The sequence below is a fragment of the Azolla caroliniana genome, unplaced genomic scaffold (genome assembly GCF_043228905.1).
Source record: "Azolla caroliniana isolate FFs.n. ecotype wild unplaced genomic scaffold, voAzoCaro1.0.p SCAF_9, whole genome shotgun sequence".
In the NCBI taxonomy this organism is placed as follows: domain Eukaryota; kingdom Viridiplantae; phylum Streptophyta; class Polypodiopsida; order Salviniales; family Salviniaceae; genus Azolla; species Azolla caroliniana.
In genome coordinates, this window is record NW_028230444.1 from 707,677 (window position 1) to 779,765 (window position 72,089).

Here is a 72,089-nt window from a genome sequence, read left to right on the forward strand (position 1 = left end):
TTCACAAACACAAACACATAACAGATATCTCTTCCGCTGCATAGAATCATATTCGATTCTTTACACTCCCTAATCCCTCTAAGTGCCTCATTCTAAGAGACAATTTTCTAATATATATGTTGTAAATCTCCACATCAACTTCAACAAAGATGATGGAAGTTGACCATCATTGATCAATGTTGCGAACGTAGACATAAATGGGATGGATGGGATTGTGATGAGTTTGTGGAACCCCGAACAATTCAAAAAATGTATTAAGATGTTCAAGTTTTTTCTTTTTGTCCAAGTAGGTGAAAGAGATCAATATCTAGTATGTGTCCCAACACACACACACACACACCCCTCTAAAATTAGAGAGTCAACTATCCTCTTTCTCTATATTTCTCTACATAAAGTTGTGAAGGTATAGGAATTGTATTGGTGTGAAGTCTTAGTAATTGTATGGTTGTAAATCCTAAGGTTGTAAAAGTTGAAGTGCATTACTCATGCATTTTCCAAGTAAATCTAGGTGTATAAAAGCAATCTCCTCTCTAGTTGATATCAAGAAGATCAACCTCAACCTTGGGACATTAACCATGGTTTGTTTTATCATTTGCTCATATTTATTTGTCTAATTCTCATATCTCCATCTTACCTCTTGTGTCAATTTCTTGGGTTATACTAGGTCCCTCCCTTCATCTAATTATGCTCATTTGTATCCACATATTTGATTATTGTTATCCAAATCCTTCCATCAAATTTCACTTGTTCTCGTTTGTCCATTCCCTCATTTGTTCGCACTCTCACTCGATCTTTTGCTCATTCATCGCAAACAAATGTTTGCCCACTTGGTCATCCTCCCATTTGATCTTCCAATGTCTATGACAGTGTGATGAATTAAGATAGTCCATTTGCTCAAATAACAATAAAAGTTCTAATTATGTTTCTCTCTCTCTCTCTCTCTCTCTCTCTCTCTCTCTCTCTCTCTATATATATATATATATATATATATATATATATATATATATATATCTATATATATATATATTAATAAGTCTCAACATACATTTATGTGAATATGACAACATGTAGCACTTGAGTTACACTCTTAGACCACATGAACATTTATCAAGGAACACAAATCTCACATTTATTGTAACATCTTATATTAATATTAGGCCTATTTCCAAGCTTTGTAACTACTAACAACCATTAGATATAAATATGACACATATTTACTACTCTCAATATAACATTCTTATCTTTGTTGTTAATTATATGTTTCAATTAACCAATCACACGGTTCTAGAGTTTATTAACAACCCATGGATGTATTTGTCCATTTATTTGATGCATTCCATTTATATATCTTGAGGAATAAATGCATAATTATCGTAATCACATTCATTCAATGAAGTGAGAGTTGCATGAAATGAGTTATGTTGAACCTTGTAACAATGTGAATAGAATAAATTATTCCATTCACATAGGTGAAATTTGATTTTCCTACCTAACCTCTAACAAATGCAAAAACAAGCGAAAATTAATGTCATAGGATATATTGTGATATTCTGATCATGAAAGTATGTCTGTATACTTTATGAATGTTGAAGTGTTTGTCAATATTTTGTTGAATGAAGATTCAAGAGATTATGAAGTAAATATAAATTTGACAAATTAAAGTGTTGTCCAAATTAAACTTCTTCAAGGAAACCATTTGAATATTTCTTATGTTTTTGTACTAAAGTAATCTATTTATTAAAAACATTGAAGTATTCACTAAAGTATCTAAAGCGATTAGAAAAGGTGACAAATTAAAGCAGTTGATTTGTTCTACGTGTGACACATGTATCTTTGGACTTCTCATCTACACAATACTTCCAATTTAATTTTATTGTCTTCATACAAGATTCTTATATAATTATCTTATAAATTGAGGATTTTACTGAAGTTGGTAGAGTGATTACTAAAGTGAATAACACAATCTCCATATTCTACAGTTTTAAGGCTGACTATTTTTGTTTTGTACAAAAGCAATCTATTTATTCCAAACTAAAGCAACTTATGGGCCGGACACACACTCCAAACCACGTGGTACTCGCATTTTAAATTTGTATTGTTTGATTTACTAAAAAATTTCCTTTCAAATACATATATGAGCACAATTATTCAAGTAGCTATATCCAATCACTAAAATACCTTTGTTGCAATACTAAGCAATTAGTAAAGTATAAAACCTAAACTTACTAACAATGCCATGTGATTGGATGGTGGCTTTCGATGCATGTCGTATTTCAATTTAATTAATCTACTTATTAATTGTAGAAAAGCATTAATTAGAGCAATTACATATTAGCAATTATAAAAATAATGTATTTATTCCATATCGAAGTTATATGTTCATTCTAGCAGTGGCACACGAATTTATTGGTGTGGCGACCTTGGAACCATATAGTGCTTCCATTAAAGTTTATTAAGATAAAATTACGGGTAATGTTCCATTTGAATATAATTAAAAAGTGTTTAGTAAAGTGACTAAAGGAATTTTTTTTGTGGAGCAAGTTGTAAGATAACTTTTGATGAGCTTTTGAAACCTAGTTTATTGAATGGACAATGATGTGTAAAATTATTACATGTCCATCCTTGAAGCTTCCATGATCGTGCATAAACCTTATGGATCATCCACATGTATGCTCAACACATTATACATGGTGTTTCCTACATGACCCATATAACTTTATAAGTATTAATGAGTTAGTAAGGAGTTGTACACTTAAGGGAAAGTTCTAAAATACGCCTGAGTTGTTTTTATTCCTGAATTCCCATGATAAACTCTTCTCAACAATCAATGTATTGCTATGATATGGCAATGTTGATTATTATGATACCTTATCCTCATCATGTACATTGGAAGAGTTACACATGTTTTGGAGTTAATGGGATATTGTTGCGAGTATGTTGATTTGTGTGGTAAGACGCTTGCCTCGATGACTAACTGATCGAGGAATACATGTTACATCATTATGTGGGGTAATTCAAAACAACGTAGTTCAAGATGCTAATGTTTGTTTTGTCATTTGCATTGTTGTTGTCAACCATAGATCCCAATAAGACCTTTCAATCGGGCACCTATGTTAATTAAGGCTATTGCAATTGGGGTAATTTTACTCTTGGATGGGAGATCAAATGCATTTGAGAGCAAGGGATTGAATACAAATGTTGACCATTATTATGCAAACAAGAGTTTTTCCATGTAGTTCGCACTTTGAAGGTATGGTGTCATTCCTCGTGTCATGTTTTCGAGATCATGTTTGACTATGAAACTCTTAAGTGATTTGTAAATAAATCAAACAAACATGATCTTAAGTGGCTTGTTGACAAGAAATCCTTTATGACTTTGACTGTAAAGATTAAGGCATCATCGAGACAAATATGATGTATTTGAAGATGCCCTAACTCGTATACCCAAATTGTGTGCTATGCCTTTTATTACATAATGAGTTATTTCCGGGTTAGGTAACATGGAAGCTGTGGCAATGAATCCATGTGCAAGGCTTCATAGAAAGCTGTAAAAATAAGATAGGGTTCACAAGTGCACTAAATAGTCACTACTTCATACTAGACACCACTTTATTTTTAGAAGAACTAAGATTATGGAAGGGGTTTATCATGAAAAGGGGTTATTACTTTATAATGAAGCATTTGTATACCTAAGGACCATGACTTCATTCATCTTATTCTTCAAGAGTGGTGTTATATAATAACACAACATCTTGAGATATGTATGAGGTATGTCCATGTGCAATGTCCATTTAGTAGTTCAAGACATTTGATTGTTTGAGAATAATGGAATACAAAAGATTCATCGAATGATTGAGCCTCCTTTGTTGAATATATTGGCTATTTATGGAGCAAAACCCAAGTATGAAGTATCTTGATATTTAAGCAAAACATATGTATTACTTGAGTTGTTTACTAGAAACATTGTAATTGTTTACAAAAACACTTGAAATGAAAACAAAAAAAACAAGATGGCAGCTCACTACCACGTGCATATAACAATAATTTATGACGAGGCATTGCACTTTTATTAAAATAAATAGTGGGAACAAATCTAGATTTTCATAAACCCTTAATTATAAACGCGAATGCCAATTTATAATTTAGTATTAATTAAAATTGACATGCTTGTAAGTACATCAAACTAGTGTAGGCCTACATACATACATATATACATATCAATGCAACTCGGAAACACAACTATGTTTAGTCATTGTTGAATCCAATTTATGAATGGAAAATGAATCTGGTAGAAGTAAGACAATTGTGTAATCATGAACGCATCAAAACTACAAACTTGCCTTAGCATCGACTTTTGCATCATGCACATCCTCATCAAAACATTCATTTGTTTCCTTCTCATTCGGCTCTACAATATCAAACAACAAGGTGTTGTCAATCTCCCATAAATAGCCCCAATTAGGATCATCTTGTCAAGAGAGAGGGAGAGGGAGAGAGAATTGAATGGAAAATATAATTTATACTGCACTATAAGATGGATTACAAAGAGTAGGCAAAACAAAGAGCTCTAGAACGGTGTTGAACCGGTTTAGGTTTGAGATGATTAAGAGATGTCTATTTATAGGTCCCTATAGAGTATTCTAGAAGGTTCTAGAATCTAGAGCAATCTAGAATATAAAGTACTCTAGAATAGAATGTTTTATGATATCCTATATATTTAGATTATAATTCTTTATACTATATATATAAACATATCATTACAATGACGACACATATATAACAAGGTTGTGGGTTCAAATCCTTTTGAGGCATCATGTGAGTGTCATCATGACAAAGCATCATCATTATGTGAGTGGCGTCATGACACTATCCCCCTTCTTTGATGACACGTTGTCGTGAAGGATTTGTTTCACGATATAAAAATAAACTTCAATATTGTATTAAGTACCATTTGAGAGACTTGAACTCATACCTCACACACCAAAGACGAAACATATTCCATTAGGATAAGTTATTTTCTATAATTATATTTTTATCATCATACTTATGACATGTGTAGCTTCATACATTAGAGCTTAGATGAGCATGATGGTTATCATGCATCACATGTAAAGCATGTGCGCCAAATGGCGATCATGCATGCCATGCACCCCCATATCATCATATGCATGAGAGAACCTATAAAGAGAGGCAATGAATTAAGGGATGAATCAAAGGGAAAACAGGGTAATCAATAAAGAGAAAGTAATAAATCAAACAATTAATTAAGCAAAGAAGCTAGCTCATTTGGGGAAGTGTCTTGTCTCTCAATGTTGAAGTTGAGGGTTCAAATTAAGAGTCGGTAGAGAAAGGTTTCATTTTGCTATCAAGCATTGTAAAGTTGGTAAAATCTTGTTTTCTTAATATAAATCATGTTCATATCATATACTCTTGCTTCTTAAATCATACATTGTCTCTATCTTTTATCTATACTCGTCTCACTCACACACATTACTTTGTCTTCCTATCCTTGATCTTTCTAACATCAACGCACAAGCCTTATAAAATATATAGCCAACTTCCTTTAACCTTAGTCCCTACGACTTCGCCGCACAAAGCACAATTACCCCGACACAGTTGGTGAATCCAACGTGAAGGTGCCAGAATCAAGCTCAACTAGAAGAAAACCTAACCGAATAGGAAGAATAATAAGAAGAACTAAACCCTAATCAAGAGAAGAAAATGATAGAGAACGGAAACTAGAACTAAAACCCTAAAACGAAAATAGGGACAAGAGAAAGAAGAACTAAAACCATAAGGGTCTACCTCCAACGACAAAATGGTGACCCCTTACCCCTTTTTATAATAGAAAGGGGAGAGGCTTATTACAAAAGGAGAGGTCAAATTTTCCACTCCTTTCAAAGGGGGAATATTTGCTTTGACCTTAGGAGGAGAGATTGATGGGGCCTTAACTCCCCCTCCTCTCATTTTCACACACAACCATGCCCTGTACTTATTACACCCGCACTTCCATGCACTCCCCTTTAGTCTACATGTGCATGTGCACCTAAGTGCACATCACCTTTATACTTCACGAACTTTGTAGTGCACTTTTAACACCTTACATTTTACCCTTCCTTTTACATTTGTTTTCTTGTTCTTATTTTACAAATTTCGTAAGTGCATGTGCAACGTTGAACATCCCGTTTTATCTGTCCCACTCGGGTTTTCTCACCATACCCAAAAATCCTCATGACACTGGCATCTGAAGGTGTTAAGTTGTCTCGCCTACGTACACGTAGCAAAGGACAAGAGAGTGGCATTGGATCTGAAGTCCCAACCATGCATATTCCTTGGATACGGTGATGATGAGTTTGTCTATCGAGTATGGGATTTGGTTGACAATAAGGTTTTCCGGAGTCGGGACATAGTCTTCATGGAAGACAAGACCTTTATCAACTGGGAGTCGGAGAAGAAGACAACGAACTTCGGGTCGACCGACAGAGATCTGTCAGAAGATGCAAGGACCCATTCGGCCGGAAGCCGAATGACACTCGAAGAACTAGTCGGAGTCGGACAAGAAACCGAACCGACTGAAGAAGAAGAATTGGACATCAGAACCAGATAAGACCCCGAATCAGATTCGGATGAAGAACAAACGGAGGAACCAATGGTTGAAAATCAGGGATGGAGATATCCTCTAAGAGAGAGAAAGGCCCCCAGAGATTTCCGATGAAGAGCGAGTACTACTAACTGACGAGGGGGAACCGGAAAGCTTCGAAGAAGCAAAGAAAGACACCCACACCCACAAGTGGTTAAGTGCCATGCAGGATGCATGGATTCCTAGCATCAGAACCACACGTATGAACTGACGGAGCTACCGAAAGGAAAGAGAGAGCTCCAGAACAAGTGGGTGTACAAGTTGAAACCGGGAGACGACGGAAATTCACCAAGGTACAAAGCCCGCATTGTGGGGAAGGGCTTCCAACATAAGAAAGGAGTGGATTTCCATGAGATCTTTTGCCCGATAGTGAAGATGACATCCACCCGGACGGTGCTGACCATAACAACAAGCATGGACCTCAAGGTAGAGCAACTAGACGTCAAGACGACGTTCCTACATGGCGACATCGAAGAAGAGATCTACATGCAATAACCGGAATGGTTTGTCAAGAAAGGGAAGGAGCACTTGGTGTGCCGATTGAAGAAGAGCTTGTACGGATTGAAGCAAGCTCCCCGACAATGGTACCAGAAGTTCGACTCCTTCATGACCGACCAAGGATACCACAAGACGTAGGCCGACCATTGTGTATTGGTGAAGAATTTCGATGGAGGAGACTTCCTGATACTACTGTTGTACGTGGACGACATGCTAATCGCCAAACGAGACCATATCAAAATCAGGATATTGAAGAAGGCCTTGAGCCGATCATTCACAATGAAAAATATGGGTCCGGCAAGGCTAATATTGGGGATGCACATAATCTGAGACCAATCGAAGAAACAATTGTGGCGGTCACAGGAGAAGTATGTGACGAAGGTGCTTCAAAGGTTCAACATGTCGGATGTTAAGCCGGTCGGGACGAAGGCAGAGTCCGAAGACAAAGGCAGAGAAGTTAGAAATGATGAAGATATTATATGCCTCCGCAATCGGAAACCTCATGTACGCAATGGTGTGTACACGACCAAATATTAGATATGTAGTCGGAGTGGTTAGCCAGTTCATGAGCAATCCGGGAAGAGAACACTAGGCCATTGTCAAGTGGATACTCTGGTACCTGGAAGGCACCTCGAGCATGTGCCTCCGATTCGGCTCCAGTAAACCTCTATTGGAATTCTTCACTAATTTGGACATGTTGGCTTATGCGGACACCAACCGGTTGACATCCGGATATGTCATGACATATGTAGGGGGGTCGTACCATGGCAGTCGAGGCTGCAAAATTTCGTTGCAATGTCAACAACGGAAGCGGAATACATGGCAACTATAGAAGCCGACAAAGAGGTAATCTGGATGAAGAACTTCATTGGAGAGCTAGGGATCCAGCAGGAGGAATTCCGGCGCTACTGCGACAGTCAAAGTGTCATCCACCTTGCAAAGAACGTGGCTTACCAATCTCGGACCAAGCACATCCAGAGGAGATACCAGTGGCTCCAGGAGAAAGTAGAAGATAAAGAGTTTTCGATGACGAAGATCCACATGGAGGAGAACGAGTTGGGCATGCTGACTAAGGTGTTGTCATTTGAGAAGCTAGACATGTGCCGGAACCGGATTGAATTGACAAGTCATCTGATGTCGAAGTGAAGGGGGAGTTTGTTGGGAATTCGGTCTTTCCGGATGGGATCCGGATGAGAATCGGATAGGCCGGATCGAACGAGCCAAATGAGAGAATCAGACCGAATAGATCCGGTTGGTATCCGGCCAGACATTAGTTTATGTATATGTTCCAATGTGACTATTTCAGGTCATATTTGTAAATAACCCCAAAGTTATATGAGTATAAATATAACTAGGGCAATATTGTTTTAGCAAGTTGTTGTTAGTGGTCATCATTATTGTTGTACAGAGAGCGAGAGAGATACAAAAAGTCATTTCTATTGTAACCACCGGTAGGTGAAGATAGAGCTTGAGGTCGTTGCCTCTGTGTCTCCCATTGTACCCTTCCTCTCATAGTGATAGTTGGAGTCGGTGGACCATTATGTGATTGAGGCCCGGTTGTGGCCGAGCACTGTTTTCAACAGAATCCACATTCATGTCCTCTACCCTTGATGTCATAAAGGACCAAGAGAAAATTATTTTTCATGGAATAAGAATGAAAACAAATTCAACTATATGGAGAATATGATGTGAGGCCCACAATGAATGCTGAGTCGGTGTAGGGATGGCAAATATGCAAGTTTCTTATGTGTGGTGTGTGTACCTTAATCACAAGGGAGGAAGGAGTTAATTTATAGCCAACGTATTAAGAGAATTTGCCTCCCCCCTCTCGTCTATTTTTTTCACTTTTCCTTTTGTAACTCTTGTTACCCGGGTGCCAATGCCAATGGCCATGTTGCCTACACGTATAAAAATGATTTGAATAGCCATTACCTGACACTACGATTGATTTTCCATTTGATTTCAGGGATGAGAACGAGGTCTCAAAACTTCTAACAACTACTTAGGGAGGAATTGAGGGTGCAACTTAACTACTTCAAGAAGCTATTGTTGTTTGTGAGGATGGTAATCTAGTTTTTGAAATCCACCACCAAGATTGTCTTTAGTTAATGATGTACTAACACCGAGGAAGTACATTGGTAAAGCATGATCCTCCCTTGATTGAGATTCTTCCAAAGCTATAAACATGAGACGATTTGTAAGTTTCTTATTTTCATGCACTTAGGGCATTCCTATATTGATTAATAGCTTCATATTTATGGGTATAGAAATAAGTGTAGACAAGACTAAGTGTTTTGGTAACATTATTGTCTTTTGTAACAAAGTGTGTCGAGTTCAAGTTTTTGAAATCATGTAAAATATGGTGAACAATTTTGTTATCGTCGTAGAACAATCTCTTCTTTTCTTTTTCCCAAAAAAGTAGAACAATCTCTTATAGTAGCTGCTTGGCAAATTGTATCGATTTGAGCTACTATAAGAAATTTGAGTGGGTTACTCCGAAGAAAAGATTCACATAAGGAGAGAACGGCCCGTTGGCCGGCCGGTCAATTTTTAGATAGGTAGATGTAGGCAATCGATCCCTACGTTGAGCCTTGAGATTTGGACACCCTAAATAAATAAGATATGTCGTGTAGATATTTCACAATTTAAGTTTCCATTTGTTGCTTTTTACCGAGAATCGGAAATTAGGGTTTCCTTTTCTCCTTCACAGAGCCCGACAATGGATTCGATCAAATTCTGAAGATTCGAACGATTTCTCTCCTTCGATCTGTGAGTGCATTTATTATTATTATTATTATTTCTTGTTTGTTCTTCTGCTACCTTTTGTTTTATAATATCTCTGTACTGAAAACATTAGATAGAAAATCTGATGAAATCGCGCATAAGTGATAACTCAGTCTCAACGTGCGTGCATACTTTCTTTTATTTGCTATCTCTTTTGATTTTCTAGAATGCTTAATTGATAACTACAGGCAGAAAATCTGATGAAAAATCATAGAAATTAGTGATAAACTCAATCCAAAGTCCATAGTTATGTTGCAACAGATTGTGGCAGCGATAGAACAAAGAAGAATATAATAAATAGGGAGCTTAACTCAAACAATAGATCTCAAAACAACTATTTTTTGTAAATTGGCTGGAACTTTTGGTAAATTGTTTTAATCCTCTATATGAAAATGATCATCACCAATATTCATTGAGAATGTCCCCAACTATTAGTCGTTATTTGGAACTTTTGGTAACTTTGTTTTACCTCTCAACACACAGAAGTTAGTGTTAATAGTCTATTTCCAGTGACAATGTCCATAATTATATTCGTTAGATCCATTGAAACTTGGTTGATGCATCAATGTATTAGAGTTTAAAGACAATGATTGTAATATTTGGGCATTGGTTCCATTGTAATGTTCAATGAGTTGGTTTAATGTTGGATTCCTACAAAGTGTTAAAATGATTGTTATTTATGGAAATCAATCATGGGTCCTCTACAAATATATTGATGTAAATCTAGTTCAAGGTGCCATCTTGCTTGGATCCCGAGAATAAAAAGGAGAGGTGTACCAATGTGTCGTTAATATCAATGTGATCAGTTAAGGAAACCAAAAAATATTGATCTTTAAGGAAAATGACCATATTCCAGTATTTACCAGAGATTCTATGCTAATCTAGATCAAGTACTATCTTGTTTGCTTGTATCCAAGAATAATGAAAGAGAGATTTACTGATGTGCATTCAAGTCCAAGTAGTCTATAAAGAATACCAAAACAGCCCGATTCCTAATGCTGCTCAGGGGCGAGATAATTTAGTTAAATTAATTACCTTAGGTTCAAATCTCAACATGTAAAGACCCACTTACCTTTTTTATTCTACCCTATTGGAAAGCCCATTTTGATGCCGACCAAATATTCACATGTATACGACAAATCATGTGGTGGAATGATTTTGGAGATGGTTTACAAGCATGCAGTTCATAACTATTATCTATTGGTTGAGTAGTGGTGAGGATCCATCATATCTGAGTATGGTTGGTGTGGTGGAGTGAGGCTATGAAGAAGGTTGCCAAGTGCATTTGGACGTCCTTGTGCAGATAGAACATGGTGAACAATGATATCCATGATCTAGTGATAGCATGGCCCATATGCCTTTTACCCATCAACAACCTCCCACTTAAAGGGCTGAAGAGGCTCGTTTAAGCTTGGAGTTTTTAATGTTCTACAGTTTGTTGTGCATGTTATCACAACATTTTACCCCTCAAATACTTAAACTTTCTTACTCTACAGTTTTTTGTGCATGTTATCACAACATTTTTACTCGTTTGTTTTTTCCACGAAAAAAACCCTGCAGAAGTGCAACTGTTTATGCTATATTTGATTGTTTTGTGAAAAACACATTGATAAAGTATTTGTTGCAGATAGCCAAATATATAATTTGGTGGTAGATAAACAAGTCAGAAAACCTGGCAGACTTCAACCACGTCGGTGATCCCTTTGCCATGGTAATGGATCAAAATTTTCCATGTTCTTTGTTCTTCGTTGTTATGGAAACATTGGAAAGCGTGAATGTTTCGTAACTAAATACAAATACTGCAAGTTTCATGTTATGCCTCTATAAAATTTCTGACATATGAATATGCTTATATTTGCCTGCATGTACCCAGCAATGCAAAGAATTTATTCTTATTTCTGTTTATACTGTCATTGATTACATAAATGAATGCTGGAATATACATGCAGATATCTTTAAATAATTGGAAGGTTTCTTAGCTAAATATAAATACTGCAAGTTCTATGCTATGCCTAAATAAAATTTTAAACATGTGAATATGTATATAAAAATCTAACTGCGTGTACATGACAATGCTTAGAATTTATGCTTATTTTTTATGAAGATATAGGATATAGATGGATACTGGAATACACATGCAGATATGTGAAAACGTTACAACTCCTTTGAACCTCTTTCAATGCATGGAGAATTGCACATCCATTGATGCTTGATGCTATAGGAGCCGAAGGACATTGGCACGAGTGTTGATAGAAATTATGGGGGTATATATTCTATGGTTGAATAGGAGAAACATAACAGTGAAAGAAGAAGAGGGGGTTATTAGAACCTCAAAATGATATCTATAGCAAATGCCAAACTATCCCCAGAAATCTCCATTTAGATGAAAGTTGGCTGAACCTACGATACAAAACAAAATGAATGATTAAATAGGGATGTGTTATCCACAAGGGCAGGTATGAATGATGGTGAACGCATGTAACTTGGAATGATATGGAATCGTTGAATGATTGTTTTCTTTGACACACATTGACAGACTACTGGCGATTGATTGTTTTGGAGTTTCGCCAATAGTTGATCTGTTGAGATAGAAATTGAGGCTGAAAATTTGAAATAAAGCGTGGCTGCCACTGAGAAAGAAGCAGCTGAGATTTAAGGAATGCGAGGGACAAGAGATGGTGGTGGATGAGGGCTCTGACACCATGTTAGAAATTATGGAGGATAATTTATTAATCATGTTAGTAACTGTTACATAGGGGATAAATTGTAAATCCCAGAAAATCCTGGCAAGTTTTCATAAACAATCTAATTATAACTTACAAACATCTAATAATGTACACACTACAATGTACAGAGCTTAAAGGATGTTCTGTGTGAGTGCACTAATGTGCAGTTTCTATTTCTGCAGTTCTATGGAGGGTATGGTTTCCCTGGTGGCACATTTGAGCAAAGTTATCGGTGCTATCCGACTAGTTTCATGGATAAAGTAAGTGATTTATATATTTGAGCGTTTTCTATCATACCTGAACTGCTAACGGATATCTTGATTTTCACTCTTTTTTGGCAGCCCCAATTGGAGAATGGTGATAAAGGTATTATTGTGAATTTCATTATTTCTTCGTCCACTCAGCATATTGTTTGACTTTCTTGCTCAATCTTTGCAGTCATCATGCCTCCATCAGCCCTCGATCGACTAGGTATATGTCTCCTAATTGAATATAATTTTGATAGGCAATTTAGACAGCCATGCACGTCAACAATGGAACTTAATGTTTCTCTTTATGGAACCATTTTTATAAACTCTACTGCAAGAATTCATTCTAGTTTGACATTTTACTTCTATATAGTACAAAATACACCTAAGAGCCTGTACCCAAACCTCATAATTTTTGTAAAGGATTATGTATGTAGAGAAAGTGGGTCATTTTCAATTATAAATTGGATGTAACAGCTATACTGTTCTGTTTTTTGCAGCATCATTGCGAATAGATTATCCAATGTTGTTTGAATTGCATAATGCTGTAACAAATCGGGTTTCTCACTGTGGAGTGCTAGAGTTCATTGCTGAGGAAGGGATGATATATATGCCATATTGGGTATACATTTCTCTCTGTGCTGTAAATAGCTATGTGATTTGCCTTCTTCACTAAGCCATTAGAAAATTGCCCATTTTTTCTGCTCTAGATGATGCAAAACATGCTGCTCTCAGAGGGAGATATAGTTCGAGTTAAAAGTGCAACCTTGCCGAAGGGTACATACGTCAAATTGCAACCACATACTAAGGACTTTCTGGACATTTCAAATCCAAAAGCTGTGTTGAGTATCACTTTGTTTTCTTGCCTCGCACCCTCTGGTTGCTGTTCTCGATTCCCAACTTTGAAATTTGAACCATTTACAGATTAGAGACGACACTACGGAACTTCTCATGTTTGACTGTGGGAGACAATATTATGGTTGCTTATAATAACAAAAAATATTATATTGATATCATAGAGGCAAAACCATCATCAGCAATCACCATTATTGAAACAGATTGTGAAGTGGATTTTGCTCCACCTTTAGATTACAAAGAGCCAGAACCAGTCCTACCTAGTGCTCCGTCCAATAATATCACCACCTCACAAGGTATTTCTAAATTTGATTTAAAGTTTTATGAAATCCTGGTTTAATTTTAGTAGATCATACTTGTACGCATGGTTTGTATATCATTGTACTTCAATCATAGCCTAGTTATGTACGAAAACTATATAGATTAAGTAAAATTTATTTTTGGCTTTCTTTTACAAGATTCCTGTAAGATTCTCATAAATATAACTTTGGTCTCATAGGTCACTTAAAGACATTCATATAAGATTTCATTTTTGTCTCATATGGTGGATCCTCACAGTTGCCACATGGAGGAATGTTGGGGCAATAAGTGTGTTAAAGAGCCAACCTGGTTCTTGGTTTCTGAAAATGTATGTTAGCACATTGTTCTTCTAGGGATCCCAAGGCTGCAAAACCATGCACCTGTCGTATCTCTGCTGCCTCTCATGTGGATTTTTGGGCCCTTAAAATTGATTCCTAGGTATACATATGATTTCACATATGGAGATGTCCAATTGCAGAGAGATTGAGTGGTTCACGAGCATGCTTAATAGGGTAAGCCATACTGATACTATATGCTGATGACATTGTGTTGATCTCTGGCTTTCCAGATGGACTACAAAGGCATCTAGATGCTTAGTCATTTTGCAAGGATAAAGATTTGTCTGTCAACCTTGATAAAACTAAAGTGATGATGCTTATGAACACCACTCTAACATGGCTAACAAGACCAGAACCAGAATTCCTTTATGAGGGGAAAGGTGGCATATACAATCCTACATATATCTAGGAGTGACATTCACAAGGCCTTAGTTCTCCCTTTGGGAGGCTGCCCATACTTGACTTTCTTGTGGATATGCAACCCTTGTTCCCTAGATGCATATAGTCAGTTCCAAGAATCATGAACTATATATTGTGGTTGTTTGATACTCTTGTGTAACACCACCTCTTCTTTACAGAGTAGAAATTTGGGGATTTAGCCTTCTTAGGGCACATAACGGGAGTCTTGATGATTGCTTGCATGATAAGTAGTAAATTATTGGTGCTGCATGATAAAACCTGGGAAGAGACGAGATAAACCCCAATAGTGACCATTCTGATCAATGAACATTATCCAACATATTTGGGAGCTCCCCAAGCAAAGGTACTCAAGGTTGGCAATTATGTCATCAAAACAACTCGTTGAACATGGAGAGGATCTGGTGTACTGAAATGCAGGAATGGTTCTAATTGCATGTCATGAGTAAAAATGCACTGTCCATTCCAATATATCTTAGATTCTCCAGATTTGAACATGACTGAAGTGGAAAAGAAGAGTCTGATCTAAGCCCATAGCATTAAATCGGATAATGAAAGAACATGGATCAGCCCCACAACTTTTCTTGGTATGAAGATGGATCATATAAGGCATTCTTTTTACTTTCTGTCTACTATCTCCCATTAAAACGCAAATTGATTCTCTTCTCTCATAACCCTAGCTCGTTGTGCTATTAAATACCGATATCGCAGCTATCCAAATGATTACTTTGAGATCTCTGTCCATGCAGAAAGTCTTCAGAGATCTAGATGGGTTTGTAGTCTCTCGTGTGTATCTAAAAGGAGTATGATCTTATTTGCATTGAATAAGTTTGATGTGGAAACTCCTGTGAGGGCTTCTGCTCCCCTTAATCTGTCTACATAACCTGAAATCTCATAAGTGGATATAGCCCAAACAATGTGGACGAGAGTTTCAACATCCTTATTTTACCCCAAAATATCTGCTCACTGATTTTGAAATCCCCATTGGGGTCCATACCCTCCCTGTCACAGATTCAAGCAGTGCTTTGGCAAACCTATGTCTTGTGGCCTCAACATAAGTCAAGCCCTAGGAGCTGTATTAAAAGTTTCAAGGAAATTCACAGAGCTTCAGTATACTTTCTTTTCATGTGCTTGCCCCTCCTCATTGATGGATCTAAGTGCAGGTATCTGGTGTAGAGTGGTATGCATATTCTTTTGTGGATCCTACTTTCCTTTCAGCCCAACTGTTTACTGTATATTCTGAAATAAATCCTTAAGACTTGACCAGCCTTGGCCAAACCGTGCTCGATCATGGTTTGTTTGTAGTTGCTATCTGGTGTAGAGTGGTATGCATATCCTTTTGTGGATCCTATGTTCCTTTCAGCCCAACTTTTTACTGTATACTCTGAAATAAATCCTTAAGACTTGACCAGTCTTGGCCAAACCGTGCTCGATCATGGTTGCTTTGTAGTTGCTTGGTACTATTGGCTCTCCCATGTATGATGTGAAGCACAATTTTGCCAGTTGACATGGTGGAAAAACACGTGCACACTTGTTCCTGTTGTATAGGTGGACAAGTAGTGGTGCCAGATCTTACCGAACATGGGAATAGTGCTCAGCAACCAATAAAGATGATGTTTTACTCATAGCATGTTTTCAGCTGAGGCTCCAAAATCTTTTAGATACTGTACAATTTGAAAGTCAGCAGCCAGTTTCAAAGACTATGAGGAGGCAATTGAAGTGGTTGACAATTTCAAATACTTTGGAGTTGGCATAGCTAATCAACACACTTGGAACATGAATCGAACTTGTAGAATGGAAATCGGCACAGCCCAATACTATCAGTTTGAGGACATATGCCACTTGAACACAACCCAAAGAGGGGAGGTTTGAGCAACTGTATTTGATGCATGCGTAATGAAAACTCTGCTTTTTATGCAATCAAGGTTCAGGAGGCAGTATTTCAGCAAGCTCATGGAGTGAAATGGAGAAAATACAAAAACAATCTGTTGTTTCCATTTAGTTCCATACTCCACAATGCTTCTTGAGACCGAAATATCAATAAACTTGTGCTCTTCAGAGTTTTTACATGTACATATTGAAAGTAAAGATAATGCCTTGGAATCTCCTCCCCAAGGTTGGATGCTTACCGCAGGAAAATGACAAGGGTAAATTTCTTTCATTCAGCTGGGTCTGAGCCATCTGAAAATGGTTTGGATGATGACGTGCTGAAGACTGTTTGGATTTGTGTGGAAAAAAAGAAAGGAACAGGAGATATGTAATATGCAGCCCTCCATACATAGTTTGAGCAATATTGCATCTGCATTAATACTGAATATTGGATTTTACTGAGGTTAGCTTGCCATTACCCAAATTCACATCTGAACACCCATGCCAAGCGAGCAAGATGTGCCAGCAGACTGATGCGCACATGTTCACACAAAATAAAAATAGAAACTGAATATGGAGCAGAGAAAGAGAATATATGGCATATTGTTAGAGTCTAATTAAGCAAAACATAAGGAATTATAAACCAAAGAACAGAAAGAGGGGTGCCAAACCAACTGACCACCCCATAGCAACAGCGTGAAATAGACTGGTACCTCCTTGATGTCCCATACCGTCGAGGGTTGATCTGAGTCATACCTTGGGTTCTGTGAGGAATGCCAGTGCTTAGCTAATGATAGCTATAGCCACCCTGTCATAGTCTCAACATAAGTCAAGACTCTCTCCCAAAAAGAAGGTAGCTAGCCTCCTTATATAGGCGGAAACCATAGGCCCCAGTGTGTTCACACTTGACTGCTTTATTTGAAGTGGTCAAGTGATAACACAATTAATAGTTATCCCACACCATGGAATTGAATATTATAATTCATACCCTTGTTCCTTTCAAAATTAACCCACACATACTCATCATGAGATTAGGGAAAACTATGGAAAACCTATCTCATGAATTGTTCCATTTAAAAATCCCCCACATATACAATTTGGGGATGCTTTGTAATGAACAGTTGGTCCCATGAATCATGTTAGCCCCCATGGCTGTGCATTAATACATCATCATTTTGGTATTGGTTTGATACCGGCTATTCTGGGAACCAGGTGCTTTGATAGACACTTCAGTGTGAGGAAATGCTTGATCTTTGAGGTGTAAAACACTTGTGCAGGGTATCCAGTGATGTCGTCTAATGGACTGCGGCGATTTAAGAGTACGAAGGACATGAAAGATTGTGCTATTGTATGCTCCAGAAGCCTCTCAGGCGAATGTCTATGATTTAATTCACATATACCTTGCATCTTGGTCTGTGAACTACTCTAACTGCATTTAGTTCTTGTTTGTATCAAATTGCCTCATCTTCAAAGCCTCTAGTGCTCCTCCAATGTGTGGTTGCAGATGATAGCTGATTCCCACTGGCATCCTTGTACCTTGGGAAACAATATCCCTTCACGTTGGTATGTTTCTATGTACATCACAATGTGTTTATCCTTCCACACTGCCATAACATGCAGCATGCATTCCTTCTTATGTGCCACTTGAGTTGTATTTCAGTCCTCCAAGTAGAAATTCTTGTCTTCCAAGGCACTTCTCTAATGGCAAGAAAAAACATTCTTCCTTTAATGTGCTGAATTTTAATGATCAACTTGTTCCACCCTCCATTGATTCATGAATGAGATCCTTCTATTCCCTGTGCATTGCTATTAGGGCATCTTCTATTGCATAAACATACTACATCGTGATTATAGCTTGGATTGTCCCCATCCAAACATGACCAAAACAGAAAGGGATAAGAGTGATCCTAATTGATATTATCAACATGGATAGAGGAAGAACATTGAGTAGCCCCACAACATCACTTGGTAGGAAGATGGCCCGCTGTAAGTCGCACTTTTTACACACATCAGACAATGGATTCATTATTAGGCCCTCTTATATGGACATACATCTATCCGACATGCTGTGTAGTGTTATATGGCAGATGCAGACCTCTTCACATCAGAGAGATCATGGTAGGCAGATATGTATGCATACTACTAGAAGAAAGAATTTTCCAATTGTGTTTAGCTGTTGAAAGACAATACAACCACATAGGATCATCAACAAAGAATAATCACAACTTTCTTTAAACCCATCACTTCTACTGATGCTGTTAGTCAATCAAGGGATACACAATTGGGCTCCCAACCAGGACAATTCAAAGGGGTTGCAATATAGTCAATCACGAGCAATAACAATTTGTCATGCATGCAGATCCCAGCCTCATGGACCACGATTTCACCCCTTTCATCATTGACATATTAAGGCCATTACCTCTTGCCATAAGGTGCTCCCCTAGAGATCTCTCCATTCTACAGCAAACGTTCAAAGAAAAAAATTACAATAAATTTGACTTGAGAATCTTATATATATAGATAATTGGATGCTTTAGTCAAATGTGTTACTTAAGCTACATTTATTTTGGTTTGTTCTCAAAGACAAGTTTAACATTTTAAGATGTGATCTCTTGTTTGGTCTTATTGGTCATTTTGGACTCTTAAAATATATTAATATTTCTTTCTTTTTGAGCTATAATAGTTCGCCAAACCTCTTTGAGGCTGGAGATTGTGCCTTCTGAGAGTCTCTTGCAAAACACATTTGTCAGTTTATGAACTGATTTTAAACCTATGCATTCATTTATCCTTCTTTTGCTAGCTTTTATGTGATTGATGCAGATCAGACAGAGACTCTAGATATGTAGAAGGCAGGAAAAGAACCAGAGATGTAGGGTCAAGAATTGAAGAGGATATCAAGCTGGAGTGGCAACCCTAAAATAGGAGGGTCAAACAAGGATGTACAGGTCAGGGCAGAAACCTAGTACAGAGGTAGAAAGGGGTTGAAGCAGGAGTTAAGACGAAGATGTTTAGATAGAAAGCAGGTTTGTGCAAAATATCTGAAATGAAGAAACAGGAAAAAGATCCGGGCAGAAACTGTAAGTGGAGGGAATGTGTAAAAGATGGAGAGAAGTACAAAAGTACATTTTATAATCGCCCTCAGAAGTGAAATATGACCCGTGGGACCAAAAGTGAAGTACTATCAGATAGTATGTGTGGAATTGAGCTGTTCAATTTTTACTCATAAGCATTGCAATTGAGAGTGCAAATTGTGATTGTTCAAATAGGGAGTGGGTTGGATTGAAGATGTGTGGGAAGCAAACTGGGATGTGGTTGAATGTAGTGAATTTTTTCGAAGTGTGAAGATATAAAGCGAATACAGAGGGAAAGAGAGACAGGACAAACTTTGAGACAGCCTCGAATTAAAAGTTCTTGTTGTAGGGAGTTTCAAAATATGGGACACTTCAGGACAATGAGTAATTGCCATAAGTATAAAGAGCATATGTACAACCCCAACAAGAATGTGAAATGTTTCAAAATAATTAGTATGCAGAATAAACCCTTGAGAATTATATATTTCAATTTCAAGATATTTCATATATCTATGATCTATATGTATTATGCCCATCCTGAAGATTATTTATTTGATTCCTTAAGCAGTTCTCATGTTTGTTCGGGAGTTTAAAAACATGGAACACTTTAGGAACAATGATGATTTGCCATAATTATAGAGAGTATAAAGAGCATATGTAACCCCAACGAGTATGTGGAATGTGTTCAAAATAAGTCTGCGGAATGAACCCTAGAGAGCTATATATTTCAATTTCAAGATATTCATATATCTATGATCCATATGTATAACGTCCATCCTGAAGATTACTTATTTGATTCCTTTAGCAGTTCTGACATTTGTTTGGGTGGAGTAGGTTATTTTGGCCTTTAAAAGATGGTAATACATCTTTATTCCTTTCTTGCTTTATTGTTTATAGTTCCAAAGGAACCAGAGGAGCCCGAGGCATCAAAATTCAATGCATTCACTGGAATTGGAAGGCGCCTGGATGGAAAACCTTTGAAGTACTCAATTGCATCTGAAAATGTTTCAGTAGGTTTGACATCACAACCTTCAAACACGAAATCCCTTGTTGCAACTGCTGTTGGAACATCTGGTGCTGTCCCAATGAAGCCGGCTGGGAAGATGGTTTTTGGAGCGGGAAGTGCGAAAGCAAATGTTCCTGCCAAGGTATATTAGAAATTTACCGTCATATATTATTAAAGGAAAACTACAAAATCTCTCACTTTTTGGTTTTTACTAGAACACCCATCTGTTTTCAAAAAAATATTACTATTAAGGGCGACTCAACATCTGAAAACCAATGAGTATTGTGGTAAATATCCAAAACGTAGGCGTTTTTGCCCTATTTAAATGACAAAAAAGTACAATGGCATTCCCTTCAGGAAGGAGTAATGCAGAAACAATTGGTCCTGCCAAGGTAATGCCACCTATAGAAACTAATTAGAGACAAATTGGTTGAAATAGGAATCGAGCTGTAAATATTGACAAGAACTATGTCAAACTGCCTCTCAAAAAGAGTTAAAACAAAACAAATAATTGCCTCTTAGAGATCTACTGCTTAAAATATGATAATCCATAAGCAAACTATTGATTAGTTTGATGAATATGCTTCACCTCACCTCACCTTCATAAGCTGATAATGTTGGGAATTAGATAGTACCTCTATAAGTGACAATATGCCGAAGTGTTCAGTATATAGAATTTAGATGGCTATGCAAGCTATCAAATATTTAAGTATGCCGCCCATCACCTTTACTGTTAGATCCCAATTCTAGTTCTTGTATATCTTTTTGCATCTTCAGTTTTCTGATCTTGTGTCTTGCAGCTATTGGGAACTAAAGAACCTCCAAAGGAGGAAGAAACAACCAAGGAGAATGAACCTAAATTCCAACCTTTCAGTGGAAAAAAATACTCATTGAAGGGCTGAGGTCATTTGCTTCCATACATCTGGGGAAGTAATATGAAGATCCATTGTTGATTCATGTAGGGGAAAATTAAATATTTTATAAAATTGGGAATCTGTAACGAAATTCATCTGTTATCATAAGCTATAGGTTTATTTCCATTTGCAGCTTGTTGCTATTCCATCTAAAATTTTAATGAAAATGCTTTATTATTCAACTGTGGACATTCAGAACCATAGATTGCATTGTACAGTGTTTAAATTGCAAGCATGACCTTCAGGTTGAAACACAGCGCCCATTGCTAGATGTATTTGTATTTGCTTACATCCATTCTCCAGTGATTAAGTGTTATATTTTGCACCTTTAAGGTTTTATTTGCATTTGGTGAACCACAAGTTTCACGAGTCATTCCTAAAATCTAAGCATTCTCGAATGGAAAATTCATGTGTAAATTTTGGCAGGATTGATATTTCTGGAGTATTTTGTTTCTAGAATTCCCCCATTGTGAGTGGAAGGATTTTCAAAATATTGCCTTATTTTGTTTGTCATTCTTATTATTTAAATGAAATGCATAGTAATTTAAGTCCCAAGAACGGTTTTGATGTTTTGGGCTAGCTAGAAAATGTGTTAAACAATATCTAGCTAAACTTGGAGCCATTTGATTTGATAATCCAAGATATGTGAATTCAATTCTTAGTATTGGTTTGATTTTGATGAATCAAGTTAAAGTTTTTGTTTTTGTTCCGTAAGTTTTAGCTCAGTATAGTTGGTGGTCATCAAGTCCTTGCATTTGCCCTCCAGTTTTAGGAGTCAAGTTTTGTTTTATAAATTGAGAATTTTCCATGACAACTTTTTATTGGATAAATTGTCTAGTATATTATTTAGAGCTCATTGATGGAAGTCTTATCACATTGTAAGAGAATTAAAGAGCCTAAAACAATTCTTGTGGTTCTTGGTAATATGGTAAGTGTGGTTTTCTTTAAACATTATGAATAATCCTAAGTGCTTGGTAGTTCTTAGTGTGGCTTTGTTTAAACCAAATGATTCAAAATTTTATTGAAGAAAGAAAGTGCTCATCAAGCCTAGAAATCTAGAATAATTCCCAAGTTTTTCACCTTGATAGTGTCAAAGAGTAAGGACAATGTGTCCAAGATGTGTATGAAAGGGCCTTAGGGATATGTTCTCACATGACTCCTTGCTTTTTACTCTTAACTTATAGCTCTGACATGTACACACATTGCTTAAGTCTAAAACCTTAAGACTATCATTGTATTGTTTGGACAACTTGATTAATTGAAAAGATTGAACTTTCCTCATTAAGATTTCTAGAATTCTATTGACACTAACACATGCATTGCTGAAGGTTGAAACCTTAAGATTAATGTTGTATCATCTATGTTCTTTCCTCATTAAGATTTCTAGAACTTTATTTGCTCTCACATTCCCACATATTACTTTAAAGTGCTTTAGTTTGGGACCTTAAGATTAATGTTGCATCATCTAGGGAACTTAATTAATTGAAAACATTGAACTTTCCTCATTATGATTTCTAGAGCTATATTGGCTCTCACGTGCACACATATTGTTTAATGTTATAGTTTGAAACCTTAATATTAATGTTGTATCATCTAGGTAACATTTCTCATTAATTTTTCTAGAACTTCATCGTATTAAGTTGACATATTAAGTCTATGGGAAACATGCCACTCCACAATTGTACAACATGTTACTTATGGTTGGAACTCATTATGAAATGCCAGACAATATGTTATAGTGACCTTCATTGATTCACATGCAAACATGTTCCATTGATTCTTGAATGTAAATATGAATAAGTATATCTTCTTTCAATTTATTTCCACAAGAATGAATGGATTGACAATGGTTATTAAGATCCGATGACTTTGTGCTGATGCAGTAATTTGCCCATACGCTAGATGGGTCAACAAATTGTTGGCATAAGGTAATATTAACATCCAATGACTTTGTGACAAATCAACAATGTTAAACTGCTTGCATTTTGTTTTGGAATGGGTAGATAGGTATATAATTTTTGTACCCACTTTGACAATAATACAGTTGACATCCAATGGCTCAAGGACTTTGTGACTCCTCAACGTGCATTTCGGTCATGCATTTTGTGTGACCACATTGTCATAGATTCTTGTCGAGGTATTCTACCAGACTGACCTGCATCTTTTCAAGATGGATGATGTTGTGCCCACGACGAACAGGGATATTTTTGGTAAGGCACATTGTTAGATGGTCCATGAGTGGAGGGGCATTATGTGTGAGACCAGCCTATGAGGGATGTCCCTATCTGGCTCATGGATAAGACTTAGGTGTGGAAGATTCAAGATTCTCGAGGTTACGTTTGGATAATGTCGACCAACGTATTAGGATAGGGCGTGGATCTCCTTTCCTCATCTTCTTGCTTTTGTCTCTTGCTTTCCTCTTCTGCTGCTGCTGCTGCACTGAGAGAAGCAGTTTTCAACACAAGAACTTGAGCTTTTCCGGGCAACTAAATGCAGTTTGGAACCCTAAACGCATCAAAGATCACTGGGTTCATCTCTTCATGGAGGCTTCTCAAAGCAGTTTCTTCACAAAAAACCTAAACCTAAACCCTTTGAAAAGGAAAGAATTTCATTTTTATGATAGAGTGGGTGGAATCAGATTTTCAGGAATCATCAGTAACAACAGACATCTGAAGGACCCACATCAGTATAAGGTAAATCTAAGCCTTTTTTTATGCTCATATGGGCTGAAAAGGCATTCAAAAAGTGATATATTGTGTTCAAGACCAAGAAATTATGCAAAATTTCAGAATGTTAGACATACAATATCAGTCTTATCATCCTTTGCTGATGCAAATGAGGGCAACTTGAATGAAAATTTTGGTGAAAAGGATGTGAAGTATTACATGGACAATGTTTCTCTGGTGAATGAACATGACAACAAATCTACTGATGCGAATGGGAAAAACTCAAGCAATGGTGGAATGGCTGAAGCTTTCAACATTTCTCCACAAACTGCATTTGGAATTACAGTTATAGTCTCATTGGCAGCCCTAATGTTACCACTTATAATGAGTTCTGTGACAAATGCAATAAATGTGAGAATCAAAGTGCTTTCTTATGCTACATTGTTATGTGGGTTCTATATGGCGTGGAACATAGGGGCAAATGATGTGGCTAATGCAATGGGTACTTCTGTTGGCTCTGGTGCCCTGTCTCTCAGACAAGCAGTGTTGATTGCAGCTGGGTTGGAATTCTCAGGAGCTTTCTTAGTTGGTTCTCATGTCTCCCACACAATGCAAAATGGTATCTTAGTGGCTGATGTCTTCAATGGGAAGAATACCCTCTTGTTTTCGGGTATGCTCTCGTCCCTTGTAGCTGCTGGCACCTGGTTACAGGTAAATTCTTTCTTGACAATGACATTGTATGGATTGTATTTTTCCCTTGGAGCTAGATATGACTAAGTACATTGAATTTGGATTAAAAATTAGATGTGAGCAAGTATTATTGTATGAATTTTACTTTGAGAAGGAATTTGAGCTACATATGGCTGCATTGAATATGTGTTAAATAGGAATTTGAGCTAGATAATATGCATTGAATTTGTGCTTAAAAGGAAATTATATTACCTTGAGAAATTCATATTGAAGTTTATTTGGGAAGATATGACTACACTGAATATCTGCAAAAAAGGAAATTTGAGTTAGGTATGAATGCATTGAATTTGTGCAAAAAAGGAACTTCATATTAGCCTGCTATTAAGATAATTGTCTATAAGTTATGCATATTTTCCTTTGTACTTTCATACATGATTTTTGGTGGTGAAATAGACCCAACTTTTGGGAATGTGGAAATGTGTACATATTTATATATTTTAGACCATGGTGAACGAAGAGAGTGGTTGAGAATTTAATGTACTAAATCAGTTAACCATTAGCATTAACAACATAATGTATTAATGTAATCTTAGCGACAGAGCTAAGCTCAGTTGTTCACTTCAAGCTACTGAGTTGTGTCTGTATCTTCCCGCTTAAGATCACACGATTCTATAATTCCATCATATCATCCATCTCTAGCAAGTGGTTGTAAAAAGTGGAACCATTGGTGGAGCAATGTTTCGGCTGCAATACTTTCAGGGGGGCAAGGTCAATGGAACAAAAAACATGCTTTGGAAGTTCAAATGGTCACCAGTTTGGATTCCCACAAGCTCTTAGACATCGTGCTCAGAATAGATGTGGAGCCATTGGGAGTTCTAGATCCAAAACATCCAATGATCTTGATCCCAACAACAGTGGATGTAAAAACATGGAGAAGGTAGAATACATACACAACATATGCATTTGTTATGGGCATAATAGATTCTCTGTTGATGCTGAACCAAACCTCGAGAATTAGTTATTTGGATCTGGAGAAGGTGGATATCTTCATCATAGGGGTAACAACATCATCAAGACCAGACGGCCGGTGTCTGGTTGGTAAATTCTGACAAAGCATTGTCACAGATTTGGCCACTTAAATAGAGAATCCTTTCTTTCCTTTGAGGAGTTTTTCATCAATCATATGAGGAGATTTCCCATCAATGAATTGGCAGGGAGATGTGTCTGTACACTAACATTGAAGCTGATGTCTTGGTCACAGATTTGACCCCTCAAATGGAGAATCTCCTTCTTTACTTTGAGGATTTTTTCCCATCAATCATCTCCATGTTCTCTGCGAGTTCTGAAAGCCAGAGAAATTGGAGACAAAGACTCCGTGCAATTTGTGAACTTGACTCAGCCACACCCAGTCACTGTGTTGAACCCACAGGAACCCACAGAATCCAATAATGAAAAATATGGCTTGGAAACCATTTTTTATGTAGAACCATACGATAAGGGTGGGAGATCCTTAATTTGTGAGGGTAAGACATGATGGGTATTTGCAGCAATGAATGATTCCCATCATTAGAATGAGAGTTGGGGAAGGATTAGGGAGAAATGTAGCGTTAAATGAAGTTGTATGCTAACCCAATAACCAATTTGGTGCCCCACATGTAAGTTATGCTTTGGGATATCATATGTAGACCCAACACCACTGATAAAAGTAGTTTGGAGGTATGGCGAGCATTGGCCTCCATTGCATGATTAGTGTTGATGGTTTTATGTGTTGTTGATACATAAATTTTGACATTTTACACCCCCTCTTCCCCACAAAAAATCTCCTTTGTTGCACAAGAAAGTGTGCAATAACATTATCTTCACATGAGAAGGCTGTGAAAGGACTATAGATTTGAGCTTTTAGAAACATTCTATTCACATACATAAATTGATATCCTCATTTGAAAAATAAGGCCTTCCCACGAGACCAAGAGGTACATCTGATGACTAGCATAATACCTTCTCTTACATGTTTTCTCGTGGTAAGCTTTGATGTAGCCAATGATAATTGGATCATGGTCCTAATACAAGGGGTATAAATAACATCATTGTTATATCACTTGCCCATTTTGTGCTAATCTTAACTGATGAATCTAACTTAAAGAACAGAATATTCTATTTATTGGTGAAAGTTGTTCTTCTAAGAAGGGATAAATAACGAATATATTCTATGTTCCACTGTATGACCATAATGCGTCACCTAACTGATTCCTGAGTATGCCAATCTCTTCTGTGAGTAGCCACCAACTTGAATAGAACAATGTAAACCTATTATGCTTGTTCCCATTTCTCCTTACCTTTTATTTTTCTCCACAGCCAATTCACAGCTGGAAAATATCCTGTAATTGCTATGATTATGTGTAAGGAAGACCCTCCTTTGTTGCAAATTTTTTCATTCATGACAGGATTTATTCCTATGCACTATCTATGTTGTCTCTCATCTATATTACTTGTGCTTGTAAAAGCTTTCTTGCCTTTTATGCTTCCAAACAGTCCACCATTTCTTTATTGTAAAGAACCCTGCATCATCTTTTCTATTGAAGAAGAGATCGTCACCAAGTAGACCATTCGATTTGGCCTTGATGATGAATCGATATCTTTCATGCCCTACATGTTTTCAGAGAATATTTCTCTTTTTCTTTACTTTTTTGTTACAGCTTAGTTCCAACACTTCAACTTATGTAAAATGGTTTATCCAATAATGGAGGCATTAAGATGGGCAGAATACCCAACTTGACTTCAAACTTAGAAACATTTTCCATAAAAAGTATTTCTCATACCATCCTGTTTCAAAGAATGTGAATAGAGCATATATAATGATTGAGATATATACCTATAATGCTATTGGAAGTTTTGCTTAAAAGCAAAAAATACCACTGTCATAGGGTCCAAAAGCTGTCCCATTTCCATTAAAATCAAAGACTCCACCTTAGCAGGCAGATGCTAGCCCATATTGAATATTTAGCTAGATTTACCTGCTCCCCATCCATATCATTTAGGAAATATTTCTACAAGAAACGTTTCAAAGATGAATGGCTTTGTGGCTACATGTACCAAATTCATCCATGAGACCCATACATATTTTCCTATAAATAGAAGTGAAAACAATAGCCATGCAATTCTATAAATTATCATAGGCATTCTTCAGTCCAAAAGAGATTTGTGTGTTAAGAATAAAGTTCCTATGGAATAATAAACGAGAATTTATCTAAGCCTCTTTAAATGTGCATTTAAATGTTTTCAGTGGCATGTACTCCCTTATCCATATTTCCATTGTCTAGCTGCCAGTTGTCACAGTTACTTCTTAGAAACTCAGATTTTGATTGATGCTTGTCAGAATGCTCATGTGGTTTTACATTTTAATGCTTGGCTAGGGCCTCAAACCAAGGACTATGTACTCCCCCAGTTTCCTGATTGTGCATGTCGTTCATTACGATGATCCTTTGCAGTGCTGCATGCTCCCTATGGCGTTTTTCCTGAACTTTCCATTACCGATTGCCATGTTCCAAGCTTGGATCGTGAGAAAGAAGAGTAAATATTGTCATATTTATCTTTCCCTCCAATTCTGACGTCTTATAGTGATGACGATGAGTCTGGGAGGATAGAGAAGTAGCCCAATTCTCATGGAACCCTCCAGGATGTTCTCCACCCTCTCCAGATCCTTCTTGATGATGGGATCCTAAATGCTATATGATGGGTAAGATATGTATAAATATATGGCTATGTCCATCCACAATTGAGATGGTGTAGGAATCTAATCTGGCTTGCAGGGGAGGAGAGAGTAAAATTATATCCTTGTTTATGTTGGTTTTGCTGTTAAATTTTTATGATTTTTTATATATTTCTTATGATAGTTCAGTTGTTGAACCCTTATGACGAGTTGTATGTTTTCCCTAACTTCCTGGATATTGATGTTTTGTCCAAGGTTCTATTTTCTACAACTACAGAGAACATGGCATAAGTTTCGTTTGTTCTCCACTCAGGTCTTCAATCTTTAGGAGCCATATGTCAGCAGCTTTCTAGGGTTTTTCTTACTTTGAATGCTTTCCTTTGCTGCTTTGCACAATTGTGATCTGTCGTGTACATCATGGAATAAATACCAGACCTTTTAGCAGGAGAAGAGAGGGATGTCTGAAAATAAGGGATGCTGACCTTTTTCTTTTATTTTATAGGTTGCTTCTTACTTTGGTTGGCCTGTTTCGACAACACATTGTATCATCGGAGCCTTGGTTGGGTTTGGGCTAATCTATGGTGGAACTGGAGCCATTTATTGGAGCTCCTTAGCAAGAGTTGTATCCTCATGGATCATATCACCACTTATGGGTGCTATCATGTCATTCACTGTCTACAAGTTCATTAGGAAGGTAAAATATCATACCCCCTGTTTCCATTCATTTGACTCCCTCTCCCACATGATTTTTTGTTTCTTGTTTTTCTTTTAATCTCCATTTGAGCCATTTTCCAGATGTTTTTCTTCGTCTTTTCTTAACATTAACTAGATTCATTTATTGCTACAAAATTGTTATCTTGAATAAACATTTAGTTTTGCAGTTCTAAAATTAAAGTTATAGACTGCCACAAACTTCCATGTCAGAATTTCTCCAAATTTGTTTTTCTATTTTCATCTCCTTGTATCAACTAGAACATCCTATTGGCACAAACTTCCATTTCAGAAGCCATCAAATGATTGATTTCTTTTAGTCTTCACTATTCTTACATTAACTAGTATCATTTGGTGTCACAAAAATTCAAATAGTGCTTTATTGTTTCTCTTTATATTAACCAGAGTCATATATTGGCAAAATGCAGTTTGTCTATAGTGCTCCAAATCCAGGGCAAGCAGCAGTGACTGTAGCTCCTCTAGCAGTATTTGTGGGAGTCGTGGCATTTTCTTTAACAGCTTTCCCCATGGGTGGAAAACTTATCCTTGTCTTAGGAAGAGCTCTTGCATGTGGGTTATTGGGAGCATACGTTGTGCATATTGTCATCAAGCAACAATTTGGAAACCTGTTAGGTGATTATTGTGAAATCCCATCCAATGAAAAAGTTGTTGGAGGAGGTGGGTTTATGAGCTTTCTCGAAGATGTGGGTGGACCTATTGGATCACAACTAAGAGTCGTATATGGTGTGTTCGGTTATCTACAAGTGTTATCAGCGTGTTTCATGTCATTTGCTCATGGTGCCAATGATGTTGCAAATGCAATAGGCCCAATATCAGCGGCATTGTTAACTCTACATGGATCTGGGATGAGTGGAAATAGTGTCACATTACCTACGGATATACTAGCTTGGGGCGGGTTCGGGATTGTGGCAGGGTTGCTTGTCTGGGGTTATCGAGTGATAAAAACGATTGGAAAAAAGATAACCGAGCTCACACCCACACGAGGGTTTGCAGCTGAGTTTGCAGCAGCAACCGTTGTCGTGGTATCATCAAGGCTGGGCCTGCCTATCTCGGCAACTCACACTTTAGTGGGTGCAGTAATGGGGGTTGGTTTCGCACGGGGCTTAAACAGCGTCCGGGCAGAGACTGTCCGCGAAATTGCAGCTTCATGGATAGTCACCATTCCTGCAGGAGCTATCCTTTCAGTAGTGTACACTGCCATCATGATGAGATTGCTTTCTGGTGGGATTTAGACCTCTTTTTTTTTCTTTTAAAGTCGTTTTTTCCTTCAAAACTTCATCAGAATCGAAAGCACCATCCCCAAATTTGTGTAATTTCATCGGTATCAAAGCATCATCTCCAAAATTTGTTTTCGACACCATGACAAATTTGTTTGTGGTTTGAAATGAAAATATTAAACTATTTTTTTCCAGAGGCCTCAACAGTTCTGAGGTGTATATACAAACAGGCTCTCCAAAGAACTTGGTAGCTAGGTGTTGTTTTTGAAGAGCGAGCAATTTCTTTACATGGCCTGCTCAATCTGAAGAATTTGAAGTGCTGGGGATTAAATGAATAAAATTCATTCTATTCTGACCTTATAGCCAGAGTATGAGGGACAATGAGTTAATGAATAGATTATCTTGATATCCAATTGAGGTACAATGATTACAGTCCCTCATGATTGTTTTGATTTCCATCCAATTCAGCTTCTCTTGCTAAAAGTCCTTTCATAAACTCTGGATTCAACCAAACCTTTGATTTCTAGTTTTTAGTTTTGTCAGGAAGGACGAAAATGATGCAATGTTAGTAGCCATGTTATGGATTTCTCCAGAATTGTGAACCAATTAACAAGCTTTTAGGAGATAAATAGAATACAATTAGGGTTTAGGGGTTTGATGTAAATAGATTACACTGAGCTAGTGGATAAACAGAATACAAGTTGGAGGTGGGGTGAATACTGGCAATGATTTACTTAGATAATTGGTGTGGAATACAAACGTTAAGATAAAGGCATAAGAATTTAGATCACTTGTCAAAAGTAAGACAAACATATTGAGGTATTGGTGCCTCTTGGCTAGTGGTTTGTATCGGCACTAATTACAGTACAAAAATACACCAAGCGCCCACAAAACCATAATCTTGATGAATTAATAACACTATCTTCTGTAAGCACGTCACTTATTGACCATTTTTTTCAACTCTCTATCTTTGTCTTTTAATAACTTCAAATTACTTAACACTACTGCTTATGTTACAGTACTTTTGAGTTGTATGATTCTCTTGCAGCTTTTTAAGGAATATGTGAGGGAGGTATGGCGAAAAAAACTACGGTTTTTCTTCTTTAGTTTATCTTTCTTTTAGTTGACACTAAAATAGTATCCTAGTAAAAGGCAATAAATTCGATCATGGTATGTCCATCTTAGTTGCATGTTGACCTATGACCTTAATATAGTATAGGATAGAAAGTAGTCATCCATTAATAATAATAGTTGCTCTCATCTAGCCTTAATTAACACAAATGGCACCAAATGTACACGACTAGACTCTACAATACTGCATGCCTATAAGGCTCCATTTCTATATTGTTAGGTTGCTGTCACGAAAGGCTTCAATGTAGCTAGCATTGGTTGGATGAAAAATTGATGAATAAAAGTAGGCAATTTTATTTTAATCAGTACTATCTAAAACCAGGTGCAAAAAACATGATTACCAAGTCAGCCCATGGATGTGGGTACAAGTGGTTTGTTAAATGAGTAGAATTCACAGCAAGTTGTGCATGTATGGAAGAATCACTCATTTGAATTCTAAAGGTTGTATTGGGGAGGATCACACATTCTTCCAAAATGTTTCACACAGGAATGAGTAGGAGCTAAAGTTGTTTGTTGCTAAGGTGCACATCAATGTTGCACCTATTTGTTTTTTACTATCTATTAGTAGCATCTACAAGATTATCTCATTAAGTCAACAGCATCCAGACTGTACAGTGGTAACATGGTCAATTTCAAATAGTGTAGTTCCTCGATTCATTAGGGAGCAATGACAATGGTGTAACATGGGAGGGGAAATCTTCCAACCATGCATAAACAGAGTGCATTCTCATTAGAAAATTTAGACCTATTTTAGTCAAGAATCGTTGATTACTTCAACAATAATTAGTTATATTTTGCATAATTAACAGCAAACCCAACTCTGTATTGGCAGGCCACATGACCACAAAACTCCACAAAAACAATCCAGATTTTATAAACAATAATCATAACAAATATAGTAGAAATTCTGCAAGGAACTCTATAGTTTGTTGAACTAATAATGTCCTTCCAAGGACATTAACGGATCACCTTCCAGGCTTATGTTACTAGACATCATCTTAAGTTTACTGCATTCGCCACCATATACTATAACCTTCAGTATCCCTGCTACCAAGTTAAAGAGGATGAAGAAAAATCTCCAATTGATTTTTAGCGTGACAGAATCTTTTGACTATAAATGACATTATTGACTCATGAGCCTCAACTCCAGTCTCATAAAGTACTACATATATGCTATAATTGCCACTTGTATACAATACTGAAAATCGGTCAGAACAATAACTCATCTGACTAGATACTCGACATATAAGCAAACGCTTTATTTTATTTTATATAACTAAATATATAATTCACTTGAAATCACTTGAGTAAATATGAATATTACAAATGTTGTTACACTTTTATTGAAATTCTCAAATCAGGTTAATTGAGACAAACAGAGGTGATACGCTGCTGAAAGCTTCATATAGACAACATTATAAGGAACAGGATTCACAAATGAAAATAACAAGAGGAAACTTGTTCCATGTTTGTGGAGATAGCATATTATTATTTCTAAAACAATGAAATAACATAGTACGTTCAAGACTGCTCATTCACTGCATGACAAGACAAAACTTAGAAGATGATAACTCAAAGAACAGAAAAATTGGAGAGGAAGTTTGTTCAATGTTTCTTCGAAACAGCATATCATTTTTCAAACAATGTAGAAAGTTCAGGGCTGTTCATTCACTACATGACAAAACTTAGAACATGAAAACTCAAAGAACAGAGAAAATTTGGAGCACCAAACAGAGAAAACATATTATGTTGGCAACAGTGCCATACCTGCTACAGAGAAGGAGCATTTACTTTGACATAAAACCATATTATCACCATGCTTCAAATAAACGTTGATGAAATATCTCTACATATTATGACAAAAACAAGCAAAAGTAGAAGTGCATGAAAACCTTCACATAAACATGTATAATGCACATCAAAGGGAACCATCAAACAGGCAAAAAAAACTCAAAATTGATGCAATTGCATTATCATCCTTTACAAAGTTCAAGTAAAAACAAAACAGCTCATGACATTAGAAAATGGAAAACAAAACACAAAATTTGAGGGTTTTGAATGGCACTTCCATGTAAAATAGTTTGCCTGCAAAATTGAAAGAATAAGCAAATAATGTGAATCATCCACATATATTATTCAAATGCTATAAAGAATAACTAATTCATAGTAGTCTTACCATACTGTTTGTTCTCTACTTCTCTGAAGAGTTTGGACCTCTCTTCTTTCCGAATCCAACAACTGGAAAAAAAGACAAAAACGCTCAAGAAAAAGGCAAATATCTATTAAGCTAGAAACAAAAATTAAGGGGAAAAGCTTCCATTTTTTCATAACAACTTACATTGTCATACAAAACAAACAATCAGAAAGTTGCATTTAAACAAATACTTTGATTTGAGTTGCCCAATCCATTGCTTCTTTAGAAACAGCATTCATTTCTTCAACAGACTCTTACCAACATAAGTATTTCTTACCAAAACGAAATCTTTACTTCGTTTTCTTCACTCTATTGCTACTTAAAAAAAAAAATCGTCGTATATTCAAAAGATTACAATGGAGAATTTATCTTCCCATTAGAAAAAGAGCTTCTTTAAACCAACAACGTGCTTCTTTTTGCTGCCTCCAAAGTTTCATTCTATGGTAGATAATAACTACCTATTTAAGGTGTCGTTTTTCCATGACATTCAGAGACACACAAAACTTCCTTAGACGAATCACTAATTTTCTTGTTTTCTGTTTTGCTCCATTCTACTCTAGACATTGCTAAGCTTCATTACTTCAACAGATTCTATTGAAATTTTCTTCAGAAGAACCTTCGTTTATTACCAGATTCTATCTATTCGGGGAATCATTCTAAAATAAAATGAATTTACGCAAAAATTGGAACTATCGATACCGCTTCGTTATTTCACTTATATTTTTCGGTGCCCGTTTCATCTTGAAGATAAACCCTCAATTATCTGATAGTTTATATCTATTGAAGGTTTGATTTGAAAATAGATAAGGAAAATAAAACCAGAAAAAAAAAAAAACTATCAATAAATGGTTCTGTTTCATTTAGCTTCATTTTGTGAAGAATCCAATGTTTTTAGCACATAATCTTTCTACGTCTTCGACAGGAACTATCCGTTTAAACACGAAGATACGAATGTGCCTTTCCATTTCTTTTATTTTTTATTACCTGCAGTGACGAATCGACGGTTGTATTGGATTCTCTTGTACGCACGACCTTTAGGCCTCTTCTTCTTCTCTTGCTTCGCGACTTTCGGCGTCTGACCTCTCACTTTCCCGGCACGAGCTAGAGATCCGTGAACCTTGCCTGCGAGACAGGAAGAGGCAAAACAGAGAGATGAGCGATGGCACTTCTGCAGAAGCTGCAGAAAAGGCGACGAAAGGAACAAAGACAGAAGGCAGATTCAGAGAAGTTCACCCATGGTGGTGTCGATCAGACGGTATGGAAGGGTAGGTCGTCGATTCCGAAGAAGGAAGATCAGAGATAAGAAGAAGAAAAGCAAAGGAGGAGCGGATTTAGGGTTTTGGGGTTGTTTGTTGTTGGATTTTGTTGAGTTTTTACTCTTTTACGTTTTAAGTTTTAACAATGAAATAGTAGTAGTAGTAGTGGCAAAATAGTAGTAATTTAGTAAAGCAAGTGAGTTATATATAGTAGTATAAGTAGTCGTAATAGTAGTAATTTTGTAAAACAAGTGAGTTATAATAGTAGTAATTTAGTAAAGCAAGTGAGTTAGTTATAGTAGTAGTAATTTAGTAACGCAAGTGAGTTATAGTAGTTGTAATAGTAATGTTGTAAAGCAAGTGAATTAGAGTCGTTGAAGTAGATGTACTTTTGTAAACCAAGTGAGTGACTAAGTATGTCGACTTTTTAATGTTGAATTTATAACTTATTTAATACGGGTAATCTTGAACATGGAGTGTTTAACTAGGAATCGCATGTAATTGATAATGTTGCAACGAAAAAATTAAGTAACTACGTCTTAAGGGAGTTAAGGAGGAGAATATAAATTGAATTATAGTGTAATTTCATGGATGAAATTTTTATGTGGAACCAAATTAACTGTGTGAATCATATGTTTTCAAGTGATATAGAGGAGAAGATCAAGGCTATGGCGTGTCATGATTTCTGCATTAAGTTACTACAAGAATTTGAATATGTACCCATGAATGTTCTAGCAATATTATTTTTCTCACTTTCTAGAATAATTTTGCGCTCGTATATGTATGCAACGCTTTTGTTGAACTCGTCAAGTTCTACAAGAGTATTATTTGCTTGTAAGTGTTTCTAATCTCGAGGATTGAACAATTTCGGTAGAATTATTTCCAAGGACATCATTTCCATACATCATGACTTTGAAATCATAGCCGAGGAGTGTAACAATCCACCAAGAGATTCACCCATTTGAACATGTCTTGTTGACTAAATATAGGAGACCTTGGAGACTATAAAAATGCGTGTTTGGGGTTCCATGGGTCTAGCTTATTATGAGATGTCTCATATTAAGAACTTTTCTAGAATATTTACTCCTTTGACATATTGAACAAACAAGAGAAAACCTTTTTAATGGACTCATGAGTAGTAAAGTTTTATTGTTTATGATATTAAATATTCATGGTTACTTGTGATGGCAATGGGGATTGATGGGGATGTGTTAAAGACTCACGATGAAGTGGTAATTGCATTCGATTCTAGAACTTTAACAAATTTTAAACAAAATTACTTTGGTCATGATTTAGAGTTGGGGATTTATCCATGCATCAAATCATTGGAAACACCTCTTTGACGTTACAATTGAATTTCTTACCGACCATCATAGTTTGGGGTTCATTCTTACATATGTTGTATCAAATATTAGGCAAAGAAAAGAAGATTGTTAGAATTGTTTAGTAAATATGATTTTGTTGTCAAATATCTTGAAGGGAATGAAGAATAACGCGGTTGATGCATGAAGTGATTCTATTTCTTAAGCTTGATTTAATTCACCTTACGAGGTTAAGAAAGAAGTGAACAATGATTCCTTTGAGTAAATTTCATAATAATTACTTGTTTGCTCATATAGGTGAAACTTGAAAGTATTGAAGTTGTTCCTTAAAACTTCCTATTTATTGACATGCACCAAGGATGAAATTAGAGACAATGTACATAAATGTTTGAAGTGTCAACATGTGAAATTGGAACATTGGATGAGGGTAGTATGATGACTCGAGTCTAATGACCAATCATCTAGTGCGTATTGGGATCTATGTGCGAGGTTGATGGTGAATCCCAACTAGAGTGGTCATATTGATGAAAGCATGGATATTGAAATGAAGATAACAATGAAAGAAGTCTAAGCAATGTAAATTTTGTGTTAGTTGTCCATGAAACTTATCTATTGTGATTTATTGCAACCAAGGTCGAGGAAGGCCAACTAATTAAAGAGGAGAGTGTGTAAGTCAACTTATTTTGCACCAATCTCTAGGTGGAAATTATGCAAGCTAGTTAGGAGGAGGAGAAAGCCATATACGTCAAAATGCTAGGGTTTGGGGTCACACCTTGATCTTCTTCTTCTTCTTTAAAAAAAAAAAACACTACTTCCCATTAGTTAGCAAACGAAGTACATCAAAGTTCAACCATAATCAGCAAAACTCACATTACTCCACACAAAACTAAGCATAATCCCCACCCTAATATTTACAACAAAGGTATCCCACTAACTCTTTTTACATGGTAACCACATATTTACATCTCTTGTCCACTAATGGAAACCATAGGCGGAAACAACCATCTCAGTGCTTGGTAGTTCCATTTAGGCCCTGACGATGATTTTACCATCATAGGAGAATGACCCCATTTCAGCAAAAACTTTGACCGAACCCTTTCTACTTCATCCGAGTTCCCTTCAATCGAGTTGTATCGTCTGCCTAGCCAAGATACCAGCTCGAACCAAAAGTTTAGCAACACCTCACCACTTGGGAGTTTTCGTTGCTGAAAAACAAACATACATCATCTGGTCCAAATGTGCCAGACCAAGAAGCACACCTTGATCATTGAGATATTTGGTTGGTCAATCACCACATTCAATATTGACTGAATTACTTTGAAAGATGTTATCGAGTTGGAAATGGTCAATGAAGAAGTGGCATGCATCAAACCTTTGTTTAATTGTTGTTGTTTCACCATCAATCACATATGACTGGGACCTAAGAGAACTTGCGTTTGATGGTCAAAAGCATGCTACCTTGGATGTGGTGTCATATCAAAGCGCTGAGATAGAGTATTCACTTTTTCTTGTTGTGTCACTGAGTGATACATAATTAAGACATCAAAACATGTTAGGAGTTGCACCCAACAAGCTTGTTGTTAACTGAAAACTCAAAAAGTATGGAAATGTGTGAGGTTCTTATAATCACTATAGACAAACTTTTGAAGAAGAAAATGCCTATGAAATTGGAACAATTAGTGCAAACAAAGAGTATGATGTTAGTTTACATATTAATATTAACTTATTTCGAAGAAAATGTGCGAAAAAAGAGTAGTACAAAGCAAAGGACAGAAAAAAGAATAGTTCAAACAATTATCGCAAACAAAGAGTATGGTGTTAGATTACATGTTTAATAACAACTTCTTTCAAAGAAAATGTGTGAGAAAAATAATAGTAGAATTTCTATTTGGGCTATTGGGAAGGAGAGCCATTGTTATGAAGCTAAGCTTACTCACATACATTGATTTTTTAGTCACGTATTATTATTCATTAGAGTATTGTGCATACTTAATTAATGACCCGATATTGATTGGCCAATATTCCATCACTTTAAATATTAGTTTGAATCGTTGTTAGATTAAATGATTGAGAGATCTTATTGTCATTAAAGCAAGGGCATCAAATTCTAATGTGCACCAACCTCTTTACTGATTGTTTGATTTCATTACCTTAACTATCTAATGAAGGTCAATTAGTGAAGTAACATTGTATGAATAACCAATCATCGAAGGTATTAAACTTAAATTTACTATTTTCAATTGATTGACGATAGTTACAGATTCATGGACTAAAGTATTTGCATTGAATCGGATATCAAGTTTGTTAAAGAGTATTAAATTTCACAACACATGAGTGTTGAGAAGATAACCTTTATTTCTCTCGGCGTTGATACAATAATAAGCACAAAAGAGGAATCGATAGGTGACTAGAAGCTCCTATTAACATAAATAAACTTCAATGAACAAGTTTTTTCAATACGATAGTTAAGGGCGATTAGGACACGCGAAAAGATGATAATCAAGAGGCCAATTAAAAGAAGGCTCGTAAATTTGGAGGACATGTGAAATTATGCAAAAAAGGAGTTAAAATTTAAGAAGCATAGAAACAATTTGGTGTGAAACGTCAATCAGTCAATGCAATGTGAAAAGTGACATTCAAATATTAAACTACACTATATAGAAGTAATGGAGCACCAATGACAAGAACAAGAGAGCGTGTGTTGGATAATGATTGACAGACGACATAGGCTGGTACATATGCAAAGCACAATAGCAAGAAGAAGGAGAGAAGAGGCAATAGAAGCAGATATTATAAAGGTGTAGGTAGAGACATGATGCATTCAAAGTGGGGAACAATACAAGGTATTTATGTTCTTATGAGTGCCACAAAAACAAAGAGTTAGTGTAAAAGTGTTGGCTTGACATCATAAAAGAATCTTGCTATCTTCTTGAATAGATAATTCAAGTGTATAAACGTGATGATCAATGTCACACTAAAATTAGTGCTTTGCAACTATTTGATGCTTTACTTGATGTTGCATCATAAAAAAATTGTAATTTAGTTTACAATCATGCACACACGCTCGTGAATAAATGGCTTTACAACATCAATGATAATATTTAACCCAAACACGAGAAGTGAAAAAGACATCACCTTTTAAACTTGTATAGACTATTTCTATCAAGTATAATATATCAAAATTGCACATCATGTCATTCGGATGGCAATTTGCAACTGCCACCATTCCTTGACAAAAAGACGTAATTAATATTGCCTTAGACTATAAATAATTTCAAATGACAACCTTGAACCCTAAATAGTGATGATTTTGTATGCACACCACTACTCTCACCAAACATCCATTGTTAAAGCACGTTTACCATATAAACATCAAGGAAATATTTTCCTTGATAGATTGTATTCATTATCCCTCATGTGATACCCACAACTACATCAACTACATCAGTCATCTCACATGGAGCCTTATTGTATTGTCCTCTCAAATGAACCTTTGTTCCATATATCCCTCTAATTACATTATAAGGGTCATGATCCCAATGTTTTGGTTTACCCGTCCGTCAAGCTATTTGAGCAAATAAAACTATTCTCATGTCAACCAAAAGTCCAAATGCTAATCAAGGGAATAATAGAGAGTAAGATGCATAAATTCTATGAACATTCAAATTTAGACATAATAGGTACTTGTGAAAAAATGGTCAACCTAACAAATCATGTTTCATCATCTCAACAAAAAATCTAAATAATAATACGGAGAACACTAGAGAACAAGATGCATGGATTCTACGAATGTTTGATTCGAGACATGAAGAGTATGTATGAAGGCAATGATCAATCAAGACATAATTGCACATGCCTTAGATAGTGTACATGGTTGGGACAACCTTGCCCTTATTGTATGTGTAAATAGAGAGAGGATTTTCATTAGATATTTAGTAATTGCAACAAGGAAATATTAAGATTTACTTAATTAGTGTTATAAATTTATAACCACACTTAAAAAAGCATGAACTAATTAGAATATATTAATAATGAGATAATCATAATGATACTCTCTAGTGGAATCCTAGCTCCAAGGTACACTATATGGCCTAGCTATTGATTTTCACATAAAAATGCTATAATTTTTTTTTTGATCCCAACATTTAGTAGAATCAACGATGTGTGTTTGATGCCCATTGTTTTCTACTCCTGCACTAGATATTAACATAGTTGGAGAGTATATGATGCTCATTTTAGGGAAGATGTATGTATACGATTCCCATATATGTGGGAAACGATGTATGCTGACTTTGTTGTTGGCTCTAGTTGATTTTGAGTTACTACAATCAACACATTGCTCTCATGGGATTCAGATATTATGTCCGTTTCTCCAACTTCTGTACGTGTTTCATCGTTCATATGCACATGACATGTAACCTTCTCTTAGATTTGAGAAATTGTGAGCATATATTCACTTGGATACTCAAATTTCTCGAAGCAACAATAGATAACCTTTACCTCTCAACTGGTTTTCTTCCATTAACATTCAAAGGGTGATTAGGTGATTGATGGTATTGTGTTGTTTTCGAGAGTCAACTTGTTTATAAGCCCTCTTACCACTTGTTTAGCATATGCACATTTGAGTCCATTATACATCCAAATTAATTTAGCCATAAGTGAGTAACCATGATTGTTTGGTAGTTGTTTATATTGTTTACATCTCTGCCTTTATGTAAAGGTTTGATCCAATTTGTATTCCAATTGTAAGGCAAGCCCATTATACATCCAAAATAGTTTTGCCATAAGTGAGTAACCATGCTTGTTTGGTAGTTGTTTATATTGTTTACATCTCTGCCTTTATGTAAAGGTTTGATCCAATTTGTACTCCAATTGTAAGGCAAGCCATGATTAAACACATCATTTATCTATGCATGTGTTTCCTTTCCTGTCCATTTGGGCTTTTCAACCGTTACACACTAAGGATCTCCTATCTTTTGACAGACTAATTTCTTAAGCCACATGCATATATCTTCAATAATAACGAAAGCATATGTCAAGAGAACAAGAATGTACCATTGTTTTTGCATTTGATTGCATCTACTTAACATGTGTTTTGGGCCTCACATCATATTCTTCATCGGTTTTTATTCTCTTCAAAATGGCGAGTTCTCATTTTCTCCATTATTCCATGGAAAATCTCTTGTATCTTGGTCTAATAATATGAGATAAAGGACAGGTCACAGAGTACATTATTTAGCACGGATCCCTCAATTTAGCAATATTATATTCGAATGTAATTGTTAAAATGAATAATGGTGGTTTTAATTAATCCAAAAGGCTTAAAGATGTTGAGATGGGAAATTTTGACATATGTTGAGGTAGTATGCATGGAATAGTGTCACACCGATGATCCTAACTAAGATCACCATTTCGAGATATCTCCAATACATTTGTTATCTAATGCAAAAGTGAAGAATGGGGGAATGGGGGTGAAATAAAAGAATGTATCAATGCCTAACTAATGGGAAAGTAGCTTCATTTTGGAAAAAAAGAATGTATCAACGAGGATGTGCATAATGTGGAAAGTCTACGCTAATACAATTTTGTAGTCTTTTGACTTATTCGATGGTCATGCAATTATCTATTTTTTCTGGGAAACTTCATTCATAAATTGGATCAAAGAAATGGTTAAACACAAATGGTAGTAGTAAATTATGTTGAGAATGGTTCATTACAGTAGACTACTATCAAGCTTTGATGAAACAAGAATGTCCAGTTAGGGCGATAATGGATTGATTGAAAAGCACACATTTTTTTTGGCCCATTTCACGAGAGTTGATGAGTCAAACGGGTTAGGTGCTGGTATCCCCCACATGCAAAAATGCAAGGAGCAAGTACAAATTTTGTATGTTTTTGAAGGGTACAGGTTCGGTAAGAGATGTTTCTAGATGGATCTCATCAAAGCCTAGAGGTTCCAGTTGTTGAGGCTCCTGGGGTCATAAGCAACACAAAAATGTGTTTATAGGAGATTGAAAGTGTCTCGCGGCACCTTGGACCCCCCCCACCCTTCTCTCTTTTTAATTTTATTGCAGGGTTTTTGCTTCCTTGTATTGATGTATTCTCTCTCTCTCTCACACACATACACACACACACACACGCACACACACACACACACACCCACACCCACACACACACACTCATTGCCTCACTGAATCTCTCTCTCTCTCTCTCTCTCTCACACACACACACACACACACACACACACACACACACACACACACTCATTGACTCACTGAAAGTCTGAACTCACTGTCTCTCTCTCTCTCTCTCTCTCTCCCTCACAACACACACACACACACACACACCCGCTCGCTCACCTCAGCCAAACACACATACTCTCTGTGTGTCCCCCTCAGGTTCTTCATCCAACTATGCCACACTTTCGGTTTCTGCGGTGATGCAGAACACATGACTGCCTTTGCAGAGATTTTGGGGAAGTGGAAACATTTCCCCAAAGGCCTCAGCGTCCTGGTGATCGACAGAGACAAAGAATTCTTGGAAGATTTGAGCTGTAAATTGCAAAGCTATGGTTATTTTGGTGAGTACGAGGTTCTCTATTTTTGAATTTTAAAACATGTTGCGCCCCCCCTACATTTTTCGTGAATTCGAATGTTCTCTCTCGATCAAGATCTTGAAAATCTTAGCAATACTCTTTTTTTTAGCTTTTCTTTCTTCAGTTTTTCTCTTTTGTACAAAATGTTATGAAAGTTGTGATCTTTATCTCTTACTTAGGCCATCTAGTGTGGTGAGTATTGACTTTTTGTTTGAAGAAATTATTTTGCAAAGCTTTTCTTTGGGATACACAAAATGTTAAGAAAAAAATCTGTATAGCATCTCTGGCCATCTTGTCCATTGAGTATAAATTGTTCCCTTTTCAAGATCACAATTTTAACATTCCTTTTGTTGTATATGCATTTGAAGAGAACTGCAAAGTTTTTTCTTTGTTCAGAAAATGTTAATGAAACCTGTAACATTAGTCTCTTTATAAGAAAATCTGTAACATTAATCTATTGTATCATATTGTGTGCTGAGTGCTGAATTGTCAACTTTCACCTTTTTTTTAATTCCTTTAATTGTTTTTTTGAAGAAAACATAATAATAATTTCTTAGATCATCTTGTGTAGTGTATTTTGCATTCCAAAAATAAGCTCATCAATGTTTGGTATCAAAGTCTCTAGACATTTTTAGCAATCTATTCTTTTATGATTCATTTAATGACCTCTCTTTTAAATCTTTCTGGTCTATATAAGATATAATGACCTCTTCTTTGAACCTTTCTACTACTGAGCCAGATATAGTGATCTCTTCTTTGAACGTGTCTAGTCTTAAGGCAGATTTACGGGCCTGTTCTTTGAATAGTTAATTCAGCTACCTAATGTTTAAATGTTTCTAGGCTTATGTCATATATAATGGCCTCTTTTCGAGTGTTTCCAGTCGTGAGACAAATATAGTGACCTCTTCTTCGGAAGAGAAGATGCAGAGAGTTGGAACCATAATATATGTAAAAACATAATGGAATGAGTTGGGCTGCACAAATGACACTTTGGAAAAGGAAACAACGCATAAATCCTGAGCACTATGTGTGATGTTGCTGGCTGGATGGAGGAAAATAGCACTTACGCGATGTAACAAACTTATGCCACAGAGTGGGAGTCGAAAGATCTCCATGTATGAATGCACGGAGATTGGAGAAAGTGCCACAAGCAGATATGTGCTGCCTGGAGTTAAATAGCACATACAAGATGTAATAAACTTATGCTACAGAATGGGAGTTAAATATCTCCATTTGTGAATACTTGGAGAATGGAGAAAATAGCACAAGGCAGATATTTGATCCTCAAACTTCCAGCTAAGGAAGTCAAAGGCTGTTCTTGCCCAGAAAAGGACCATGAAAGTCAAGATCTATTTGGATGAAGACATGACTCCGACTCAAGTGGCACACAAGAGGGAATATGTGCTGCATATTATGGCAGTGCAAAAAGAAGGGAAATGTAGCATATAGAGATAGAAGGGTTATTATAATGAAGAACATTGATCCACATGATGGTTAAAGACCTATCAGAATCCCCCCTAAAGTTGGTGGTATGGAATTGTGACGGGGATTTCCATCCAGATGTAGGCATGTTTGATGAAAAATTCAAGGATAGAGACATTGCTGAAACACACAAATGTGAAGGAAACCATTTACTAGGGTACAAATGGGAGTTAAGCTGTGATTGATCGTCGTCAACCACACACTTTAGGGGACACCAGAGGCTCCGAATGTGTAGCAGTACACTTTAGGTGACATACACCTCACATGGGGAATCACCTTATCTGCCACTATATGTGGCATCCTTTTAGCAGGAGATTTCAATACACTCAGTACAAAGAAAACCATGTTTTCTATGGCATAAATGAACCAATGCACCTAGAAATTGGAGCCAAGGACTTGGATGCATGAAGATCTGCAAAGTCAAAGGGGAAAGAAACCATAAGAGTATAGAAAACAATTGTTTGCTTTAGGGGGCATTTATGAACTGATCATATAGCATGACTTATCATGCTAGCAAAAATTAGATGCCTTGACATGTTAGAATAACAATAAAAGAGCAAGAAGAATGGATTATCTAATTGAATCTCCTAGCTTGATACGAGATATTCAAAGTTTTGTTGTCTCAGGTAAGTTTCTTGGTGTGGCAATGGAATTTGTGCCTAGTTTGCTTTGTCCATATTTGCAAATGCTCTAGGGCTACACCATTTCAGTATCTACCTCAGAATCTGAAGTATCAGTTCACCTGAGAGACTTCTGGATCATACAACAGTGCAATCTTTGAAGCTCTTTGGGGCCTAAATCTTCACAGCCCCACTGTAAGACATCAGTAGAGAGCTTGCACGAGTGTTGCAAACCTCAACAGTTCTAGTATTTCCACACACTCTAGCGGCCATCAATTGTTCACATAACACTGCCTTTTGCTGGGTAGTATGATGATGACTGTTAGAGTGAGGTCACCCTATGCATCATCCGTCATAGACAGGCAAAAGGATATTGACAGATGATATGAAGGAAGCAACACAGTCATTTTGCCAAGTTAACTGATGAATTGTGTCAACTCTTCTCAGGATAAGACATCAATAGGGATATTTTGTACATGGGTTTGTTGACATAAAAATTGTTGATTTTGTCAATGCCTATGATCAGGTGATTGAAGTTCCTTAAATTAAAACTATACATGTGATGGGCATTTCAGAGTGGCGGAATACAAATATGTGTGCATTTTCATCTCACTTTATCACTTTTATTAGAAATGCTCCATTTCCTAGGGCTGATTATTTAGAAACATGATCCTTTTCTTCGCTAGACTGAAGTAGGCAGCTTTTATTCATTTCTTTCATTGATCTTCAAGATGAGAAATCATCATAAGATGAATACAGTGTTGAGTTCATAGCTCATTTTGGCCATTTAGAGACATTAGAGTATGTGTCTTTTTTACCTTGTTTCTTTGCAGAGGGTTTATCTTTTGTCTTGCACATGGCCCCAACATATCGGGCATGTGTTTGCCTCGTAGACTAATGCACCAATGTTGGATGTTTGCTATGTAGGAGATGCCACTTTTTAAAGTAAATTTCTGTTTAAAAGGAAGTCTTACATGCTGTTGACTTTATTCTCTGTTCGTGTTTTCAACCTGAGAGTCTCTTTTGAGTCCCATTTATATTTATTTGGAATAAAAGCTTAGGCAAAGGTCTGCGCAGATTTAATGCATGATGGAAATTTGAGCTGTTTCTGTTTGATGATTGTGGTTTTCCACAGTTACAAGTTTCTCCTCAGGATGTGAAGCATGTGCAGCACTGGCAAATGATGAACAAACATTCCATGTAGCATTGGTTGAGGCAAGAAAACTTCACTTCACAAATTTGGTTGGTTGTATTTACATTCGATGTATTTTCTGAAAATGCTAGATTTTGTAAATGTACATTCAGGCCACTGAGAGTAATGATGTGGATACTTGCAAAGCATTGGAATTCTCTAGGAAAATACCAACAATCAGTAAGTTCGAATCCAATGTATATTAGCATGATTTTGGAGGAGAATACACAGATAGCTCAGAAGTACTTACATTCTTTTATTATGACAGTGATTTCTGGGATTGAAAACATGTCAATAATGGTCAACGCAATTGCGGTAAGCTTACAATCACAGTTCTACATATTCTAGATCTCTATTTATGCAAGATATGAGATGTTTCACTTTTAGTATCTAGCTGAACTGTTTAAGGTCATTGCCAAAAAACTCAGTTAATTAATTGCTAGATTATAAAATTTATCAAAAAGGACGTTTATGTGAATGTTTAAAGAAAGTGATTTTCTTCCGAGCAGCTTGGAGCAGTGGAATTTTTGTTGAAGCCCCTGTCTGAGGACAAACTGAAGAATATATGGCAGCATGTTGTCCGGAAGGTTTAAATCAAATTGTAATTCACTGTTCATCTTTGATAATTATAAAGTAATAGACCAAGTGATCTGAAAATTTCACAGGCTTTAGATTCAGGAGACAGTTTGCAACCTGGATACCTACAGCCAAGAAAGGATGATCCTCATCATATGAGTGATTCAGATGAAAGTGGCATTATGAGAGCTGGAAATTTGGATGAAACATGTCATGATAACGGATCCCAGTCAACACAACTTTCAGCTAGTTATGACAGGTTTCCAGCACCATCCACTCCCCAGCTAGAACAAGGTGGGAGACTAGACGAAAGGCTCGATGAGTCACCTCGATCTCATGATTTAACTGGTAGCGTTAATGGAAGGTCCAATGCAGCATTGTCTATATCTAGTTTGTCAAAAGAAAACTCAAAGGAGGTACCTGTGTCAGTACTCGATTCTATCAATGTGAAGAAAGAAGCGAATTATAGTGATCAGGATGAAATTACCTGTTGTGCAATACCAATGCTTGAATTTGCTTCGCACAATGAAGATGTGGATGCCACTCCGACAAGTGATACAAAGGAACAGTGTGTCTTGAAAGATGCAAAAGACTACAATGGCTTGAAAATTGACGAAAGGGCATCAGCTGAGGTGAATAAGGATGATAATGAAAATCAGTTGGTCGGGGAAAACATAACAGTTCAGAAAGATGTTTTCAGAGTTAGTTTGAACTGCATGAATATAGATTCAACGAGTTCTTCACAATCTTTTAGATATGAAGACCTGAAGGATGGTATCAAAAGAAAATCAAATGATTCCCAGAAGACTGGAAAACAAAAGCAATCAAATCAGGAAAAGAAGTCAAAGGTACCATTTCTATGTGATAATTTAAAATTATTGTGTACTTTGATATATGATATTATATTTTGCCACGAAGGTGGGTAGCAAAACCACATCATCATTTTGTAAAGGCTATAGAATATCTTGGAAATGAACAGGTTATTCCATCCAAAATACTAGAGAAAAGGTTGATGGGCTGACAAGACATAATGTAGCCAGTCATTTGCAAGTAATTTTGCTTTATTCAACATTTTCTATTTTTTTTGTATTCAGGCTATACCCCAGTGGCGAGTCGTATTTCTTATCACCCCATAGACTTGGGTTCAAACCCTATCAATGTACTATCTTAGAGGTTGATTACATGATATTATGTCTCCTCAGACAACCGTACTGAAGCTACATCCTTTTGGCCTTTCTTTTTTAATATTTGCTGTTGTCCTTTGCTTTGATCTTGATCATACTGCTCCTCTAAATCAATATTGTGGACAGATTTCTTGATAGATACAGTAAGGCATACTCTTGTAAACTGGATTGTAGTAAAATTTTGACCCAGATCCATGGGTTGTGTTCCCTTATTCCAAAAGGTTGTGTGTGGTAGTAAGCGTTTGGTCTAGTAGTGGCCTATCATTATGATGAATATGGCATATAAGATATTACTTAAGATGATTAATGGTAGATCCTTGTGTACGAGCATACCCCTAGGTCATTAATTCATTACTCCAACCTCACTTATCGCTATCTTTTAGGCGGTAAATCTCTTTCATTCCTTTTATTTGCTCGCTCACAATATGAAGAAAATACAAGGCCACTGACCAGTGTAAGAACATAAATGATGCAGCACAAAATGCAAATAGACAGAAAAGAGTTAGAATTAGGGCAAGAAACACAAGGGAATAAAGCTCCATCTCTTCTGATGAAAAATGCCTAGAAAATTACAGCAGCATAAATTGCCAAAGAAGAAGCTCTTTCATTTGACAAATATGACCCACCCAAGTCCTTTTTGCACACCCAAGTCCCTGTTCTCTGCTTTCACTCTCGTTATTGTCATGTTGAACATCTGTGAATGCTAATAAATTGTTACCATCGTATTTCTCTCTCTCGACCCTGGCACCTCTCCGGATCAACACCAATTACTCATGGCTACATCTATCTTGCCTTTTATTTTATTTTTTAGGTAGATGAAAAAAGAAAACCTTCTTTTGCTACTCAACGTGTACCCTTTCTTACATTTTACATTTCATAGGTGGTTACCGTCTTTTAGAGAAGTTAAATAAGTAGTCATTGGATTTGAGTTTTCTTAGTTATTTGCATTTGGGCTTGTTAACGATGAGGAGGGAGAACCTGCTTATTGATATATATATATCATGTTTTTTAATGACAATTTATCATGATATTTCATATGTAGTCCAATTTGACATGAAACATAGTTAAACTTAGTAAAACATATGACGCATCCCAAAGGTATAAACAACACTTGTAAATTGTACATTCTGCAATTTGATGAATAAAAGATGCATTATGGGTCCAGGTGTGGAGTTTATGTAGCTCTTCATAGTTCCTGAATCTCACTATCATGTATTATGATGTGCATGTTCCAATATGTTATCATCTCATTACATCTCTTATTAAATTCTTGTAATGCTACATTAGAGTCTCAATAATTTGTGTACTATGACATGCATATTAATATGTTATCATCTCATTACATCTCTTATTTGGATCCTTGTAATGAAACAAGAAGTTATATTACAACAAGGGTTCACAACATCTAACTGTGTAGCCCTTTTATTATGCTCAGAAATATCGGTCACAGCAAAAACATCATTTTGGAAAAGAAATGGAAGCAAATAATTGGCGCCAAAGTAAGATTACCTGTGGGAAACCATGGAATAAGGCAGGCCAAAACAAAATGTGGATCTGTCCACAGCTGCCAATGATTTACCCTTGCCCACCTCTACATGTATGGGGTCATCCAGCAGTGGATAACTCTACCATTCATGTCATGCCACACCACAACCACTTAATGGTAATTCACCATTCTTTTAAAAATGTTTTTTTTGTAAAATTAGTCCATCAAAATATTTCAAGATTTTTCCACATTTTTATCTAATATGATATGTTGGTGTTTGCTAGGTACCAGGAATATCTTATGGACCACATATGGTATGCATATCACTATACAGTTAAATTGTTTCAGATTAAGTTTAATGTTTTATACTTCTTCTATTATGGAACACGTGGTATGCATGTCTCGACAATCGGAGTAAGGTTTTTTGTTTTATTTCTTGCTATTATGAATCACATATGATATGGATGTCATCCCATGATTTTGGATTTAAGGTTTTCCGTTTTGTTTATTTCAATGATAGATTACATATAGTATGCATGTCACTCCACAATGAAATTTAAATTGTTTCAGCTTAGATGTTATGCTTTATTTATTAATTTCTAGTATTCTTTCGTTTTTTGTAGTTTTTTGGAGCCCCCCGAGGGTATGATCAAGGAGGTCTAACATTTTCCACCTTGGACAACATTGACACCTTGGATGTGCCAAATCGATATAGAAATTCCACATTTCTAGATATCCACCCAGTAATAGTTATATCTAGAGAAACACAATAAAATCCCTAACTCGTTGGGTATTGATCAGAATGCCAATATCTCGTTGTAGTACAAATTTATTACTATATAGGGGTATTCTGGTAAATACCCAAAAAGCTAGGGATATTTGTTGTATCTGTTTGCAAGCATTTCAACGTTTGTGATTGCATATGCCGTCTTTGTATTACATTGGTTATGTTTATGACAATATTTGTGGTGAATAACAGCCTAAGGAGCTATTAGATGCAGCAATCAATGAAGCATTGAATGATCCGTGGGCACCATTACCCCTAGGTTTGAAACCGCCTTCGATGGAAAGTGTCATGGCTGAGCTTCAACAACAAGGGATAGATACTTTGACCTTGGATATGCAAGAATGAATATGAATCCAGCAGTAATTTGTACATTTCTACCTTGTCGAAAATCTTTCACAAATAGTAGACTACACTTTATGTGTCTTTATCCTAAAGCTTTTGGGGTGGAGGATGCTTGTTGTACACCCATATAAGAAACCATGTTGCAAAGAAAAGCTTACATGGCTTCATTGAATACTCTCTAGTGTTAGAATAAGATGATTTATGCATCGGTATGGGCATAACTTCAACTTTTTGACTGCACGTTTTATAATTGTTGAATAAAAAATGGGCACATGGCACTTTTGCAAAAGTGCTAATTCTCATACTGAACCAAATAATGGCGTATACTGAGGCATTTTTATTCATGAGAACAAATTTTATTGAGTTTCCATTTACTTTGTGAAGGATTTTTGTATTTGTAAGGAAAGAGAACTCTAATGGGAATGATAGACCATCCCATTTGTAACAGTGTAGCTTATAATCTTGTAAGCTTATATTGTATTGAATTACTAGTTTCCATTGCTTGCTAACTTTTTATTGGTGTGGGGTTTTTAGCCCATTTGTAACAGTGTAGCTTATAATCTTGTAAGCTTATATTGTATTGAATTACTAGTATGTTCCATTGCTTCCTAACTTTAATTGGTCTGGGGGTTTTGGCAATAAAAATTCCTTATTTTCTAATTTGAAGCATTTTTTGGATTCCACAATGGAAAATAGTGAGACAAAGTTTGGAGTAAATCATGCCCCTGTTATGATGACAATTCTTTTTGAGGGAGTCACACATTTGCATTTATATTCTTGATATTGTTATAAAATTGCATGAGTCACACACACTTGCTTAACATAAATGCCAAATTCAAACAAAATTGAGGTATGGAAATTCAAGTAACATACAATATGTTGGTGTGTATTTAGTGATAACACACAGAATGTGGATCATTGTGAAGATACTTCCCCTAGTGTTACATGATATTTCTTTGTGATACTCCACATGTTACCATGGAGCTACAAGATTAATGGAGGTATGCTCACATCTCTATGTCTTGGTTGTACAATGACCTCGGTATTATTTGCAAACCCTCTATATTAAGTATATTTTTCTTGTAGCTTCTAAGCATCCAAATATTCTATCTAGCTTTTAGGTAGCCCCTTTCTACCATGCCCTTTTATATGCAACACAAATGTGTATATAAGAGGAACAATCGATAGGATAACATATTTTATGGTGGCATTTCATGTTTCATATAGTAATGATCTAATAGTTCCAATGTTGCATTGATTTTCTTTGTTGATGGTTGTTATTTTCCATGACAAGGGGTTACTGCTACAACTCATATGACTATTGTGCTTTGGTCAAGACAAGAAAAACCATAGTGTAATTGTGAGTCAATGAATAGTAAGAAATAATTTGGACCAAATTTTATGATACTCCTGATAACATGTGCTACAAGTCATATGACTATTGTGCTTTGGTCAAGACAAGAAAAACCATAGTGTAATTGTGAGTCAATGAATAGTAAGAAATAATTTGGACCAAATTTTATGATACTCTTGATAACATGTGATGCGTGAACCTAATAATATCTATTTTATTATTCACTAATAATTTCTATTTTATTATATTGAACATATCGAATTGTGCTCTCTTTTCTTCCATCTCTCTTAAAACTTGAGCTAAATGTGTCTTAAACAAAAATTACTAGCCTTTCAAATGTCATTGCGATACAGAGTGTGAGGTTATCATTGAGTGATGATATCCATCTCAAAATTAAGTGGGCCCAAACCTCAAAATATGTCCATGTGAAGTTTTATTACACAAGTATTGACCAATTTACAAAGAGGTAGGTATGCTTTGAGGCTCGTTGAAAATGTTAGTGGGGTCGATCCTTCTTTTAATTTGCACTAATTTGGCAAAGTTAGGGCCAAAGTAGTGTTTCCCGGCAACGACACCATTGCCCAACTGAAGGTCTATGTAGTTGACATAAGCAGCCCTAGAAGGGTAGTATGAAACATAGGGTGCCATGTAACTATACAACCCGTTGAGCCATGCTATCAATGCTTGGTCAGGAGAACCATCTTCACTTGGCCACACAGCTTGATATTGTATCACAAAAAGGTTTCGTCCCCTATGTGGAAAAGCTATGGCACTCGAGCTTATCTTATTCATCACTCCCCCGTATGGCTCAAGTATCACCCATCCTCGTGTGTTCTTTTGTAGTATGTCGAGTGCGCCTCCAATCGCTTGCTTCGTTAGGGGCTTCTCCACATAGTCTGATGTAGCTTTGAAGTAGCTCAGGCTCGCTTGTCGCTTGATCAAGAGTGAAGTAGTAGGGCCAGACAATCCCGCAATGCTCATCACGGCCTACAAAATATATACAACAATCATGAGTCACGACATCATAGAGTATTAGTAATTATCACACATACATATATCGTTTGGATTGAAGTCTATATGAGGAAACAAATAAACAAACCTTATTAAAGTTATCTAGTTCAAGACATATTAAAGTTATGAATGTTAGTGAAGTGAAAGCAAGGCATTTTACTATTCCTGTTATGTATTTCAAACATCTGAGATCTCTATGTGTGTGTGTGTGTTTATTTGCATTGAAAAGAATGCAACCATTCTATTCCCTGTACATGTGAGTGTGTCTCAGGATTTAGGGTTTGTTTACCTGTGCCCAATTACCCTGCGCGCATTCTGCAGCCGTCACTCCAAGCTCAGGGAAAAGAGACTTCATCAAAGCCACGGTTTGATCGATGGTACCCCAGTACTGGCCATAGAAAGAGGAACCGATGTCTGCACGCCCTGAGGAATCACTTATAGCGGCCATGTACACAGCGATGAAAAGCTCGGGTGGGGCCAGCGATGGAGCCACGGTCTGCCACTTATACACAAGGTCGGTGACGGAACTCTTTCCGGTCCTCCAGGCATGGAAGGTAGTGAGGACCAAGGGAACAGGGAGGAGCTTCAGTTTCCAAGACACTACAATGCCCCAACTCCCTCCCCCGCCGCCTCGAATGGCCCAGAACAGATCCTTGTCCTGAGATGCCACACTCCTGATGAAAGTTCCGTTGGGGGTGATGATCTTGGCATCTAGGATGTTGTCCGCCGCGACCCCGTACTTGCGGGAGAGCATTCCATATCCACCCCCCATGATGTGCCCTCCCACACCGATTGTGGCGCAGGTCCCCGCCGAGAAGCCATAGCCACTGCCAAGTTTAGGGGAGCTAGAGATGGCATAGTAGAGCTCCCCTAGCCTTACCCCTGCCTCCACCCAAGCTGATTTGCGGGCCACATCAATGGAGATGGTGTTGAGGTTCATCAGGTCAATGATTGCAAACTTGCTTGTGTTATTATTACCAAGTATTGTAGAGGAGATGCCCTCATAGCTATGGCCTCCACTACGGACCCTGAAGGCTAGATTAGAGGCTCTTATGCAAGAATAAGAGGATCTTAGCTCCTTTTGCGTCTTGGGTAGTATGATGGCCGAAGGCTTGGGGACACCCGGCTCCGTGAACCGAAGGTTTTGGATGGAGAATTGGAGGAGGGTGATGAAGGAGCCTGCATCAGATGGTGTGGTGAAGTTTGTTATGCCTTTTTTAGTCAAGCAAGAAGCCAAGCTTATGGGCTGGGAGGAGGCCACTAGTATGAGTCCGATCCCATTGTTGTAATTGCTAGATGACAAGGAGATAACTACTACTTGTAGAAGAAGAAGTACTAAGATTATGTGATGAGGTCTATTTTGGTGATCCATTTTGGTGTAATCAATCACAAGAAGATCTATATTGAACCACACCACACCTCACCTCCCAAGTGTGGTCTTGTAGATAGAGATAGATAGATAGATAGAGAGAGAGAGAGAGAGAGAGAGAGAGAGAGAGAGAGAAGGAAGGAGATCAAGAGAATGTAGATCTCAATGGATCATTTTATACCGCGCTCCAATATGATTTTCTCATGTAACAAATTGGGTTTTAACTTTTATACATTTTTCCACAATTTTCAACTTTGTAAGTCGCCATTTCTTACTTCTGGGTCTTCTAATTTATTGCACATTGCCATACACTCTCACGTGGCATCACCTTCTTTGAAATACAAATCTAAGGGCGATTTCATATGCATATGCTTAGACAAATGTTTGAAAAAATGTATTGCACGATGAGAAATTAAATATCTAGATAGACTTGGTAAAAAAAGTCTAAATCTCCACAGCGATAAAAAAAACTAGCCACTAAGCCCATATGTAGATAGACTTAGTCAACATTAGCGTGCTCGGCTCAAAATCAGTAAGTTCTAGATATACCTGGTAAAAAACTTGCCCTCTTAAGCTCAAATCAGTAAGTTCTAGATATACCTGGTAAAAAACTTGCCCTCTTAAGCTCAAATTTGAAAGGAAAAATGAATGTATAGATATTGCCGATCATAATTGAGATAACCATCTTAATACTTTAGTTTGATCTATTAATGCAGGAGTAAGTGATATATGGTGGTTGGTAAGTTGATTGTGATTGAGATAGAGAGAGCTTGCAAAGTTGCATCACCTAGAAATCAAGCATCTTTTCTAAGAAACATGATTGTGACCGAGATAGAGAAAGCTTGGGTCCTACATTCTCCTAGAAATCATGCATCTTTTCTAGGAAACGTGGTTTATTATGGGCAAGTTGATTGCAATCGAGATAGATAGAACATACAACCAAGAGAAACAGGGTGTTTCAAACAAGATAGATAGAACAGGTTGTCTTGAACATAGGTGACATGGCTGTATATTTCTATAGTTCCTCGGGCCTTTGAATCTCACTTTTTCAATATTTTCCGCATGCTATTTTGCTTCTTTTCTTTGTGGACTAGGAAATGCTCACAAACATTTATGGTCATTGTTGTTTTGCATCTAGTTCACAAGGTTCTCTGCTAAGTTCTTTGTTGTTTGCTTTGATAGGTAGTGCATCAAATTTGGGGGAGGGAGAGGAGTGTCATGCAATATGCAACTCTATCAACATATTGAATAAAAATAAGCTATTGCATAAAATGAGTTTTTTAACTAGACCTAGAATGCACATGTTGAGGACATAGGTCTAGAGTGCACCAATGGGCTTGATGACATGTCCAAGCTAGTCTCACTAGAATCGACAAGTTAAAGTGAAATTTGCCTCTCCTTGCATTACTTCGCATCAAACCTACTTGAAAATTTTTAGTAAAGTCTATCAAATCTGGTATGAAGTTGTACGTAATTATTTGAAGTTAGCAAAACCAAGCATACATTTCCTTTTCACTTTTAAGTAACAATCTTGATGAAATAACTAGCAAGAAGATGCCAATAATCATCATGGAGAGATAGGTTTACAATGTTTGTATATATGGATAAATATAGAGCCCACACCAAGGGCTTAGAATACAATTTAGGGAAAAGTACCAGTATACCCCTGTAAGTTCGTCTATTTACTAGAATGCCCCTGGAAGTTCCAAATTTACCAAACTACCCCTATGTCCAAAAAATTACACTTTATAAAGTAATTATACACTCAAATCTTTGGTAAATAGGGCTAGTTCGTGTCCATTTCTTCCATCTTTAGTAAATAGGGCTTGTAGATTTGAGTGTATAATTACTTTATAAAGTGTAATTTTTTGGACATAGGGGTAGTTTGGTAAATTTGGAACTTCTAGGGGCATTCTGGTAAATAGACGAACTTCCAGGGGTATCCTGGTACTTTTCCCTACAATTAAAAATATGGACAAGTAATGGAAAACGGTTATTATGCATTACACTCTCTGATCTCCTATTGAAGATTTTAAAGGACTCACATAAGAGGTTTCGGTGAATTGAATCCTCCAAGGTAAGACCATCATTCATTTTCATGATAAATACTCATTTGGGTCTAAACATGGTTGGCTAGTTGAAACGAAGCTTCACATGTGTGGTCCTATTGACTAGCAAAGAGAGTCAATGTAATAAAGTATAAAGAGGTGAAGAAGGAGGTAGAAGGAATAAATTTTATTTTCGTTGTACAACCATGGAGTAGTTTACAACTCACAAAGTATCCTAAAGGCATAACAAGGAAAAATCATACTTAAAAATATATTGTGCAATGAAGTCATTGAAGAAAGCTCAAGCTTGAACCAAACCGAGCTGAACCTCCAAACCACCAAACTATTGCCGATTCCTATTAACAAGGTTGAGTTCTAATAAGAATAAACACTTTGCTTTATAGGGTTCACTATCTACATAAGTGCGTCATTGGCAATCATATGTACTTAGCAATAAACATATGGAGTCTATTCTTATGACCAATGACATTTAAGTGAGTCATGGAGTTCTTCTTAAAATAGAGAGTAGATAGTAAAATATGTTTACTAGCTTAGACTTGACAAGCATTTTGTGAAGAGTTGTCTATATGCTCTTATTGTTTTGGTATGTGGCATTTTGAGCTTAACGTCACTTATAAATAAACAAAAAAAGACACAATGAATAGGTACAAATCCTTTTTAATTAGTGATCACAAATGTAAAGATTAGATTCAAATGCTCATGAAAAAAGGACACTTTCTATCCGGTGAGGCTAGGCACCTTTTTTTTTTGAAAAAAATATTCTTCATTGGTAGAATTCTGCATACATGACGAAATGATTAGGCTAAAAACATTACAATGATGAGGCTAGGCACCTTTGCTCAATGCATTTCTAGTTTCTAAAAATCTTGTGTTTCAACCAATGCATGCTTCACATACGATATGCGAGATACCTTGAGAGAGGGGAGATTATATATATTTTTATCATCCATGAGGACTCCAATGTTGACCAATAGGATTGAATAAACATATAAGTTTGTATGTGACCTTGAGAATTACCTTATATGATGAGCATGCATGAAGTAAGTGATGTTGATTCTCCACAACATTTTCAATTGCATATCTTCATACTCGTTTGATGATGCCATGATGCTACCTCAACACTTGTATGAGCAACCCTAAAGAAGTTTAAGGGCTCTCTAAGACCAAAATGGCCATGGGGATAATAAGATGCAATTGGATATGTTCTAACATTTTTACCTTGAATTGGGGCCAATGTTGATTGTTACAATTCACAACGTAATACTCAAATAATCACATTTTAGCATCTTGTCACTTCGTGGTCAACGATATACTTGTATACTAGTGTTTGCATGACCAAAACATCTATAGGCTAAGCACACATTTTTAATAATTCCTAATTGAATACATAAAACAATACTTGAACTACCAAACATTGAATAACATCAATCTCATGTCCCATCCTCTGATATTACTTTGTTTACATAATTCTCAAACCTATAATAATTAATCCAACTTGCTTCAAGTAGAAACTCATATCACACATTGCATCTACATGTCAATGGGACACTTTACCAAGATTTTTTAAGCTTTGCACAATTGGATTATTTCTCCCTTGTATGTGAAAATGTGATAGTTTCTTGTTTGTATTGCCTTTATTGTCATCATTTTTGTTTTGTCCATATTAATAGTTAGCTTGCCGATTTGATAAAAGGTTTTTTAATACAAGAAGTAAGTGTTGCATAACATCCACATTATATGGGAATAAAACATCATGAACGTAGAGGAGTGTAAAAATAAGTTATTGCATTAGTTTTGGGCCATCTAAAGAGTCTGACTAATGCCATAAGAAAGAACAAATCAATAAATAATAGAAATCATCACATGGGAAAAGATCAAAGCAAATGGATAAGTCAAGAATTATTACATGTCATTTAAGAGATCCGTGGAATTAGATAGAGACATATATGGAGATAAATCAAACCAATAAATTATAGAAATCATAATATGGGAGAAGAGGAGAGCGAAAGAATAATTCAAGATATGATTGAAATCTTTACATGGATATTGCATGTATTTTGACATGAGGATAAGTACTAAACTACCAAGTGGCAATACCTTTCGGTGTGCCCAAGATATGAAAGTAGTCTATAGTAATACACGATCACATCTTTAATGGAAGAAAATACAAAAGTTTCTTTACACGATATGGAGACATTTAGATAATATATGGTTAGGAGTACAAATGATGTCGAAAACATTGCACATGCAATTGACTCAACTTTGTATTACATTACAATAATAATAGCTTGAATTCAAACCCCTTTGCTCAAAATTCAATATCTTGGGGCCATCCTTGAACCCCTAAACCCTAACCAATTGATATGAGTCTTTATGAGATTTGCATTGACTAAAGGGATAACTTTATTGTAGAAAATGCCAAAGAATTTGAGTTCTCCTAAAATAGATCCAAATGATTTATGAAAGAATGCATAACACTAATATTCATGTTGATAAAACCGTATACCAAATAAGTTACTGGTTTTGCATCATCTCATGTAGATTCCATTGATTGAAGCAACGATAATTTGGAACAAACTAAACCTTGGGATTATTTGCACCCTATTCCAACAATTTTCACACTGCACATAGTCTTTCTTATGAGGAAATCTCATTTTTCTTTTGTGTCTGTGATTCTATGACATTAAGTTCAATCACATAAAAAAAGGCATTTGAGACAAGGAAATGTATTAAAGAAATAAAAAGGCGTTTAAGGGCTTAGAGATATCGAAAGTGTTTTGGAGAGAATTGGTTGGGCATAAAAGATAATTTGAATGAGTAGTTGTGATGGCATGGAGGGTTCGATGATAGAAATTAAATGAAAACGGTAAGGTGGGGACCTAGTGTTATGTATATGATCAAAATAGATCATGAGATAGGTTTCCATAGTTTTCTTTAATCTTGTGCTAAGTGAAAATAACTTTGGGACTTCGATATATATATTATATATATATATACACACACACACATATATTTCCATGCGATTTCCTGATTTATATACTTGATGTTGAGGTGATATAAGATAGAGCACCACACAAACATACACACCCTCATTTCCAACAAATTTGTCTATTGGCATGGCCAAATAGGTTATCTAGCTCATATATTTTGCAAAAAAAGTGAAGATTACAATTTAGGGCAACATTGTTTCGCATTTACTCGGTCACCTTAAGGGCCTTGTGGTAGCTTTCATGAACATCCAAAATAGAGATAACGAAAAGACATGTTCTATCACCCCATGGTTTTTAAAACACCTTACACATTCACTTGTGGAAATGTTGGTGCTACAAACAAGGGCCATCAGCTCCATGCTGATATTGAAAGATGGGGATTTTTAGACACAGATCTTTATGTTTGGATTGTCTTGGTGATTATGTAAAACAAATGTGGCTTTCTCACAGAGGCACTCAATGTGTCCAATAGACTTCCATTACCGAATATGGTCTCTTAGACATCACTGATTATTTCAGGGTATGCAGACCTTGAACATTTTGATGAAGCTCTTCTTTATTTCAAGGAGATGAAACTTGCAGCTCAAGAAGTCTTTAATGCACCTCTGATCTGAGGTGTTATTCTAAGGAATATATTAATCAGAAAGTATGCTTACATGTGACTGTGGGAAGGTGCTTGATTGTTTCAATCGGATGGAACACGAAGGTTTACATTTTTGTCCACAGCTCAAAAGCTTGTGGAAGCATTCATTGTAAAGAAAGCAAAAGATGTATTTGAACGACTTCCAGTTCGCAATGTTGTTTCCTGTAATGCCTTCATCACCGGATGTGCTCAACATGGGTTAGGAGATGAAGCATTGAAATGCTTCAGGCAAAAAAATACAAGATGCAGGAATTTGTCCAAATGTGATGAGAATCCTTGTTTCTAATTTGAAGGCTTGTGGAATTATGGGATGGTGAGAGATTGGAGAAGAAATAGAATATGATGCTAGGGTTTAGGGTTTAGAAAGGCATCATAATTCTGGAAATTGCATTTATGGACATGTATTCCAAAAAGTGTGATGCATGGGGGAGAAAGGGCAAAAGAGTAATTGGAGCAAATTCCAGTCTGGAATATAACATAGTATCTTGGAATGTCCTAATCAAGGGATAGATATACATATCCTTGATTGCTAGCATCCCTTCATAATATCCATGTCCTAATCAAGGGATAGAATATGGGCTTGGTAGTGAAGCCTTGAAATGCTTTAGAATAATGCAAGATGAAGTCCAACTAGTTGTGAGTTTCATAACACTCGGGGGAAGATATAGATAGATGTCGAGGTCAGGACGCAAGATTTGTTGCAACCAAAATGTTGAGCTTGACAATGCATTGGTGGAAAATATATGCAATCGGTGGGTTTCTGTTGGGTACATATTGAAGGATGTACTGGTTTTGGTGGGGGTGGGTGTCGTGATGGTGCAAGACACCCCAACAATATGTCGTCATTTACGCAATTTTACAGGTGGTGAGGAAGGGGAGAAAAGTAGATAAAAAGAAGGGTTAGTTCAAGGGGCTAGCAGAACTTAGTGATAGGATAAGAAAATTGGATAAAAAGAAAGTGGTGCCTAAGAGATAAAAGTATAAAGCATTGGGAAAATATGGGGCAAATTTGAGTCCTAGTGGAGCCTAAATGTAGAAGGGACATCCTTTTTTGGTGGTGAATTACATTAAAAAGAGGGCGCCTAGGGTTTTCTCTTGTGGTTTCTCCCTCCATTATAAAAGGAAAACTGAGCGAGAAGGGGTTGGTGAGATTATCATGTTTTGGGTTTCTAGGTTTTGGGAGGAGAAGTCAAGAGTTTGGGCGTTTTTGGTTGTGGTTTATCTTCTTCTTCTACATCTTCTTCATGGATTAGGGCTTGAGGGTTTGTGTATGAGGGTTTATTGACTTTGATCTACTACTCCAACATTTCCATTTGAAGGGTTTACAACGGTTTATGGAATTTTATTGGAGAGAATCTAAGTTAGTTTACATACAATTTATATTCTCAATTTGTTCCAATGATTTTGGTATTTATGTCTTTGGTGGGTTTCATCGTCCTCTTAAAGACCTCTCGAAAAAAAGTGAATTGCTACCACACCAGTTGTTGTGGATACTACATGTTAAATTGCACTCTGTGTGTGTTGATGGATACATACATATTGTATGGGCAATGTATTTAAATAGCCATAAGGGTCAAGTTAACCCGAAAATGTATCTTTGATACATACGGTAAACCATGAAGCATGAATCATCATGGTTTTGGTACATCTGTCCATACCAATTAAACCACCACCATGGCACAAACAAAGAGAGTATGGGTAGCCCTTCATCCATAATTGTGTGTTTAACCCATAGTTTTGAGGGATGGATTGAAGGTCTTTTTATTGATTTTGCTTCTGAGTGAATGGACCATTTGAAATTTCTTACAAATATGTATTTGGAGCAATTAGAGATTTCCTCCCCCCCTTAGAAATGGATAGTGGATTCTCAAATCACTTTTAAAGTAACATGGGGGTCAAGCAAGGATGTCCACTATTACCCACACTCTTTGGCTTATGTATTGATAAATTAGAAGTGGTGAATAAGGTTGCAAGAGAAGAAGAATTGAATACCCCCAAATTGATGCAACATGTTATCTTATTACTTCTATATACAGATGATGTGGTACTCTTCTCATATGATAATGATAGTATGCAACATTTACTTGGGGTATTAGAAGAGTTTTGCTATAGTAGTGGACTAGCAGTGAATGTGGAGAAAACAAAAATGATGGTAGTGCAAACCATCCAAACTCATCATTACCCTATGCTCACATATAGAGGTGAACATATGCAATTTGTTTGAAGCTTTAAATATCTTGGTGTTGATGTACCCACCACAAATAAATGGAGTGCATGCTTTGTTTCTAGGCTCCAAGCCGGTTGGAAATTGTATTACCTTTTGGAGAACTAATGTAACCAAAGTGATACTTGTGGATGGGAAGTAAAACTAATGTTGTTCAATGCCATGGTGGCATTGTTTTATGGAGTAGAAGTATGGGGTGGCACCATGTCTCTTAATGCATGGAATGAGATTGAGAAAATTCAAAAGATGTTTTTAAGGAGGCAATTAGGAGTTAAATGCACGACCTCTTACTAGGTTATGCTCTTTCAGGTGTTCAACCTATAGAAATATTGACACTCCAAAGAGTATATAAATACATTACAAAAGTCAAGAATATGTTGAATCATCGATTACCACATCTTGCTTGGAATGTTGGATGTACGCTACAAAAGAATCATAAGAGTAAGATTCTCTCATTCGGTTGGGTTGTTGACATAAGGAAATGATTTAGAAATGGGGTGTGGATGATCTTATACAACTTTCGGGCGATGCTATGCATTATGTAATGATTGAGGAAAGGTTGGTGGAATCATTGAGGATGAAGTGGGAAGATACTAAGAGGACAAAGCTAGAATACTACATTGCAAATGTCAACCTTGAACTTTGGTCTCAATATAAAGCAAGCATGCGTATTGATCGTATCCAACCTCATCTCGTTTCCAATATGAGTAGTAATGCGCGTAGAGCCTTTACACTACTTCACACTCGATCTCACAAGTTAGGTATTGAAGTTGCATCATGATAATATCACAATGTAATGAATTTGAAGACATGTAAAGTATGCAATGAAGGCATGGTAGAGGATGAATGTCATTTGCTCTTCACATGCTGGACATATAGTGCAATTAGTTCAAGATATGCTGACATACTAAGAGGGAGTGATAACTTAAGTGTCATACTTAAGACACCACCTAGAAGGTTGAGCTCATATGTGTAGGCTTTATTCGCACATAGAGACTTTGTGCTTAAATGTATTATTACCCCTTCTTAGGTCCCATAAGTCCTAACTAGCCTCTTTATGGATGATAAAAAATCTAATTCTAATTCTAATTCTCTCTCAAAACTAGCCTCTTTATGGACGATAAAAATTTGAATTCTCTCTCACTCTCTCACTCACTCACTCTCTCTCGTTCATCATAATTAGGTCTTAGGTTCGAACCCGATTCCTCACCTCTCTATTACTTCATATATATCTCTCTTAATTTACTAGATACCACCATGGATTGTATCTTAATTTACTAGATACCATTGTGGAATGTAGGGGTGATCTCTCTCTCTCTCTCTCTCACACACACACACAATATCTCTCTCACCATCATTATTCATGCTTCTATTTACATTGCACTATGATTAGCATTGGAGAGGTAGAACTTCTTAATCTTCCCGGCGGTTCTACTTTAATTTTACACAACCATTGAGATTGTCCCTAACTTTAGCCCATCAATTACCTTAATCGAAAAACTCAATGAATGTTGCTCCCTCTTGAGAGACACCTTTGATTACTCCTCCTGAGAAATTGGATCAAGGTATTGTGGTGCAAAGGAAATTGGAGTCACGACACCCTGCTGAAATTGTTGTTAGATCAATACATCGTATATGTGCTTGCACTCATATCGTTATGGATATCTTCCCATTCGAATGGGACATGACTAACAGACTAGAGACCTTTGGTTAATACACATATGTTACTTATATTTTAGATTAAAAGAAAAGACTCTTGATATACCCACAAGAAGGTATATTCGATTAATGGATTATACAAATACAGGTACAAACTCCGATTGCTATTGGTGACGCACTCACTCTCTTTAATCGTGGTCTAATGTCACTTTTATTGTCTTTGTATGCCCTCTTTACCTTGCTCAGCTTCCTTTGTTCAGATGTCTGTGGTACTCAGCCCCCCCTTTTTTTCATTTCACACTTTGTATGGCTTTCTTCGTTGGTTTCCCACTTTGTCCCTTTTGTCCACTGGTTAACACTTGCCATGCCCATGGGACAGTGCCTTGCACGTTGAACCCAATAATCGAAAAAGAATCGAAAATCGAAAAGAATTGAAAGAATCGAGAATGTGTAATCTACATTTAATTCTTCTTCGAAAATGTGCAAGATGCTCGTCAACTGCTGCGAGTCATCCGCTTTGGCAACGAAATTGGTCGAGTGGTTTGTTGCTCCTCACCTATTGGTTCCTCGGCTGGCATCTCCTCGGACGTTCCCTGCGGTGCTATTTCGTTGAGTGCTTCGGCCAATAATCGAAAAAGAATCGAAAATAAAAAAGAATTGAAAGAATCGAGAATGTGTAATCTGCATTTAATTCTTCTTCGAAAATGTGCAAGATGCTCGTCAACTGCTGCGAGTCATCCGCTTTGGTAACGAAATTGGTCGAGTGGTTTGTTGCTCCTCACCTATTGGTTCCTCGGCTGACATCTCCTCGGACGTTCCCTGCGGTGCTATTTCGTTGAGTGCTTCGGCCGGGTGGGTTCGTTGGTCGACCGAGTCTCTCTGCTCATGGTCCTTGTTGGTTTGCTCGTCGTGCCCTAACTCTGCCACTGTCATGATATGGCAAGACTCGAACCCATGCCCTTATGCTACATGGGTCGAGCTCTTGACCATTAGACTATACATTGTAATACATAGAATATTATTTTCATTTATGTTTTATTATAGAAAATTGATGTATATTCAGATTTCTCTGGAACATTCTAGAAGCTTTAGGACTACTCCTGAGAGCAATATAAAAGGAGGCACAAGGCATTATTTCGAACCAAATCGGTTCAACGCCAGTCTTAAGCCTCCTAGCTACTGTACATTTTCTTCACATAATATATATCTTTTCTTATCATCACTCTCTCTCTCTCTCTCTCTCTCTCCCTCTCACTCACTCCTTCCTTCTCTCGAGAGTTCTTCACCTCTCTTAGTACTAATACTTCTTTTAGTACTAATTCCTTCTCTGTCTTAGTACTGTTCCTGACAGTTTGAACCGATTTTGCTACCTTCTGTCTCTCTCATTTCCTACTAATCTCTTATTCCTCTTTTCTTTCATCCCATGGCCACTGTTAGCGCTGAAGAATATCAATCTGTTTTCTCGGAATTTCAATGCTTGAAAGAGAAGTTCCATGCTTTGGAACAAGAAAACCAACGGTTGTTGGGGGATCTTCAGCAAATCTCCTTCGAAAAGTAGCAAACGTAACAACAACATGGGGAACTTGCGTTACGCGTGCAACAACTCGAAGCAACCATCATAACGATGCAACAACAAGGGCGCGGAACACAAGGGATTCATAAAGAACCCAAGATTGGCCTTCCCACGAAGTTCGATGGAACGCGATCGCAGTTTAGAGGGTTCCTTAACTAGGTACGATTAGTTATTCAAATGTATCCTTCCCAGTATCCCACCGATGCATCACGAGTGGGTTTAGTAGGCACTTTGTTAAGTGGCTCAGTGTTGGCATGGTTCGTTCCACTATTAGAAAAGGAATCCCCGTTACTCAACAATTTTGAAGAGTTTCTAGGTGAGTTTAAAGCATGTTTCAGAGATACTGACAGCATCAGGACCGCAATCAACAAAATTCGGCAATTACGCCAAGGTGACCGTCTAGCCTCTGCATATGCTGCAGATTTTCGCCTACTCGTCGCCGATATCCCTTGGGATGATCAAGCGTTGATGGAGCAATTCCGTTATGGTTTACGCTGTCGTGCCTTTCGGCTCCGGATCGTTGCGTGAGTCGGGTGGGAACCACAGAGGTCTTGGACTAGGAGAAAGAAGTTCGTGAGATAAAGATTAATTATGAATAAATAGCGAAGAGAAAGATAAGAAACTCGTGAATCACACGAGTATACTATATTAATTGGTACTTAGGGTGTTAAGAGAGAAGTAGATGTATAAATCGTGAATCCCACGAATAATTTTTGTATTGATTAATACTTAATCCAAATAATCAACAACCCTTTATATATTTCTCTCCTCCTTATATAAGGAAGGAAGAGCTAAGCATGGCTTCATGCTTTTTTTTTTTTTTTTACAAAAAGTGTTCATGTCCACTAAAATGTGCATGTGATGCTTTTTTATTTCCTAAGTATAGGGCTCATGCACGCTAGATGTGCATGAGTTATTTTTAGTGTCTCGTGTTTTTCTTTTTCATATATTAAAAAAATACACGATTTACCTTTTAATAAAGGTATGCATAAATAAAGGTCTTATACGTATTAAATCTATATTTAAAACACTTAAGATAAGTTAATGTAATGGTAAGGTTGGGGTTTGTCAACGTGGAGGTGCAGAGTTTGAATCACGCCCTGCGCAGTAGTGAGTATTTCCTTTCTTTTTACATTTATGTCTCTTTATCCGGCTCTTCCTTGCCGGTATGCCGTTTTCTTCCTTGCCGGTATGCCGTTTTCCTCCTTGCCAGTATGCCGTTTTCCCTCCTTGCCGGTATGCCGTTTTTCCTCCTTGCCGGTATGCCGTTTTCTTCCGGTTCTCACCGAGCACTCCATTCTCTATCCGGAGGGACAAAAATATAATTTCCACATAGTGTGCAACCTACACTACGACAACGCAACGACGTCAAGGATTTACTCTTGACCTTCCTCGAAGAGCCAAAGTCCTTAACAGAAGCAATCAGTCGCGCGGTGAGATGTGACAACCGCCTCTTTGAGCAACATTCGGAACGACAACTACAGATGCCGAGGGCAAGATCAGAGCCCACCTACGCCTCAATGGTAGCAAGACCTTTTCCGAGGGAGTCATATAATGCGCCTCCAGCGAATACTCTGACTCCGATGGAGATTGACACTACACGTCGTCGAGGGCCATTATCCGAAGAAGAAAAGCAGCGACGCCGTACAAATAGACTATGTCTTTACTGCGGTGGACCAAGACATATTGCAATAAATTGCCCCCATAGGCCAAGAAGACAGGTAAACCAAATAGTCGCTAGTTCTCATTGTACTAAACTCGAGCCTATTTCAGTAGGGATATCTGATAGTCCTAAAAGTACTAATAGCCCAAATCTAGCAAACAGATTTGATGTCCTTAGTCAGTTAGAAGAAGAGTTAAACGACTAAGTCCAGCCAAAATAGGAGCCGTTTGGTTGGACAACCCTAGATCTGTGCAACCCATTAGTGGTTCCATTCCCTCTAAGCAAGTTAGTGATGTGTTCGTAGCCCAAGTAATAGTTAGTACTAAAAGTACCCCTCTAGTACATGTCCTAGCACTCCTAGATTCCGGAGCTAACTCTTGCTTTATGGATAAGAAATTTGCTCAAGCTCATAAGATATCCCTAAGAAAACTCCAGTGTCCAGCCTCTGTAGTAGTCATTGATGGACGTCCCATTGCTTCTGGAAATATCATAGAAGAGTCAGAGCCCATTAATATTGTCCTAGATAACTTAGCTTGTGTAGTATCATTTAATATTATTAGTATCCCAGAACATCCCATAGTTTTAGGATTACCGTGGTTTGAGTTACATAACCCAGACATAGATTGGAGAACAAGAGAAATCCGGTGTCGACAAACCCAAGGGTCAACTCAGAAGATGGCAATCATTTCGCTACGTCAGTTGCGTAAAGAAGGGCACAAGGAGGAAATGTTCCTCTTTGCAATATCAATAAACCCCTCCAACACCACTAAAGAAGGATCCACCGTTCAACTTCCCGAGAAGTATTGTCATTACGCCGATGTGTTCGATAAAGTACAAGCCAACACACTTCCTCATCATCGACCGTACGATTGCCCCATCGATTTACAACCGGGAAAAGAGCCGCCATGGGGACCGATCTACAATTTGTCACCAACCGAGTTGGAAGTCCTTCGGGCCTATATAGAGGAGAATTTGGAAAATGGTTTCATCTGACATTCGAAATCTCCAGATGGCGCATCCATTTTCTTCGTCAAGAAAAATGATGGATCACTTTGTCTTGTTGTAGATTACCGTGGCCTGAATAAGGTTTTAATCAGGAATAGGTATGCTCTTCCCCTTATCTCAAGTCTTTTAGAACGGATCAATGGTGCCAGGTTCTTCACGAAGATCGACTTACGGGGAGCATATAACCTCGTACGGATCCAACCAGGAGACGAATGGAAGACCGCGTTTCGCACCAGATATGGGCACTTCGAGTATACGGTCATGCCGTTCGGCCTCACTAATGCACCGACAGTCTTCCAGCACATGGCTAATGATATATTCCGAGATCTATTGGATGATTGTTTGATCATCTATTTGGATGATCTACTGGTTTATTCAAAGACCCAAGAAGAACATGATTCTCATGTACTATTAGTACTAAAACGACTTCGAGAACATGGTCTGTATGCAAAGCTGGAAAAATGTAGTTTCGGGTGCAACCAAGTGGAATTTCTCGGCTACATCATTTCGTCAGAAGGCATCTCCATGGACCCAGCTAAGGTCAAAACAGTGGTAGAATGGCAGACTCCACGTTTGGTGCGGGATGTGAAATGCTTCCTAGGCTTTGCCAATTTTTACCGGAAGTTCATACAAGATTACTCAAAGATCGTTCTACCTCTCACACAACTTACCAGGAAGGGACAATCGTTCATTTGGTCTGAAGAAACGGACGTGGCTTTCGAGAGTCTTAAAAAGGCATTTACATCGGCTCCAATTCTAGCTCATGTCGATCCAGAAAAACCATTTATTATCGAAGCTGACGCATCGGATTTTGCATTGGGGAGCATTCTGTCACAACAAGGGAATGATGAGAAGCTACATCCTGTGGCTTTTCACTCACGCAAGTTTGACGCCGCCGAAATCAATTACGAAATTCATGATAAGGAGCTATTGGCAATAATGGATTCTTTTATGCAATGGAGGCATTTTCTGGAGGGATCCTCTCATCCGATCACCGTATTTAGTGACCACAAGAACCTTGCCTACTTTCAGGATGCTCGTGTGTTGAATCAACGTCAAGCTCGGTGGGCCCACTTCCTCACGCGTTTCGACTTCAAAATTACATATCGTCCGGGGAAGCACCAAGGGAAGGCAGATGCATTATCACGACGTTCGTATCTAGCACCCCGTCCCAGCGAGCCAACTTTCGATAACCAAAAACAAGTCATCTTGGGACCGGCACGACTACAAGCAACAAAGATCTTTGTCATGCCCATGGATTCCCGCGTTATCGATACCATACGCGAAGACTTGAAGACAGATGCGTTCGCCCAAGCTATACTAGCACAAATTGATCCCTCTCGAGCGTCGTGTTCACAGTCGCAACCACCAGGTACGGACTATCGGCAATTCAAATACCATGATGGATTACTCTTCTTTAAAGAACTTTTGTATGTTCCTAATGGTTCTTGCCGCCTTCAAGTAGTACAAAACTGTCATGACACATATATAGCTGGGCATTTTGGTAGTACTAAAACACTACATTTAGTACAACGATCATTCGGGTGGCCCTGTATGCGACAAGTTGTCGAGGATTTTGTTCGAACTTGTGATACATGCTGTAGAGCGAAAATGCCAAGGCATCATCCATATCGTTTATTAGAACCATTACCAATTCCAAGCAAGCCGTGGCAATCCATTGCTCTAGACTTCATCACAGATCTTCCAGTCTCTAAGGGGTTCAATGCGATTCTAACGGTGGTCGATCGATATACGAAGATGGCTCATTTCTTGCCATGTATTAAGGAGATCTCCAGTGAAGACACTGCCGAAATTGTCATGCGTGAAGTATGTCGGCATCATGGACTTCCCGATAGTATCATTAGCGACCATGGACCCCAATTCGTGTCAAAATTCTGGAACACCTTTTTAACATGCTCAAGGTCACTTGTAACCTCTCCTCCGGCTACCACCCACAAACCGACGGCCAAGCCGAACGAACCAATCAAACGCTGGAGCAGTATCTGCGGTGCTTTCTCAACTATCATCAGGATGACTGGGCAGATATTCTCCACTTCGCCGAATTTGCCTATAACAACTCTATCCACGCATCCAGGAAAGTTACGCCATTTTATGCTTATACGGGATGTCACCCCCGGTGGTGTGTACTTGAAACCCCAGAGGTGTCCACAAATCCTTGCGCAGAGGATCGTTTGGAGAAGTTACGCAAGATACAAGCGGATTTATCTACTCATCTCCAACAAGCTCAACAAACACACAAGGTTTATGCGGATCGTCATCGACTCCCATCTAGTTTTAACATTGGAGATCGGGTATGGCTACTCCGACGACACATCAAGACTACTCGCCCATGTGAGAAGTTGGATTATCGGCGATTAGGTCTTTTCCGTATTATCGGAAAGATTAATGATGTCGCTTTTCGTCTTGATCTACCTCCACAACTTCGGATACATCCGGTGTTTCATAGTTCTCTCCTCAAACCCTATCAAGAAAGCACCATCCCAGGACGTATTACACAACCTCCACCCCCGATCGAGCTTGAAGATGGACCTGAGTACGAGGTTGCTGCCATCCTTGATTCCAAGCTTGTTCGCAACAAGCTCTACTATCTAGTCGACTGGCTAGGATATAGTCCCAGCGAGCGTACTTGGGAACCGATAGAGAATGTCACCAATGCTCGTGCTCTTCTTGAAGACTTCCATCGTCAATATCCAGACAAACCGGGTCCTCAATCCAAAACGACTCGTTACACTCGTCGTTTTAAAGGGGGGATAGTGTCATGATATGGCAAGACTCGAACCCATGACCTTATGCTACATGGGTCGAGCTCTTGACCATTAGACTATACATTGTAATACATAGAATATTATTTTCATTTATGTTTTATTATAGAAAATTGATGTATATTCCAGATTTCTCTGGAACATTCTAGAAGCTTCAGGACTACTCCTGAGAGCAATATAAAAGGAGGCACAAGGCATTATTTCGAACCAAATCGATTCAACGCTAGTCTTAAGCCTCCTAGCTACTGTACATTTTCTTCACATAATATATATCTTTTCTTATCATCACTCTCTCTCTCTCTCTCTCTCTCTCTCTCTCTCTCTCTCCCTCTCACTCACTCCTTCCTTCTCTCGAGAGTTCTTCACCTCTCTTAGTACTAATACTTCTTTTAGTACTAATTCCTTCTCTGTCTTAGTACTGTTCCTGACAGCCACATGGTCGGTCGTGCTTCCTCTGGGGGCTTCTTCTTCTGTTCTTGTTGGGCCTGGAGTTGTTCTTGTTCATAATTGTTCAGATGAATGGCGAGTTGTAGTTGTTCGTTGACGAATTCCTCTATTAGGTTCCCGATCTCCGTGGTGTGTGTCTGGGCTAGGGAGTGGAATTCATTGGTGAAGTCCTGTCAAAGCAGTTGAATGATGTTCTTGTCCATTTTAAAAAATCCTCGGCCCTCCTTTTTGTAGTTTTTGGAATCGGCCCGGAGTATTTGTAATTCGCCCACTTGGGCACACCAATCTTTCCAACCCCGAGACAAAGTTTCGTTGAAGTTTTGGTTTAGCCGCTTCTAATGTTTTGCCAACAAGGCTTGGACGTGATTTTCCCCCATTTCGTATTTGACGCGAAGCTCCTGTAATTCGGTTGTGGCTGTGTAGGCGGTGATGTCGAGCTTGGCCTTAGCCCG

The 72,089-nt window shown here is 37.3% G+C and overlaps 5 protein-coding genes across 5 annotated transcripts; 3 read left to right on the top strand and 2 right to left on the bottom strand.

Annotated features, from left to right (window-relative positions):
- Positions 1 to 9,768: 9,768 nt before the first annotated feature.
- Positions 9,769 to 21,846, top strand: LOC147859708 (ubiquitin fusion degradation protein 1 B-like). Its single transcript, XM_087324571.1, has 10 exons — positions 9,769 to 9,907; positions 11,550 to 11,633; positions 12,831 to 12,908; positions 12,990 to 13,014; positions 13,087 to 13,119; positions 13,397 to 13,518; positions 13,607 to 13,737; positions 13,821 to 14,047; positions 20,644 to 20,894; positions 21,553 to 21,846. Exons 2-10 carry the CDS (start codon positions 11,631 to 11,633, stop codon positions 21,652 to 21,654), a joined length of 972 nt encoding a protein of 323 aa, XP_087180697.1. The 5' UTR covers positions 9,769 to 9,907; positions 11,550 to 11,630; the 3' UTR covers positions 21,655 to 21,846.
- A 2,120-nt stretch (positions 21,847 to 23,966) lies between these two features.
- On the top strand, positions 23,967 to 30,872 carry LOC147859709 (inorganic phosphate transporter 2-1, chloroplastic-like). Its single transcript, XM_087324218.1, has 3 exons — positions 23,967 to 25,043; positions 29,234 to 29,425; positions 29,871 to 30,872. Exons 1-3 carry the CDS (start codon positions 24,207 to 24,209, stop codon positions 30,693 to 30,695), a joined length of 1,854 nt encoding a protein of 617 aa, XP_087180344.1. The 5' UTR covers positions 23,967 to 24,206; the 3' UTR covers positions 30,696 to 30,872.
- A 2,887-nt stretch (positions 30,873 to 33,759) lies between these two features.
- LOC147859710 (small ribosomal subunit protein eS30z/eS30y/eS30x) lies at positions 33,760 to 35,371 on the bottom strand. The gene is made up of 4 exons (XM_087324187.1): positions 35,239 to 35,371; positions 34,990 to 35,127; positions 33,988 to 34,049; positions 33,760 to 33,896 (listed from the first exon to the last, which is right to left on the bottom strand). The coding sequence occupies exons 1-3, from the start codon at positions 35,240 to 35,242 to the stop codon at positions 34,003 to 34,005; spliced, it is 189 nt and encodes a 62-aa protein (XP_087180313.1). The 5' UTR covers positions 35,243 to 35,371; the 3' UTR covers positions 33,760 to 33,896; positions 33,988 to 34,002.
- Positions 35,372 to 42,938: 7,567 nt separating this feature from the next.
- On the top strand, positions 42,939 to 51,335 carry LOC147859711 (two-component response regulator-like APRR2). Its single transcript, XM_087324537.1, has 10 exons — positions 42,939 to 43,163; positions 46,416 to 46,495; positions 46,586 to 46,652; positions 46,741 to 46,787; positions 46,982 to 47,059; positions 47,138 to 47,896; positions 49,668 to 49,895; positions 50,003 to 50,032; positions 50,342 to 50,461; positions 50,698 to 51,335. The coding sequence occupies exons 1-10, from the start codon at positions 43,034 to 43,036 to the stop codon at positions 50,848 to 50,850; spliced, it is 1,692 nt and encodes a 563-aa protein (XP_087180663.1). The 5' UTR covers positions 42,939 to 43,033; the 3' UTR covers positions 50,851 to 51,335.
- A 1,212-nt stretch (positions 51,336 to 52,547) lies between these two features.
- On the bottom strand, positions 52,548 to 54,654 carry LOC147859712 (berberine bridge enzyme-like D-1). Its single transcript, XM_087324942.1, has 2 exons — positions 53,502 to 54,654; positions 52,548 to 53,188 (listed from the first exon to the last, which is right to left on the bottom strand). Exons 1-2 carry the CDS (start codon positions 54,582 to 54,584, stop codon positions 52,658 to 52,660), a joined length of 1,614 nt encoding a protein of 537 aa, XP_087181068.1. The 5' UTR covers positions 54,585 to 54,654; the 3' UTR covers positions 52,548 to 52,657.
- Between the last annotated feature and the right edge of the window lie 17,435 nt (positions 54,655 to 72,089).

Bases quoted from the DNA above. Each gene is read 5' to 3' on its own strand.
- LOC147859708 (XM_087324571.1), top strand. The intron at 12,909-12,989 runs GTAAGTGATTTA...CTTTTTTGGCAG, and splicing joins CGACTAGTTTCATGGATAAA to CCCCAATTGGAGAATGGTGA. The intron at 13,015-13,086 runs GTATTATTGTGA...CAATCTTTGCAG, and splicing joins ATTGGAGAATGGTGATAAAG to TCATCATGCCTCCATCAGCC.
- LOC147859709 (XM_087324218.1), top strand. From the start codon at position 24,207: ATGGAGGCTTCTCAAAGCAGTTTCTTCACAAAAAACCTAAACCTAAAC. The intron at 25,044-29,233 runs GTAAATTCTTTC...TTTATTTTATAG, and splicing joins CTGCTGGCACCTGGTTACAG to GTTGCTTCTTACTTTGGTTG. The intron at 29,426-29,870 runs GTAAAATATCAT...GGCAAAATGCAG, and splicing joins TCTACAAGTTCATTAGGAAG to TTTGTCTATAGTGCTCCAAA.
- LOC147859710 (XM_087324187.1), bottom strand. The intron at 34,050-34,989 runs GTAATAAAAAAT...CTTTTTTTCCAG, and splicing joins CCGTCGATTCGTCACTGCAG to TTGTTGGATTCGGAAAGAAG.
- LOC147859711 (XM_087324537.1), top strand. From the start codon at position 43,034: ATGACTGCCTTTGCAGAGATTTTGGGGAAGTGGAAACATTTCCCCAAA. The intron at 47,060-47,137 runs GTTTAAATCAAA...AAAATTTCACAG, and splicing joins GGCAGCATGTTGTCCGGAAG to GCTTTAGATTCAGGAGACAG. The intron at 49,896-50,002 runs GTAATTCACCAT...GGTGTTTGCTAG, and splicing joins CACACCACAACCACTTAATG to GTACCAGGAATATCTTATGG.
- LOC147859712 (XM_087324942.1), bottom strand. From the start codon at position 54,584: ATGGATCACCAAAATAGACCTCATCACATAATCTTAGTACTTCTTCTT. The intron at 53,189-53,501 runs GTAAACAAACCC...TATATTTTGTAG, and splicing joins CGCAGGGTAATTGGGCACAG to GCCGTGATGAGCATTGCGGG.